Source organism: Salvia hispanica, chromosome 4, assembly GCF_029641045.1.
Source record: "Salvia hispanica isolate PSC_SH4W2 chromosome 4, Shi_PSC_v1, whole genome shotgun sequence".
NCBI classification, from domain to species: domain Eukaryota; kingdom Viridiplantae; phylum Streptophyta; class Magnoliopsida; order Lamiales; family Lamiaceae; genus Salvia; species Salvia hispanica.
In genome coordinates, this window is record NC_142695.1 from 37030891 (window position 1) to 37100711 (window position 69821).

A 69821-nucleotide genomic window follows, 5' to 3' on the forward strand; every position below is an offset into this window, starting at 1 on the left:
AACCCACCATATACCACGGAATCTCGATGAACCGGTGAACCGCCATCATATCCGCGCTTCAAGCGACCGCAATGATGAAAAAGGGGCGAACTGCTTATCTGGTCTACCTCCATGGAGAGGAGAAGGACGAGAAGAAGATGGAAGATGTCGCTGTCGTGAAAGAATTCCCAGATGTTTTTCCAGAAGTGTTACCTGGACCACCGCCAGATCGACAATTGGAATTCACGATTGACCTTGAACCGGGAGCCGCACCCGTATCAAAGGCACCATATCGAATGGCGCCAAAAGAGTTGGAGGAATTAAAGATACAACTCCAGGAACTCATGGACCTAGGTTTCATTAGGCCTAGCGTCTCGCCATGGGGCGCACCAGTACTTTTCGTAAAGAAGGATGGATCGATGAGGATGTGCATCGACTATAGGGAACTAAACAAGTTGACCCTAAAGAACAAGTATCCACTGCCGAGGATAGATGACTTGTTCGATCAACTTCGAGGAGCAGGCGTGTTTTTAAAGATGGACTTTAGGTCCGGATATCACCAGCTACGAGTTCGAAGGGAGGATATACCCAAGACTGCGTTTCGCACAAGATATGGCCACTACGAGTTTCTGATGATGCCGTTTGGATTGACGAATGCCCCAACGGTGTTAATGGATTTGATGAATCGAATATTCCATCCGTACTTGGATAAATTCGTTTTAGTCTTTATAGATGACGTGCTAGTCTACTCAAAGAACGAAAAGGAGCATGAGGAGCACCTACGAATCACGTTGGAGACGCTGAGAACCGAGAAGTTGTACGCCAAATTCAGCAAGTGTGAATTCTGGCTGAAGGAAGTGAATTTTCTAGGACACATTGTGTCGGCAGAAGGAATCCGAGTGGACCCCGACAAGGTTGAGGCGGTACAACAATGGAAGTCGCCTTCAACACCAAACGAAATTCGGAGTTTCCTAGGAAGGGCAGGATACTACCGAAGATTCCTAGAAGGATTCTCCAAGATAGCGAGACCAATGACGCAACAACTTAAGAAGGGAGTCAAGGTGAATTGGACCCCAGAGTGTGAAGCAAGCTTTCAACTCTTGAAGGAGAAATTGACAACCAAGCCAGTTTTAGCTGTGCCCGAGTCTGGAGTGAACTACGTAGTCTACACCGATGCTTCGAAGGTTGGACTAGGATGCGTGTTGATGCAAAACAACAAGGTGATCGCCTACGCGTCACGACAATTGAAACCACACGAGTTGAATTACCCAATGCACGATTTGGAGTTAGTGGTACATGCCCTAAAGATTTGGAGGCATCATCTCTACGGAGTTAGATGTGAAATCTTTACGGACCACAAGAGCTTAAAGTATTTCTTCGAGCAGAGAGACTTGAATATGCGACAACGAAGATGGCTCGAACTAGTGAAGGACTACGATTGTGGCATCAACTACCACCCCGACAAAGCAAATGTGGTGGCAGATGCTTTGAGCCGTAGAGATCATTCGCAAATAGCTACCTTTCTGACGGAAGAAGAGAGCTTGATACGAGAATTTAGCAAAATGCGATTAGAAGTGATAAGAGCACCCGAAACAGTGGAAGGGCGAATTGCCACTTTGGTGGTTAAACCAGATCTGAAAACGAGAATCGTTGCAGCGCAACGGATGGATGCAGAATTAGAGGAAATCCGAATTGAAGTGAGAACCGGTGAATCCGGAAAATTTAGTGAGGAGTCCGACAATGCCCTCACCTTTGAAGGAAGGTTGTGCGTGCCAAACAACGAGGAACTTAAGAACGAGATCATGGGCGAAGCTCATGAAACTCCATACACTGCCCACCCTGGAAGCACGAAGATGTACCAAGACTTGAAAAAGTCCTTTTGGTGGAATGGCATGAAGAGAGATATCGCAGCATTTGTGGAACGTTGCTTAGCCTGCCAACAGGTGAAGGCATTACATCAACGACCACATGGAAAATTACAACCATTGGAGATACCCGAGTGGAAATGGGAGCACATCGCCATGGATTTTGTGACGGCCTTGCCGAAGATCCTAAGTGGGAACACCGCAATCTGGGTGATTATATATCGACTTACCAAGAGTGCGCATTTCATACCGATTCCGGTAACCCATGGATCGAGCAAGCTGGCTCGGATTTACATAAAGGAGATCGTGCGATTGCACGGAGTCCTAGTGACAATTACGTCCGATCGTGACCCGAAGTTCACATCGAAATTTTGGATTAGTCTACAGCGCGAGCTTGGAACAAGATTGAACTTTAGCACGGCGTTTCACCCACAGTCCGATGAACAATCCGAGAGGACGATACAAACTCTCGAGGATATGCTACGAGCCGTAGTGCTCGACCGAGGCGGAAGTTGGGAGACCGCACTACCGTTGATCGAATTTGCTTACAATAACAGCTTCCAAGCAACAATCAACATGGCGCCATATGAAGCCTTATACGGAAGAAAATGTAGATCGTCGCTCTACTGGGATGAAGTTGGAGAGCGACGGGTGCTAGGACCCGATGCGGTAGAAGAGATGGTTGAAATCGTTCGACAAATTCGTGTGAGAATAAAGGAAGCCCAGGACAGACAAAAGTCATACGCTGACGTCCGACGAACCGACTTACAATTTCAAGCCGGTGATAAGGTTTTTCAGAAAGTGTCCCCGTCCAAAGGGATAACACGTTTTGGTGTTAAAGGAAAATTGAAACCACGTTTTATCGGGCCTTACGAAATTCTAGAAGGAATAGGACCTGTAGCCTATCGATTGGCGCTACCGCCAAGTCTTGGAAATGTGCACAACGTCTTTCATGTATCGCAGTTGCGAAAATATGTGTTCGATCCGAAGCGCGTGATTCACTACGAAGAAGTCGCGTTGAATTCCGACTTGAGTTACGAAGAGAGACCCCAAATGATCTTGGACCGAAAGGTTCAGAATTTGAGAAATAAATCCATCGCTAGCGTGAAAGTACTATGGAGGAACCACGAATACGAAGAAGCCACGTGGGAGCTTGAAGACAAGATGATGGAACTGTACCCGGAACTTTTTCCATGAGGTACCAAATTTCGGGACGAAATTTCTTTTAAGGGTGGTGGAATGTAACGTCCCACTTTTTCAAACCCTAATTTTCGGGTTATAAAATTTTTGCATTAAATGCCTTAAATGCTATGATATATGGATTAGTTGATGAGTAATTAATTGCATGGTGTCTTTGTGACCTAATTGCATATGAGAATTGAGATTGAATTGAATAGTCAACTTGTTGAAATTATGACGTGGCTATTGAATAGTCAAAGATGTGGAAAATATGACGTGGCCGTTGAAAGGTCAATGCGTTGAGAAAATGAAGTGAAAGTGAAGAGATGATTGATTTGGTGTGAATATTTGATGCGGAGTAATATAATTGTGGTGAATTATTTTCCTAAGGGATGAGTGAGAATTAAATAGGAGCATTATTTAATCATGTGGAATTATTCGATCCCTCTTATTATTATTTGGAGAAGAAATCCTATTTTTTCTTGGATTTAATTATTTGTTTGGGATGATTATCCAAATTAAATCCAAAGTCCGAATATACTTTAATTCCATCTTGGAATTTTCGAAACTCCACCCTTTGATTTTTCTTGAGATTTTCGAAAATCTCATATATTGGAGAAGAAGGAATTGTTTATTATATTATTTGATCCCTTATTTATTCTCTTCCATGAATAAATATAAATATGCTAGAATATCTTACCATATCTTGCCATATCTAAGAAGATATTGTCATATCCTAATTAAATTAGGATTTGAAATTTAAATCCCTTTTGAAGATTTGAACTACACGCCTATTTGCTTTTATTTGGAGAGGATTTAATTATTTATTCTGCTCCGTGATATATTATTCTACTCCGTGAAATATTTGAATTTAAATCATAGGTTAATTTAATAGCCTAGAATTCGAAATTCCCTACTATTTCTCTACAATTTTCGGCTACTCCAACAAACAAATCTACTCCAAATCTTTTATGATTTAATTGTTGGAGTATATCTTAACCTCTATAAATAGGAGAGAAATCCTAAACCTAAATCAATAGAAACCGCCGCCCCGCTCCTCCATATTTTCGAAATCTCTCTCCCCCACTCTCTCCAAATTTTCTTCATCTTTTCTCCAAGATTTCTTCATCAATTGAGAAGAATTCAAGTTGAAATTCAAGAGTTTATTGAAGAATCAAGGCTATAATTTGTTTCTACCGTTCGTTCTTTTGGAAAAGGTACTTTAATTTTGATCTCCTCTTCTTCTACTGATTAATCGGTGTTCTTGAGTCCACATGCATATAGATCGAGTGAATGGGAAATTAATCGGTGAATTTTGGGATACATGTGTGAGTGTGTGTGTGCGTGTGCACGCCTCGGTCGGCGTGCACATGTGTGGTGTTCGTGTGCGTGTGTTGTGTGTGTAGAGCACTCATGCGTGATACGATTTAATGGTGAATTTGGAGTTGTTATTTGAATAAAAATGATAGGCTAATCATACCTTGTTTTTGGATGATGATATTAAAGATTTATCGAGGGGAAAAAGGGAACCATGGGAACATGCATGATTTGAAATCAATGATTGAAACTGATTTATGATACGCCTAATTTAAAGGTGATACTTCGCGCTCTCAGCGTGATAAACGAGGAGAAGAGAACACTTTCGAGCTAAGCCGACGAGGTGGGCTTTCTTTTAAAATAAGGACATTGTCCTAAACTGATATTGATGAGAATGAGATATGTGTTATCATGCCTTGATTTGTTTTGTCGTGCCTATCCCTCGTGGCTATGCCACTATTGATTTAATCGAATTCGGATCCTTGTAGAGCCGCAAACTCTACTTGGGTTAGTGTACACCAATGTTAGACCGAGTGTCAGCGTACGGGTTGGCCGGTCTAGTGACCTAGATTGCGGCCGCATTCCTTGTCATGTAGAATGAGGATATGGTAAACGTCGATGTGAAAAATGGTTGCGCGACCGTGATATTTGATAAAGAATATATTGTGGTGCCTCGGGCCTTTCTAAAGATAAAACCCCGATGGACACTTTAAAATGGCATGATAACTATATTTGTGATAAAACTGTTTTCGGCAATGAGTCCACTGAGTATGATTATAGTACTCAACCCTGCATGTGTTTTCCCTATGTGCAGGTTGAGCGGTGACGAGCGGGCGGCGGTGTTGAGTAGGAAATAATAACATGATCTGTTGGAACTTTAAGTGTCGTTGTGTCTCCATACATAGCTTCACTTCTCTCTTGATCGCTTCCGCTATATTATAAAAACTTGTGATCTTTTGGTTGGGTTGAATACTTTTATTTCGTGGGAATATTTTGGATATGGAACAGTTGAGAATATTTTGGAAACGTTGATAAGCATTTATTGCGATAGCCTTTTGTTGGATTTCTTTGCTAAGGCATTATTCTTTTCCTATTTAATTGTTCATTAAATGTTTTGGTTAAATCTCTTTTTAAATGAAACCCTAGCTTATGATCTTTGATGCATTTAAGTCCGCCTAGTTAACGATCGCCGCATTTATTATACCCTAGATGGGTGGGTCGTTACAAGGGATGAGGCCAACCAAGCCACACGACCCCCACCCAAAGGGGGGGGGGGCTATCCGCAAGTTTAATGTCCTTGTTCTTCAATTCTACAACAGTCGATTTCGCCTGTTTGACATCGTTCTAATTGAGAGCATATTACCATGGAATTCAACTTCTCAAGGCTCAAATAAGACTCCCTCGATGACGACATTTCGTTTATGCCGCCACAACAACCTCCACAACCATCAACAGAGTAATTTTTTAGGATTTTAACTATGTAATTTTTTAATTTCTAGGATTAAACTATGTATTAATTTAATTTTTCTAGGATTTTAATTATGTTAATTATGAAAATTATAATTTTTAGAAATTTTAATTTTTGGTATATATAATTAAATATTTTAAATGAAATATTTTTTAATAGTTGCAATTTTTAACTGAAGAAATTAAATAGTGGGACCCACGAATAGTTAAGAGAAGAGAATGTGAAGAGATGAAGGGTTGCATGTGATGTCTCTTGATTAAAAGATGAAGAAAAAAGTGGTGTGATGTCCAGTCCTAAGAGGGGTGCATGAAAATTATTAAGAGGTTAAGTCATCTATCTTATGTCTAGTCTCCTTTGTATAGAGTTATTATGGATCAGATTAGAGATCCAAGGAGGTTGGAGTTGAGCCAAACTTGTTTGACTTTTACTAATTAAATTAAATTAAGCCATAATTTAATTCAAGTCCAAACATAACATTATTATCAGCCACTACAACAAATTAATTTGACTGCACGTCCAATGTCAAATTACGAGTAATACATATTTTCCTCTTTAAATTATTATTTTCTTTGTTAAATATTTAAATATCCATTAATTAATCAAAGTCTGCTATTTATTATTTCCTTTTTAATTTTCCAAGAATGTTCTAGTTCAATTACTTAATTTATTATTTATGGAAATAATTTCAACATTTTCTGAACACATCTTGAGGATATTATCAAACTGGAATCTCCTAGCACGTTACTTATTGCAATAACAATACTAGCATCACTAGACATTAATTATCACCATCCAACATATCAGGATTATCGGGTATAACGAAAGACTCACACCATTAGATATATCAAGGCAGTGAAAGAACCAATATCGTTTGCTCAATGTGATGCCAATAATGATTGAAAAACACAATCACTGAGATCCCGTCTTTCAGTAAATGACCAAAAAAGACTTATCTCGATGTAAGATCCATTTAGTGTTATATCACACCAGCTTAGTTTCTAAGATAAATAAACTTGTAGACTATCACTGCAACCTTTCATAATTAGGTAGCCAATGCCTAGTTGTGAAATAAAGTTTTACTTCAACAAAGAATTGACTGTGTTACCTAATGTGAACGGTATTCACAGCCAGTCTATTATGCTTAGACATGTTTGTTTATTATATATATTTAAATGTTAGAAAAAATATCTTATAAATGCATAAACATATACTCTTATAATGCATAAAATTACTTATTTTTGCAGTAAAAGTGGATTGGAACAATTTTTTCTCTTGTTGTTTACATTGTAACAAATTCTTTAGTGAACCTCACATGTACAGACAAAACGTTATTGTCAAAAACTACAACATACGACATATATAGCACAAAGATTGATTTCTCACTCTCACATTTACGTGGGTGAGAAATATGACTAGGTTATAAGATTATGATGGATTTTTAAAAATTATTTCTACGTATTTAAGTTATTATATTTGATATACATATGTTAGTAGTATTTGTTAATTTTTTGTAGATGCATACTTAATTTAAAAGTTGTTTATTAAATGTAGAGGTGGAAATGGTTGAGTTGTTGGCGTGTTGACACAATGGTATTACCAAAAAAAGAAAATGAAAGGAGCGGGAATGTAGAGAGGTGAAGCAACAGCTGAAATTAGGCATATATAAAGAGAAGATGTGGCAACTAAGACCGAGCTAGAGTCTCCCTCTCATCTCCTCTTTTTTGAGGTTATATTTTTGCATGGGAGGCACAAACATATCATTAATCCTTTCGTGTGAAAACAACCTTCGTTTTTGCAGGGAAGATTAGAGAGAAGAGTATTGAATGCTCTTGATCTTTCTTCCCCAACCGACCTCTCCTCGTTTCCTTCAAGATAATATCCATGGGCGCCATCAATATTCAAGATGTCGACCTTGTAAGTACCTCCACACATATATATAGATATATTTTTAGAAAAATTTCTTTTACTCATAACCTCAAAAACAGGTGGACATCCCCATTGATGAAGTTTTCGGGCACCTGAAATGTTCGAGGGAGGGTTTGACGTCTGCAGAAGCTGCAAAGAGGCTTGAAGCTTTTGGCGCCAATAAACTTGAGGAGAAGAATGAAAGCAAACTTTTCAAGTTTTTGGGATTCATGTGGAATCCTCTATCATGGGTTATGGAGTGTGCTGCTATAATGGCCATTATATTGGCAAATGGAGGGGTATTACTAATTATCCCTTTTCTTATTGTCTCATTCTTGCACATTCCTCACTATTTCACAAAACAATATGACATTTTTCAATTCATTTTATGTTATGCCCATGTTATTATGGAAGATGAAACCCTATTGTTGTTGTCACATCACATGTGTTTTTTAAGGATTTGGATCCTCTGCTGTGGCTGAATGCAAAGCAAAAGGTGCTTTTGCTCCCAGTCGTTTTTTAAACAATGAATGTTATTTGATTGATTTAGGGCAAACCTCCGGATTGGCCGGATTTCGTTGGCATCACGGTGCTGCTAATTATCAACTCCACGATTAGTTTCATCGAAGAAAACAGTGCCGGAAACGCTGCAGCCGCCCTCATGGCCGGCCTTGCTCCCAAAACCAAGGTACATTTTATTCACCACATCTAATTTAATGGTTCCTAATATAACAATATGTATATGATGATGTTGGAAAAAAAAGGTATTAAGAGATGGAAAATGGAGTGAGGAGGAAGCATCCATTCTAGTTCCCGGAGACCTGATCAGCGTCAAGCTCGGCGATATCATCCCGGCCGACGCTCGTCTCTTGGAAGGTGACCCTCTCAAGATTGATCAGTCAGCTCTCACCGGCGAGTCCCTGCCCGTGACAAAGAATCCCGGCGATCAGGTGTACTCCGGCTCCACGTGCAAGCAAGGCGAAATCGAGGCCATCGTTATTGCCACCGGCATCAACTCCTTCTTCGGAAAAGCCGCGCATCTCGTCGATAGCACCAACAATGTCGGACATTTCCAACAGGTAAATGAAAAATCAAAGAATTTTTTACCCAATTCGACAGCTCTACTTTGTGCTTGTTGATTAGGTGTTGACTTCGATCGGCAACTTCTGCATCTGCTCGATTGGTTTGGGAATGCTGATCGAGATCATAGTGATGTACCCTATTCAAAAGAGGACGTATAGGCAAGGGATCGACAATCTGTTGGTGTTGTTGATTGGTGGGATTCCGATCGCCATGCCAACTGTTTTGTCGGTTACAATGGCGATCGGGTCCCACCGGCTGTCTGAGCAAGGGGCCATCACGAAGAGGATGACCGCGATCGAGGAGATGGCCGGAATGGACGTGCTCTGCAGCGACAAAACCGGAACTCTCACTCTCAACAAGCTCACTGTGGATAAATCTCTAATTGAGGTCTTTCCGGCTGACTTGGACGGTGAAGGCCTCCTCTTGCTCGCTGCTCGAGCCTCCAGGGTTGAGAATCAGGACGCTATCGATGCTTGCATTGTCAACATGCTCAAAGATCCTAAAGAGGTAAGCATCCTAATTTGAAATCACAATTGTTGTAGCCTTACAGCTCCCGATGAGATCGTTTTTCAGGCAAGGGCTGGCATTACGGAGGTGCATTTCTTTCCGTTCAATCCCGTTGAGAAGCGGACTGCCATCACCTATTACGACTCCAACGGCAACTGGCACCGCTCCAGCAAAGGCGCTCCTGAGCAAGTAAACACCAATCTTCTACTTTATTACTACTATTTTGTACTATGAGTTTGGTATGAATAATACTACAATTCGCTCTAACAGATTATTGAACTATGTGGATTGAACGGAGAAGCGTTGTACAAGGCTCAAATGATCATCGAAAACTTTGCGAATCGCGGCCTTCGCTCTCTTGGCGTTGCACGACAAGTAAGCTACTACACCTTATTTAATTAATACTCCCTCCGTTCCCGATTAAGAGTCACACTTTTCCATTTCGGTCTGTCTCCAATTAAAAGACACACTTCATTTTTACCATAAATAGTAAGTAGGTCCCACATTCCACCAACTCAATTTACTCATATTTTATTATAAAACCAATAGTAAAAAAATGGGTCCACATTCCACTAACTTTTTTAACCAACTTTTCTTTACATTTCTTAAAACTCGTGCCCGGTCAAAAGTGTGACTCTTAATCAAGAACAGAGGGAGTAGATAGTAGTAATTAAATTGGATGATGCATATTCAGAGTGTGCCGGAGAGGACGAAAGAAGGCAGGGGTAGAGCTTGGGAGTTTGTAGGGTTGCTACCATTATTCGACCCTCCAAGGCACGACAGTGCAGAGACGATTAGAAGAGCTATTCAACTTGGCGTGAGTGTGAAGATGATCACCGGGGATCAGCTAGCCATCGGCAAGGAGACGGGCCGTCGGCTTGGCATGGGCACCAACATGTATCCATCTTCTTCTCTGCTCGGGCACGGAGAAGACGGGTCCTCGATGTCCGTTGATGAGCTCATTGAGAAGGCCGACGGCTTTGCTGGAGTCTTTCCCGGTAATTTTCGCTATCATGTATGGCATATATAGGTTACTAATGATAAAACAATGCGGAATTCATTACAACTTTATCTATAGTTCATTATAAGGAATTTAGAGATATAAAAACAATGACGTCATCTGACATAATTTAAAAATCTGAAGTTCATTATAAATTTGTTATTGGTTCATTATAATGAACTTCAAGTTTTCAAGTTATCTTATAGTGATGTTGTTCGACAGTTTAAGATTGGTTTGGTATCGATGACAGTCCACTTAATTAACACCATCATGATGTCTCTCTTATGTAGAGCACAAATATGAAATTGTGAAGAGGCTACAAGAGAGAAATCACATATGCGGCATGACCGGAGATGGTGTGAACGACGCACCGGCGCTGAAGAAGGCAGATATAGGCATAGCCGTAGCAGACGCAACGGACGCTGCTCGTGGCGCATCGGACATTGTGCTGACGGAGGCAGGGTTGAGCGTGATCGTGAGCGCCGTGCTTACAAGCCGCGCAATCTTCCAAAGGATGAAAAACTACACCATCTACGCCGTCTCCATCACAATCCGCATCGTCCTCGGATTCATGCTCATCGCCCTCATCTGGAAATTCGACTTCTCCCCCTTCATGGTCCTCGTCATCGCCCTCCTAAACGACGGCACCATCATGACCATCTCCAAAGACAGAGTCAAGCCTTCCCCACTCCCCGACTCGTGGAAGCTCAACGAGATCTTCGCCACTGGCATCGTCCTTGGCACCTACATGGCCGTCATGACCGTCGTCTTCTTCTACCTCGCTGCGTACACCGACTACTTTTCAAAAATTTTCGGTGTTAGGTCGATCAGAGGGACGACGGATGAGCTCACTGCCGCACTCTACTTGCAAGTCAGCATCATTAGTCAGGCCCTCATCTTCGTGACGAGGTCACGAAGCTGGTCGTTCGTGGAACGACCGGGCGTCTTGCTAATGAGTGCGTTTGTGTTAGCTCAACTGGTGAGTGAGTTAGTCACATTATTTTAGATTTTGGAGATTGGTTTTTTGATATTTAATTAAATCTGTTGAGTTTCAGTTAGCAACGGTGATTGCGGTGTATGCAAATTGGGATTTTGCGAGGATGAAAGCCATCGGATGGGGATGGGCCGGAGCGATTTGGGTGTACAGCATTGTCACCTATTTCCCTCTTGACATACTCAAATTCATCATTCGATTTGCAATTGAAGACAATAAGGTATTTGCATTCTTCTTCACTTGCCTTGTCGAAATTTGAGTGAAGTTAAATTGATTTTTCTTTTCTTCATTGTTAATGTAGACAACGAAGAAGAAGTACGGTGACGCTGACAAGGACGCGCGGTGCTCCCTCACCGACCGCCTCTCCGCCTCTGACTTCTGATGAGCAGACAAATATTTTGGGAGATGACACTTAATATTGAACAACAAGTTGAGGGAAAATGGTAACAAAATCATAGTTTTCACAAAAATTTAAATTTAAGTTTTGAGGGAAAATGTGATTCTCAAAGAGTAGATAATAATTAGTAAATTTGAGTTTTTTTAACATTTGTATTACGCAAACTACATACTTGTATTTAAGTTTTCATCGTCCTACGAGCTTTCAGACAAGTTTTGCCATCATCGTTGATGCTTTTATATATAAAGGTCGCAAATTTCCTTCATGCATTAGTGTTTGATAACTATTTGTTTTTGTTGAAAATGAATATTTGAATTGAAATGGAGAAACCTCCATGGAAGGAGGAAGGAGAAACTGCTCCTAAACCACACTAATGAGAGACACGACAGGAAAGGAAAAAGAGGGAATTTTCTTTATTGACTACATTTTGCCAAAAGTTAATTGCAAAATACAAAAAAGACCTTATATATAGGCACAAATTCAAACAAATAAAATGCTAAACACTACCTAATAAAGGAAAACAATATCAACTAATTACATATTTATTTTTAATTTCAACAGTTTTACCGTAAAATGTATGGTGACATTTGTTATGGTTTATTTATTTTTGTCACGATCAGATTCGCCAAGTTTACACTTACTATCGAGGGGTCATTTTAGACGTGTGTGAAGTTATATCAACGGATTAATATATAAGAGTCTGTAATAAATAATAGAATGATTAGATGACCCCTTCCTTATGCGTATGTAATTTAATTTTATGTGTTAAGCATAGAAAATAAAATAAAAAATAATAGGTAAAGATAAAGATATTTTTATTTTTGATAATGAATATTTTGATTGGGACAAATTAAAATGAAAACATGTAATTGCAGGAGAAGTTTTGAGAACAAAATTGATGATATTCATAGGCATTAAAAATTACATAACAAAGATTTAAACTAGTGGAAACCGTATATTTTTGTATCATTTAAAAACAAAAAAAGAAAAAAAATCAAAATGAAAATAGTAAACGAGGTTCTAGAAAGAGAAATACGGCCACGGACACGCCACGTCATCCATATTGCAGTTTGGCGCCAATTCGTAATCTCCCGCCCGCTTGATTTGACACCCGCCGCCCACAGCAGTAAGCATTAATTTGAATGCAGTAACCGTCGACAGATACTCCGTCTTTCGCTATGGGAAGCAAGGGGAAAATGACAGACTATGAGCGGCGGAGGCTGGAAAACATTCAGCGAAATAATCAAATGTTGGCCGCGCTCAAGGTCCACTCCAAGCTCAACAACCTCTCTGCCGCCTCCGCCTCTGCCAAACGCACCAGGTTCTTTTCCTCCCTACGTCCTTCTGTTTCGTCGTTGCGTTTCCCCCAAAAATTGATGTGTTTACAGAGTTTATTGTGAAATAATTTGATGGCGGATTACCTGTTTGATGATTTGCCTGATAGAATATCTCAGATTTAAGAAAAAAATGTTTCCTTGCGCGTGTTTGCTTACTCGTTATGAATCTATGATACTATCAAAGAAGAAGAAAAAAAAGAATTAATTTTCGTGGTTAATTTTGGTTTTCTGCCCTTCCTTGACGAATGAATCTATGATATCGCAGCGGTGAGATCAAGTCGTATAAACCTGGTTCCGTGAAGAAGCCCAAAATTGAAACCCCTTTAGTATTGCGCCGGTCGCTTAGGGCACGCGGGGTGCCGCCTGAAGCCTCTACAGCGAATGGTCTTGACGATGATGGTGTCATCGACAAGCAGATTAACAAATCACGAACCATGAATTCCAACTCTGTACCCAATGTATCCCCTCGAAAGGAGGGACCAATTAGGATGCACGATTCATTTTGTGGTGAGGATGGATTGGAAAACAAACTCTCAGAACTTGTTAAGGGATGTTCCGAGAATGTCCTTCTGAATGGGAATGGTTTGATTTCAAGTGATTCTGTTGATGTTATTGAAGGCTGCAAATCTTTTAAAATTGGAAAGAAATCGTGGGGTCATGTGGAGGAGTTGGAATTGAAAGTGGAGAACATAGCACGAGTGGTTCCCGGGAGAATTATGAGTTTGAGGTTTTTTCCTACTCGAGACATGCAGATGGTTGCTGTTGGCAACAAATTTGGAGATATTGGGTTTTGGCATGTTAATGGCAAGGATGAGGATGGTCATGGAATTTATTTGTACCACCCACATGCTGGGCCAGTTTCTGGAATTGTGATAGATCCGTTTTCTGTATCAAAGGTAAGTTTGTGTACTTGTTTTTTATTTATTGCATTTGAAGAATCAACTGTGAGTTAATTTTTGGTAATTTTAGTACTTAGGATTGCCATAAATTGAATGGTGATGGGATGCCCTTGTAGATTAAGTCCTTTGACTGGGAATCAGACTGAATATTTGTTTTGAACCTGATTTTAGCTGTTAACTCTGGCTAAAATGGTTTTCTGATAATCACTGAATACATAAAATAGTATAGTATATTTTCTGGATGATTAAGATCTAATTTGGTATTGAGATTATCATGATGGGAATACATGTGTTGGCTACTGCATCGTCTTCATTTTGTAGTCTTACTTGTATTTTATATCATTGTTGTAATGCAATTTTGAAGGGAAAACATTCCTCTCATTGTTTATGCAGATGTATAGCTCATGCTATGAAGGGTTTATCAGGATGATGGATGTGGAGAAAGGGGTGTTTGATATGATATACCACAGTGAGTATTGTGTATACTCTATTGCACTGAGTCCCCATGACATAAACTCCTTATACTTTAGCGAGGGCAAGGGAGGGTTCAATAAGTGGGATGTGAGAACAGGAAAATCTTCTTTATCGTGTGATTTACATGAAGCTAGAATCAACACCATAGATTTCAACTCGGATACTGAGAATATGATGGCTACAAGTTCCACTGACGGAACTGCTTGTATTTGGGATCTGAGACTCATGAAAAAAGATAAAACAACCCCGCTTAAGATCGTTAAGCACAAAAGAGCTGTACATTCTGCTTACTTCTCACCTTCTGGGAAGTTTCTAGCAACTACAAGGTGTGTTTTTGGCTTCCACATTGTGCAGTTGTATATGTTACTTTCTGTTCTGGGCTTAGTTATTTCTTTTGGTCTGGAAGCTATTTTGTCGAAACAATGTTTTTCTTATCCGCTCTTGCAGTTATGATGACAAGGTTGGTTTGACAAGTGGAGCTAATTACGAGAGCACTTCTATGGTACACCATTACAACCAAACAGGCAGATGGATATCCACATTCAGGTATGAAAATAAAGGGTTTCAAAATATAGTTCACTTTCCTTTTCCAGTTGTTGTATTATTTCCAAAAACATGACAATTATTCCAAAAAAATTACACTCACAAACCGCTGCATGTTTACCACCCGAGAACTCTATGTTGATTCTTCTCTCGAATGCACAGAGGCATATGGGGTTGGGACGACTCGTCGATCTACATTGGTAACATGAAGAGAGGGGTAGATGTAATTTCTGTTGACGAGGGAAGACTTGTGTCAACCTTACAAAGTGATATCTTGTCGGCAATTCCATGCCGGTTTGATCCACATCCGTACAACGTGGGTGTGCTTGCAAGTGCCACAAGTGGAGGTCAGGTTTACATTTGGACTCAGCCATAACAAGATGTTTACGTGTGAGAAGAAACGAGGTTGTGCATCAACCAATGTTTGTTGTGATGAGGAAATAGTTTTGCTAGAGGATATTACTAACTATTCACGGTTCTTGTTGTAACTGTAATGCAATTTGTTTGGTGATGAACGATAGAAAAGTATTTTTCCCCTCATATGTTCTCTGGTCCAATTGGATTATAAAATAATATATTTATTTTGGACTCCATAAAGATTACTATAAAAAATAGGAAATTATTAATGTTATCCATATTTCAGTTTCGCACCAATTCGCAGTCAGGCGCGGTAGCAGAAATATTTTGGACTATATAATTTGCTTCAGATAAATGTCAGGAAAAACAAAACCGTTGTGTGGTGTTCTGTCAATTCACTATTTTAAAATGACAAAGCATGAGTTGTTGACGAACAAAATCAAGATTTTCTACCTCGCCACTAAGTACACAACATAGATGCAGATCAAAGAGAAAAAAAGTTGTGTATGAACAAAATTTAATGGAAAGAATCAATCCAAAAAGGGATATAAACCAGGTTAAATGTTGATATTTTGATGAGTTCGAGCATTTTAAGAGCCAATGTGAGATTCCTAAGAGATATGATAAGAATGAGCGTGAGTAGTTCAATAAAATCGTGAGTATAGAAATATACGACACAAATCTAATCAAGGAACATTGGTAGTTGTAAAATTTAGATGAAAATGTAACAATGAATTCCTTAAAGATGATGGTTGAGATATTATATTTATGAAAACACTCATAAATGATGTGACTATTTATGCCCTTTACTATTATTATATAATTAAGGTAAATTATGCAATCACATACTCATTTGTCTCATAAAATAGTGGTCATGTTTTCATTTCAGTGATTTTTATTTTCATTTTTTATATAATTCTTTATTTTTAAAAACGCTTTCTGCCATAATTTATAATCTTAGTCACTCATTATTTCATCATTCACATCATACTTTACCTAGGAACGTGATTTAAAAATGGTGGTATAATCTAAAGCATACAATTTGTAGGATAAATGAATGAATAAATAAAAATAAATTATACAGAGAGCAGATCTAGCTACGCTGTACATGTGCCGATACCATTTAAGGGAACAAATGAAGCAGTGATAAAAATCAGATCTTTGTGATTCCATCAACTTTTCCCCTTGATCGTAATTGAATAATTTATGTGAATAAATAAGCATAGCCCAGCCAAATTGAGGCTTTCAAGTCATGGAAAATGATTTGGTTCGCTCCGTTTCTTCACGGGCTACCAGAAGAAATCAGCACCTGCTCACTAAAGGTATGCATAAATTCTCAACATTTTAGTGTTTGGTTCAATTTTTGTTTGGGGTTAGGGTTTTGTAGAGATATTTTGTGAATGCAGATGGTAGAGGATTATTGTACACCGAGAAACTATCGCCAGAATACACAATGAGGCTCACTTGGAAAATGGGTTTCTTTCGGTTGCTTCTGACGGGAGGAATTATTTGGATGCTGATAATTCTCACTGTTTTGTGCTTTCATATTTGGTCTTGCCAATCCTCTGTTGCGTTTTTTTCCGGTGAGTTGTCATTTTTTATGCATCGCAAATGCTGGCTGTATTTTGATGCATCGATCAATTTGAAAAAAGTTTTTTTTTGTTGTCAAAAAGTTAGTATGCTTAAACTGTGGAGTATTGAACTCCGTATAATTACTGCCTATGGTTTTATAGTTAATCTATTGCTGCAATGTGCTGCGCTATAAGTTTTTAGGGGAAAATGATTGTTGTTTTAATAAACTGAAGAATGAGTTTAGACTTGGATCAGTTCAAGGCTTGACCATAGCTTGGTGAGATTGTGCTTCTGCTCATTCTACAGTGACCGGGAAAGGATTTATGAATCAACTCAGAATTCATTTCCTGATGGTAACCTGTTATTTAAGGGTTGATCTAAGTGACACTATAGCATGCGCCACTGGTGCTTGAGGGGCTCATAACTGAGGGTTGAATTCCTGAACTGCGTATGTAGAGTAGTATTTCCCCTACATTCGCCTACAAAAAGCATGATAAAGTGAATAGAAAGTAGAGGCTCCCCCCTCTCCCCAAAGAAAAAAGCAGTGTTGTAATGCTTCTGTAGGGAAGGGGTGAGGATTTGCGGTGCTTCAAATTGTGACGAGTAGTTGCATTGTTAATTTTGTGCACTTGAAATTTTATAAAGGCTGTTATGTAGTTGTTTGCTACATTTAATATCATTGATATGTTGTTATTGTTTTGAAGAGGTCTATTATTTTTCAATCCCTAACAACAACTGATTTCTAACTTTGTTCAAATTCGACTGCAGCTCTTTGTAACAAAGACAGCAAGGTATATGGCATGTTAAGTACAATGGGGATGGTGACACCACCGCATCGTAAGTTTATGGAGAATTTTATGCTAATATCCTTGTCCTCTTATATGCAATCGATTGACTTTGAGCAATTTGCTTCTCGCATATATAAGGTTGTCCTATCCCTGTTGCTGGTGACCCCAATAAAATAGTCATTCCAAAGAAAAGGTCGCCTGAAAAGCTTGTCCGGAGACTATCCTATATCATGGAAGATAGTCCTATAAATGACAGGTCAAAATCTTCTCCTCTCTACAGAACTGCTATTAATGGAACACAATCTACTCCTCTATTTGGTGGGCATCAGACTTGGCAGCAAAGAGATGAAAGCTTCAAGATCAAGCCAACTATGGAGGTGTATAAGTTACCTTTTTTTTGTTAACATATATCTGCCTGCTTATTGCTACTGACGGAAAGTGTTTTGATAATTTTCTACAATATACATGAAATTTTTTAGTTAGATTGCTAGGTATCCTGTATAGAGCCGTAGAGTGAAAAAGATGATTGATATCTCTAAACAATCTCTTAATCCTCTCAACCGATGCTTGTCCTTGCCTTTCTTGTATCGGAAGCTTACTGTAAGACATTGCAATTGCCTTTCCTGAGAGTTTTCTGGTATTAGAATTACAGTGTCTTATAAAATTCTGTTGCATTTCGACATTTATGAAACATTTGTTCTCCTATTGTGCTAGATCGGGAGGTTTTTATTTTTAAATTTTTTCTTTGTTTAGGTTATCTGATAGCACAAACGCTGAGTATATGGTGAACAAAGTATATTTCGCAAATAATCTAATTTTTAGGCATAGTCATATACCATCGGCTAGCAGCTACGTTAACTTATCTCACGCTAATAAATATCGTTCTGTGGTACCTTCAGGTCCATTGTGGATTTATGAAAGGTGGAGGAGAAGAAATGGATCCAAAAGATGCTGAATATGTGAAGAAATGTAAATTTGTTGTTGCAACTGGAATTTTTGATGCTTATGATATGCCTCATCAGCCAACCAACATTAGTAAACGGTCACAGACTTTATTTTGTTTTCTTATGGTGGTTGATGAAGTGTCCCTTGAGTTTATAAAAAATAATGCCAGTGTCAGAGTGGATAGTGATTGGGGAGAATGGGTGGGTATCTGGCGCCTGATTCTCCTTAAGAACCAGCCCTACGATGAACCTAGAAGAAACGGGAAAGTTCCCAAGATATTAACTCACAGGCTGTTCCCGCAAGCAGAGTACAGCATCTGGATTGATGGTAAAATGGAGCTCATAGTTGACCCATTGCTTCTACTAGAGAGGTGTGACAGTATTCTATCATGATATCTTGAACAAGACTGCTTATTAGCTAGGCATGTTAAGGCTAAACTTTTATGTATATTGTTAATTTGATGCTTCTATTTTCACATGATAATTGGGAACCTTGGGTCTTGTTCACTGTGTAAACCCAACTTATTTGTTTACTTACAGATATTTATGGCGTGGGAAGCACACATTTGCTATTGCTCAACATAAGCATCACCGAAGTATATATGAAGAGGCTGATTCGAACAAAAGAAGGAAACGATATGCTCGCCCTCTCATTGATCTGCATATGAAAATATACCGGTATGAAGGAATGGAGCCTTGGAATCCACAGAAAGACACCTGGAGTGGTAAGGAAGCTAAAAGTCACATCATTTGTTAAGAGATGTTCACTTTCTACTTGCACATACCCTCCATGAATTTGCTAAATGCTTTAGTTGAATGCAGACGTGCCTGAAGGAGCGATCATCATACGTGAACACACTGCACTGAGCAATCTGGCTAGTTGTTTGTGGTTCAACGAGGTCCACCAATTTACGCCAAGAGATCAGCTAAGCTTTGGATACGTAGTCTATAGGTTAGGTGGTATGTTCAAATTCTTTATGTTCCCCAACTGTGAATACAACTCAATCTTTGTGTTGCACCCGCACATTCGCGAGCATTCGTCCAAAATAGAGTGGGCTAAGAGTATGGCGGAGTTGAGAAAACACCCTGAGTTGATAGAGAGCAAAGGGGGGTTAGGGTTGTGGACGCCATATCCAGGTGATCTTGGTTTGGTTGTGTTACCACCAGTAGCAAGAACATCTAAAGCTGGTTGATGCTGCTTTCTTTTTACTACTAAACTTTGTTGTAGTTTTCACTTTTCACACTCCCACCATTCCTCATTAACATTAGTCTAAAAATTTGAATCTTAGTTGCTGGTTCTGTACATGTATAGTAGTATCCATTGTACGGATAATTTCGAAATACTTTTATAAATTTTGGGATATTGTGTAGTATTATCGTCGAACCCTAGATATTTTTTTAAAAACTTTACTAATTGAAATTTGTCATATATTTGTTGATTGAGGCCAACTTAGGTTACTTCCTATTTTCTTGAAGTTCTACTAATGGAAATTTATAAGTTCTTGCTACTATTGGAGTATTTATTATTACGTACTCAAGTATATTATGGATAGTGACTTAGAGATCAGAAATGAAAGGATGAGAATAAGAACATGGAGTATTGGAGATGAGAGAGTATTTTAAAATCATTATAGTCCATACGTTCAAACGAGTGATATGAGTTGAAACGATCTAAAAATGATTTTGTGAATTAAATCGATCCAAAAAATAACCTAACTATTATCCAAAAACGACCTCTATGTTTAGTTATTTAATTATAGGGTTGTGATTAATTGAGATTTTTTAGCCTAATTGAAAATTGAGATGCATTATCAGCCACTCATTTTTATTAAATGAGTGGTCCACAATTTACCACATGGAAAATATTTTTAGATTAATTAATTATGAAATAGTATAATGGTAATTTCATGGTACATTTTATTCAATAAATACTTTTTAAAAAAAAAATTATTTTTTTTTTAATTTTTTTTTCAACTAAATATACAATTCATGTCAACTACACACATATAATGTCAACTATGGGGGTGTTCGATTTGCAAGATTGAATCCGAGATTAAATTTGTAGTGTGTTTGGTTCATGAGATTCAACCCCACAACTCAATCCTAGATGGATAATCATGGGATAATTAGTCTTAGCAAACCTCCTATGACTAAAATAATCTCATGACTCAATCCTAAATTGTATCTTTGTATTATTTTATTTTGGAAACCGAATACCACCTATGTGTACAATCCATGTCAACTACATATACAATTCATGTCAACTACACATATATAATGTCAACTACATATACAATTCATGTCAACTATACACATATAATTTCAACTATAAGTTGTTGACATTTGATGTGCAGGCTATTGACGATAATACCCCTGAATTGACATAATCTACTTGCAGTAGACATTTCAAAAATATTGTGGATAAGTGACTGAAAATGCATCTCAATTCTCAATTAAGTTAAAAAAATCTCAATCTAACCGAACTCTTATATTTAATTACTTTTTCATCACTACCATATTTCTTTTGAGTACCTTATAAAAATAATAACTTTTTATTACGACAGTTGACAATTTTGAGAGAAATGACAGAATCCAGGAAAATGCTAACTTGTTGTTTTATACTTTTTCGTTAATATTTTTCTTTTTTGGTTTGACCACATGTGTACCAAATACATCTTTAGCGAAATCCGACTAATCTTGCTCAACTGGGTTTGTGGATTAAACCCGAAAGTCTCACAGTAGGTGGTGGGGTTTGAACCCGTGACCTCAAAGTCACCACAGTTTCACGCTGCCAACTACACTACGACCCGTTGATATCGATCTTATGGCAGATGTACTGAATCCGCCTTTGGCGGAATCCGAAAAATCGTGCTACGCTACTTTATCGTTATTTTATTAGTACTATTTTGCTATCGATCTAATGCCAGATGCATAGATCTATCAAGGATAAAATTTGAATCATTTGATATATCTAGAGCATTAAGATTAAAACCCTTGTGGAAGTAGTAAACCGCATCGATATAATTAGTTGTAAATATACAGTGCTCAAATGATAAATTGACAAAGATATCTCTCCTGACGAGGCACTCTTTCTCTGCATCTTACAACAAACATTCTTCTACAATGGAGATTGAGCTGCGGGAGTTCTACCTTGCTATGACTTCAAGCTTTACGGACAATCACTCGTCTTTCTCGTTTGTATTCTACTTCTTCTCTTTGATGCATAATCAGCAGCGCTCTTCTAACCTGTAACAAACACGCACGCACACCACCCCAGGTTCAAGGAGATGTCAGATATATCACATGTCGATTACTAAACTTATTGTAACTAGTATAAAGGCTTTTGACCCTACAATGGATTCATTCAAGCCCATTCTAGAAAGCTCATCAATCAACCGCCTCTCTGATATATGGCTTCCAATTCCCATCCGTCTCTTGATCTGGGTTTCCGCTTGCTGCCATTTTAAAAGAGTTAGAAAAGTGTAGTTTTGAAGATGCATTTTGGTTAAGGCAAGGCAAATTGTATCTTACCTTTATCTCATTTGCCATCTCAGGAGTAAGGTTTATATGTTGATTTAACCCAGAACGTGCAGCATCCATTGTAGAGTTGTTGAAAAGCCTGATGGCTTCTAGGACATGGTTGTCATTTGCAACGTGAGACCTAAGCGTCAGAGAGAAGATTCAGCAACGGCTGTTTTAATTCTACTCCAAATATCAAATGTGTACATGCATACAATACTCTGGCAATTTGCAATACCACCAAGTACTTCTATAGCAAACATTGATATTATCATCTTTGTATACTTGGTATCATCTTTGCAACTATAGATTACGATTATACAGATTAAAGTGGAGCATGAAATAGAGAGTCACTTACAGAGTCATTTTGGCAAGTGCTTCACTTAACCTCACTATAGCTTCCAACTGCCTTACTGTAATTGGAATCACAGTAGCCTCACCAGTTTCATTTGCTTGCTTTCTCATATCCTGCAACGTAAAAGTACACAAAGAGAAACTTATATCACATAGTTTGTACCATATGCAGAACCATAAAAGCAGAGGCATAGCCAGAAAATCGTGCCACAGGGGGCAAAATTATATCCAGGGTAATTTTATGAATTTTAAATAGGGGGCATTTAGTGAAGAAGTTGATATATAATTGGAAATTTATACCAAAATATAGAAGGATTTGTGGGGGTGAGGAGGGGCAATTGCCCCATCTAGACAAAGGCTAGATACGCCCCTGCATAAAAGTACAATAGAAGTGGCCCAAAACCAGTCACGAGCCATCAAAGTACACAAGTGGCCCAAACCAGTCACGATAGATCATAGAATATGATTGCATCTTTAAGATTTAAGACCAGTGTGTCACCTACCTGTCTGATTTTCACGTAGCTCTCTTGCAATCTGGATGCTGCAGACTCTGATAGGCGAGGACGACATTCAGTCCGACAATAGTTTATATACCTGTTTCAGAAATTTATTAACTCCAGATGATGAATATCAGTTAAAAAACCATCAAGATAGATACAAATTACAATTTATCTTGAATCAAACCTTTTCAGCCAGTTGTCTTCTTTGGAAGTCCTTGCGTCGCTCATGGTTCCATCAGCTGATGCATGAATTTTGATGATGTGGCTGGCAATATTCTGCAAATGTATAACGTCTCTTGAAGTTTTGCATTATACTATCATTTAACTGTGTCAGACTGACCTCTGGTTTAACATTCTTAGTAACAATCCGTCTTTACTATTCAGTAAAAATATTTTAAAGTACCATCCATTTAATTACATATATCAGAAATCCCAAATAGGAGCATATATATTTGATGTATGATTTTTTTTCAAGTAGAACAGGATGTGGGAAATATGCTAAGTCAATCAGTAATTTTGTACCTTGTCTTGGGCATACATTCTGATATCTTTTACGATAAAAATCAAATCAAATCTTGAAAGAATTGTTGTCTGTAAATCAATGTTGTCTTGTGCAGTCTGAAAAATAAGGTCTGTTAGTTTCTCCAGTTACATCACAAGCCCTAAAATGGAAATGATGAAAGAATAAACAAACAATTGACAAAAACTAACCTTAAGGTCATCATAACGCCCAGATGGAGGATTGGCTGCAGCAAGCACAGAGGTCCTTGAGTTGAGTACCGTTGTTATTCCAGCTTTAGCAATGGATATAGTTTGCTGTTCCATAGCTTCATGAATGGCAACCCTAAACAGATCAATAGTTTGAGCCTCTACTGGTAAGTGGAATCAGGAAAGCAGTATGTGATTCTAAGTCAAACAAATCTCACCTGTCTTCTGATCTCATTTTATCAAATTCATCTATGCAAACAACTCCCCCATCTGCTAGGACCATGGCACCTCCTTCTAGATAAAACTCCCTCTGTATCAAAGAGGGCCGAGCCATGACAAAATGATTCAAATTTTATGATAAAAAGTATAGAGGACATTTATCTATGTCCCTGCATAAACATTAGGAGCTGCAAACTTACAGTGCTATTATCTCGAATTACAGAAGCAGTCAGACCAGCAGCAGATGAGCCTTTTCCAGAAGTATAAACAGCTATTGGAGCAGTCTTCTCAACAAACTTGAGAAACTACAATGGAGTAAGACAAAACTCAGAAATAATTTTACGGTGTTATTTGAAGCAACAAAGATCACTTTGTAATCTTTAGATCTCAGCATATATAGGTAAGTTTGCACAGCACATAAAGAGGATAATTATTAAGCATGAAATGCAATTGTTACACCACTCAAAATAAAAAATCTAGACCAACCTGCGACTTGGCAGTGGATGGATCCCCCAAGAGCAACACATTGATATCACCTCTTAATCTTACACCATCAGGCAAAGTCTGCAATTTCAAAGGTAGCCTTTTCAAGTAATTAAACAAATAAAGTAAAACAAATAGTAATAATAAAAAAACTAATACAATACCTTTCTTGAACCTCCAAACAAAAGGCAGGCAACAGCCTTTTTCACGTCTACATGGCCAAATATTGACGGGGCGATCTTGGAGCATATTTCTTCATATGCATTAGCCTCTGATGCAAATTTTTTGAATTCTTCAATCTGAGAGAGGTACAGAGAGTTAGCATGAGACCATACCATGGTCAATGTTAAAAATAGTTTCCATTCGAGATTGATGTTTAATTTTTTTAGAGCCATGAAAACCCCAGGCATTACCTCATCTCTGGTGAAGTTGGTAGGCCCTCGAGAACTAGCCTCAGAAGTTTCCTCTAATCCAACAACCCGAATATAGGGCTGCCTTACTGCTACTGCTCCTTTATGACTGCTCAAACAATTCAATTAAATTGATTAACAATTGACCGGGCTAGTTAAATTCTTAAAGCATATTTGCAAATCCTTACGAAGCTGATGAGTTGGCAGCTTGAAAGACACTGTATATCCCCATGATCGTCAATCTTGTTCCAGGAACAATTGTTTGCACAAGATGGCGATCTACAGATAGAAGCATGTTCCTTGGCAACTCTCCAGTGGGGACATCCTTCAATTTCAAGAGTAAAAGATGTGAGTTAGACAAGAATAAAACTTCTGGAACCATCATAGAAATAAAGCATTATTAATTCCTGAAGTAATTACTCACCTCGGGATTCTCCTGCAACTTTAGTGTCTGTTGATCCACATACTTACTTTTATCAGGAACCACAAGCCAGGGATCAATTGGACATGGCTCTTCTCCAGGCTAGAAAAGTGTAAGACATTAACATGAAATTAATCGAAAGAATAAAACCCAGAAAGTGTATGAGAAATACCTGAGGAGCATGATCACAAGATCGCGGGACAATTGCTCCACCAAGCCCTGGACGACATGGAACAAGCTTCACATTCTTGCAATTCTTACATAAGAGTGTCACATATGTAGCTTTTGCCTTAGTCCTTGAGGCAGCTATAACAATCCCAGAAATCTTTACTAGTTTTGAAATATACTGCGCCTGTAAGTATTTTTACCAGGATAAGTATGAGTACATTGAACATTATATACAAGGTATCATGAATGCAACATGAACCCACTTAGACACAAAAAAGGTAGCTTGAGGCGATCAACTAACCCCCAGTGATCGCATTGATACAGGATCCTGTTCTGACTTCAACAGCACTTGCACTTCCCCTGGAACCGGCTCCTCCATTTCTCCAGTCTCTCCTTGAACCCTAGTTCTGAGACCTGCGAGAACCTCTGCTGCTGCATTTTCAAACTGGTTTGTTTTCCATACAGCAAAAGAGAGTTCAATAAGTCAGTCCACAATATGCAGATGCAATCTCAAAGTTGATGCTACTGTGTAGTAAGAGGAACAAAGTTTCACATTCATCTTTGGTTAATGAAAATTCTTTTCCATGTAAGACATACTGAATTTCCGATATCCCTTAATTGGATTAAAACGGGAATGCCTTATATCCATAAATGTATCCTTGAAACAAATAAAAATTTCAATTCTCTGACACAAACAAAATGACGATTCATATGTGCATTAGGTGAAATTACAACAATACACGAACTAAAAGCGATTTCACCATCCATGAGTAAGCGTTAATTAACTTACCAGCGGGAGATAGTCGGCGGGGTTCTGACGGAGGAATTGGGGAAGGATTTGGTCGGGATCGTAGGATATGAGGTCGGCGAGATCGACAAGCAGGAATCGGGGGTTGGACAAAAGGGCCTCTCTGTATGGGAAGACGTTGGGCTGGCTCTTGTGCTGGAAATTTCTTATGAATTCCTTGAATTTCTGGAGCGCTTGGTGGCGGTTGGCGGTGTCCGCCTGGTCGCCTCCGCCATGGGGGAATTGCGCCTGATCGCTGTAGTACACTCCTCCTTCGTCCCAACCAGACATCTCTCTCTCTCTCTCTCGGCGAGTGTGTGTGGGAAATGCGCGGGTTGTGAATAGAAGCCGAGGGTTTGAGGAGTGTGGGAGAAGAAGATGGCTCTTTTGGCGGGAATGAAATGGCGGGAAAGAGTGGAGCACGTGACGACCACGTGCGGAGTAAAGGATCTCATCTATTTTTATTTAGTCGTACGAAGGCCCATAGTTAAATGGGCCATAAATAATTCAGCCCACGACCACAATGTGCTCATATTTAAACAAAATCCCTCTTTCACCATTCTAGGGTTTTCGTCCACAGCTCAATCTCCTCAAGCGAAAATGGTGACCCTTCTCTCTGCTTCTTCTCCATGATTTTGACTTTGTGTTTCTTGTTTCACTCTTTCCTTCCTTGTATAATTGACTTAATGAAATTGTTAACAGCCGTCGCACAAGACATTCATGATTAAGAAGAAGCTGGCTAAGAAGCAGAGGCAAAACAGGCCGATTCCTTACTGGATCCGTATGCGCACAGACAATACCATCCGGTACTTTGCTTTTGCTTTTCTTTCAGTTATTTTGAAAAAAAAAATGAATTTTAGGTTTAATTCAGGGTCGATCTTGTTTTTGTAGGTACAACGCGAAGCGCAGGCATTGGCGCCGTACCAAGCTAGGGTTTTGAGGTGCTGCTTGGGAAGTTTTTCCCTTTCTTTATGCTATAATGGGTTTTAGGTTTGTTGCTTCATTTATTGACTATAGCCTATCTCCTGAGACAATAGGTTTTTTTGATTAAGACGAAAGTTTGAAATTATGGATCATTACTGTTTCTTACTCTATTTTGGCATTCCAATTGACGAGGAATGGTTATGATATTAGTTCTGGTTTTCTGCCATTTCCTATTTGCATTATCTCGAATTTGCTTTTACACGCTTGCTTGTAATGAAATTTGAATTTCAAGAGTTTTGATTTGTTTTCATTGCATTCTATCGCAATTAAGGTTCTGGTGGTGTTTAAGCATATAATTGTGCTTATTCAAAGAATCCTTGGCCATTACAGAACTTAACAGTTTTATTAAAATCATTAGGTATCGTTCGTGTACGAATTATCGATTCCTTGAAATCTACACGCAAGCTTTACTTTTCAATGTACCATAGATTTTGTGTCAAATGCTTATTTGATCACTTACGTCCGTTGTAGTATTAAATGAATTTCTCCAAGTTTTTATTTTCGCCACTCCATGTTAGAGGGATGCAAAATTTTTCAAGAAATAAATCTGTAGGTTTCAGGTATTTGAAGTCTGATCAGTTCAGTAGCATAATTGCATCAGTGATTATATGAATGAATTCATTGAGCGTGACAGTTTAACTATCCAAAAAGTCGGTTTTGTTTTAGTTTGTGTTGGTAAATGTTACCACTAATTGTAAAGGATTATCTTATCTTATTTATGTAAATAAAACAATAATTCAATACAACTTCTACAACATATATACTTATTTTACACAATGAAAGACTAATTATTAGATGTATGTATGTTCTACAATATGAACTAAGTTGCATTTACATATCAATGTTACAGTTGTCAGAAACACTGCAAAAAAACATCTTCTTCTCCTTACATAGACACACCATTTACATTCAACACCCCAAAGCCAGCCAAGGATTTTACAATCTGAAATCATAAAAAAAAGCCCTTACTTTTGTCTATTACAAAACAGCAGATGTTCTAGACCCATGCAGCACTAATCAACGAAGCAAAAACAGCAGAAATCAACTCTGTTTACAAGTCGAAAGCTGCATACGGCAAAATCTAGCAGTGCCTTCTGCTCTCTGGCCCTGGCAAAAGCTTCAGTGCATCTTGCATGGTAGGCCTATCAGATGACCTACTCCTTGTGCAGAGCAGCGCAGCCTCAATGGCTGACTTCATGCCCTCGTGCAACGACGAGGAGGGAACAATGCCGTTGTCATCTCCAACTTGCCTAATCAGATCCTCCCTTTGAAGGCTCTGTGATGCATTCCCCACTCTGCCATTTGTTAACACCTCAAGAATGAGCTCTCCGAAGTTGTACACATCCATGTCGAGTTCATCCTTTATCGATGTTCTGAAACCACCTGTGTCACAACATTTTGATGCTTTAGGCATTTCACACTTGATACTCAAATTCCCAAGTATTAACAATCCATAATAAGCATATATGCTTTATTCAATGTCAAATGAACATTGCTTGAAACAGATATGTAGTAGGATTAAAATGAGTTTTATAGAACTATATAAGCAATTAAGGACCATTATGCAATCAGAAAAGGAGTTATATATAAGTATGAAAATATACCTGTGATCTCCATTCTAATCTTTGCTGGTAGAGGATTTTCTGGTGATTCAACTATTGAACTGAGTCCATACTCGGACAAATGGGGCTCCATATGTTCATCGAGAAGCACGTTTCTTGCCTTGAGATTCCCATGCGGGATATCCGGAAAGCAGTCATGATGAAGGAAGCATAAAGCCTTTGCAACTCCATGGATTATCCTGCACTTAGTCTCCCAATCTCTGCTCATCCCAATCTTCTCTGCTAGGTTTCCACTAGGTATGTAGTCATACAACAAATAAGCAACCTGATTACTGTAGCATATCCCGAGCAATCTTACCAAATTATCTTGCCTTATATCTCCGATTCTAGTAAAATACTGCAACATATCCTTCGCCTCCCACTCGATCTTCTTAGCTGAGACAGTGATCCCCGGGGGCAGAACCACTTTGCAGATCGTGTCTGGCAAAACTGTGGTTGCAACGCAGTTAAAGCTCCTCAAAACATCCTTTGCTGCAAGCTGAGGAAGCCCATCAAAAGCAACCACTTTCCACTGACCTTTACTCCCTCTTCTCAAGTAAACTATCCCAAAAACTGCAGCCATGATGAACAAGGCAATCACTGCACTCAATATGAGAACCCAAGCCAGCTTCTGAGCTCTTTTGCTCCCAAGCTGGAGCCCGTTCGAGATCCCATTTCCACGAGAGCATGGTCTCAGGGGTGCTCCACAGAGCTTCGGATTTCCCACAAACGCGCTCTCATCCATCATCTTAAATGTGTTGTTGGAAGGAATTGCACCCGAGATATCATTGTAGGATAAGTTGAGAAGCCTCAAACTCGAAGAGATCCCAAATTTGTCCGGGATGGGACCAGTTAAAGCATTGTATGACAGGTCTAGTAGGGTGAGAGCAGGGAGAGTAGCAAGCTCCACAGGTTGAGCCACTCAAATTATTGTTAGCTAAATCCATAAGCACAAGCTGCTTACAATTAGACACACTTCCTTTGACATTTCCAGATAAATTGTTCATTCCCAGTTCAATGACAACAACAGATTTACACCCCTCAAATGGAGGGATATTCCCAGACATGCCACAAGAAGCCATGGAAAGGTTCTGCAAATCAGGCAAAGACCATAAATTTGTCGGTATCACACCTCCTAGCTCTTGATTACCGGACACATTGAAATACTCAAGCCTAAAAGCTTGATCAATATCAGATGGAATCCCTCCTACAAACATATTCCTTGACAGGTCTACATATGAAATATCAGGGAAATTCCCAAACTGCAGAGAGATTTCACCTGAAAAACGGTTGTCTTCAAGTCAAAGACGAACCAGAGACGAACAATTCGAGAGGGACTGAGACAGCCCTCCTGTGAAACTATTTGAAAACAGAATCAGCTTCATCAGCTCCTCCAGCACATATACCAGCAGGAATGTTTCCCACAAGCATATTAGTGGAAACATCAACATGTTGCAGCTTTGAAAACCTGCCTAAATCCTCAGGAAGTGAGCCAGTGAAGTAATTGCTCCATATTAGGAGAGTGTCAAGCTGTGGAAGCTTAGCAATGCCATCAGGAACAGAGCCAGACATCTCATTATACATCAAGCTCAGCAATTTGAGGTTTTCCAGCTCAGAGAAGCTCTCTGGGATTGGCCCGGATAGCAGATTGTCTGAAAGATCCAAGCTTTTGAGGTTCCAGATTCTGCTGAGCTCCCATGGAATCTTCCCACTCAGCTGATTCCTGAAGAGGAAAAGAGATTCAAGTTTGGTGAGGTTGCTGAGGTGGGGTGGGATTGGTCCTGAAATTTTGCAATCTGCAATGTCAAGATATGTGAGCTCACTCATATTCCCAAACTGGCATGGAATCCCACCTTCATACAAATTGTAGCCAATCTCCATATGAGAAAGTGTGTGGAGTTTCCCCAGCTCAGGAGGTATGTTTCCATTGAGAAAATTCCCAGCTAAATGAATGAAGTGGATTGATTTGAAGGAGCCATAATCTGATGGGATTGGCCCACTGAAGTAACTCCCAGCAAAATTCAAGATTTCGAGGGAATCAAGTTTTGCAGCATCTCTAGGGAGGCCACCTGAGAAGCTGTTGCTGAAGGCATCAAGAACAACAAGATTGGTGAGATTAGAAATCCCAGGTGGGAAATCACCAGAGAAATTGTTCCTGCTTATGTCTAATGATGTCAGGCTTTTGAGGTTGATATCCCAGGTGGGAGTTTGCCTGAGAAGGAGTTGTGGCTGAGGTTGAGGTCGATGAGATCGGAGAAGAGATTGAAGTGCTTTCCTGATAGAGAGCCGCGGAGATTCTTCATAGAGAGGTCTAAGGAGGTGATTTTGGTGGAGTTGTGGTTGCATTTGATTCCAGTCCATGAGCATGCATGGATTTGGGGGGGAAGGGTGGGGTTGAGAGGGTAGAGACCAGTCACTCAAGGTGTTGGAGTGATCAAGAATTTCATTTTTTAGGTTTAAAAGGGCATAGGAGAGAGGATCATCATGTGCAACTATTGGCTGCATCAACAATATCAAAGGGGTTAGCAGAATTAGGTGGAGAATCTCCATTGGAACTTGCATCTCTCATTTGCAGAAGAAAAATGGGAGTGGTAACTTAGGGAGAATGGTGCATGGGAACTAGAGAAACTACTTGAATAAGAGACAAAAACAGTGAGATTAGTTGAAATGAGAGTATAATTGGATTGCTTTTGGGAGCAAGAGGGACCAGAGGGTGATGTTAATTAATCAAATTGGCGTTTGGCATTATCAAATAATGAGCATTCTTATCTCAGGAGCATCTGCTTTTCTTATCTTGCAAATTTTAACAAAGAGCAAAAAAATCATATCAGTATCTGTGAACTTGATGTTGGAAATAGAATATGAGGGTCTCAAGATTGTGGGAAAGAGAGTAACTTTATGGTCTCAAGGGAATATATCATTATTATGGTAGAGTCCCCAAGTTTATAAGTTCCAAGGTCCTTTAATTCTCTAGTCCTATAAATAGAGATGTCCATTGTATCACAAAGGACAATTCAAACCAATTACAATGTAGTCAATATAGCTTTGAGTGTTTTTATTTTCCGCATTTTTACTTTTCAACATGGTATCAGAGCAGGTTCGATCCTCCGTATGGATCGATCTGTCTTATAGCCAAAAAAATAAAAATAAAAAAAATCAATCAAATGAGGAGGCCCTGCAGTTAGCAAGAGGCTGAAATTCTACCCAACAGAATGTTCTTCGCCAACAAAATTCAAGCCTTCTGTCCACCGAAGTAATTAATTTTTCAGCCACTCTCTACTCAACTTCAAAGCCACAGCATGAGCCAAGTCTCCCTCTTCAAAACAGAGAAGGCTGATTGATTGCAGACACCAACTCATTGCCAGCAGCAGCAAGCGGCGATAGAGCCGACGGAGAACTAGCAAGTAGGGGTCGATTGGTCGCCGGTGTGAGCATCGATCTGGAGGTGGAAGCGAGCAAGAGAGATCTAAGAGAGGAAGGCAAGAAGACTCCGAAAGTGAAGTCGTCGGACAGCCATAGCAGAGGAAAGAACCGATGCTGTCAAAAAGGCCGCAGAGTAGCATCTTTCACAATCTTACAAACACAAAAAATGGAAGAAGAGAATTCGATGAATCGTCTGGCGAGGGGGAGACGACAAACTCTGCCAAACGATTCATCGTGCCTAGAAGAATGCCGAGTGAGAGCAGGACAGTGTGTACCACCGAAAGAAGAGTCGTGGCTGTCGAGAGCAGCCCACCCAAGAGATCAATGGTGCCAATAGAGCGGTGCCGCCCAGCCGCTGTCAAGAGAAGAAAACAGAGGAGGGGTCCTCGGTTTGTCCGGCCGAGGGGGAGAAGAAGCTCTGACCGATGAAGAAGCAGCTGGCCGAAGTTTACACACACCTACGAGTTGGCGGAGGAGCCGCCACAGACGGAGTAGAAGACTGCAGAGGAGCAGTTATGGAAGAGATGAGTCTCCACCTCCATAAGAGAAGAAAATACAGAAGCGGTTATCCGGCAGAGGGGAAATGAAGTACCGTACCGGAGGAGAGGAAGTATCTGACCGAAAAACTCATCACCAAATTGAGTTGAGTCGAGAAAGTATACTGGTGTTGCCGTCCGGAAAAGAAGCAGACAGGAAAGACCCTAAAATGGACTCCTTCATCTGACAGGGAGAATAGGGCAGCCTATGAGAGGCCTGGAAGATTGCCGGGAATAGAGCGGGATCGGCACCGGCACCAAGCAGATGCCGTCGAGAAATCTGCAGAGCCTAAGGTCGACGATAGAGCAGAGTGAGCCGACGGGATAGACAGAGGTCATCATGAAGAGCTCACGGTGTTCGGACGGTGGACCGGAGAGGTTGTTGCCTGCTGGCGGGTTAAAGATTTAAATTTTTTGGAAAAGGGACGATGGCCTGTCGATCTAGTAGCCGAGAAGATAATGGTGAGAATCCGTGAAGAGGCCACTCGGAATGGCTAAACTGCCGAAGATGGCTCCTAATGGCACGAGGTAAATCTGCCGAAGATGGCTCCTAATGGCACGAGCTAAAACTGCCAAGATGGCTCCTAATGGCACGAGCTAAATCTGCCGAAGATGGCTCCTAATGGCACGAGCTAAATCTGCCGAAGATGGCTCCTAATGGCACGAGCTAAATCTGCTGAAGATGACTCCTAATGGCACGAGCTAAATCTGCCGAAGATGACTCCTATGGCATGAGCTAAATCTGCCGAAGATGGCTCTAGACACGAGCTAAACTGTCATCAGAAAAATTGAAGCACTCCTAAATACAAGTATAAACTATTTATCAAAGTGAAAATCGTGCAAGTTAAGTATTGAAAAAACTCGATACTTAACTTGAGGGAGAGTGTTGGAAATAGAATATGAGGGTCTCAAGATTGTGGGAAAGAGAGTAACTTTATGGTCTCAAGGGAATATATCATTACTATGGTAGAGTCCCCAAGTTTATAAGTCCCAAGGTCCTTTAATTCCCTAGTCCTATAAATAGAGATGTCCATTGTATCACAAAGGACAATTCAAACCAAATACTCCCTCCGTCCCAAGATCAGTGACTTGTATTCCTTTTTAAGTGACCTATTTCCATTTTTAGCAAAAAGTCACCTCTCTTACTTTATTCTCCACCTACTTTATTCTCTCTTCTCTCCTCTACTTTTCCCTCTCTCATACTTTACTCTCTCCACTTTAATTTATTTAAATACCATTCCTTAAATCCCGTGCCCAAAAGAAGTAAGTCACTTATTTTGGGACGGAGAGAGTACAATGTAGTCGATATAGCTTTGAGTGTTTTTATTTTCCGCATTTTTACTTTTCAACACTTGAAGCAGTATAATCACAACAATGAAACATCTACTTAATGTAGTACAAGATATATCTAAGTAATATGTAGTACTCCCTCAGTCCCACAATAAGAGTCACACTTTGCCATTTTGGTTCGTCCCACAATAAGAGTCACCACTTCATTTTTACCATAAATAGTAAGTAGATCTCATATTCCACCGACTCATTTCATTCACATTTTATTATAAAACCAATATAAAAAAGTGAGTCTCATCAACCCACTATTCTTTACATTTTTTAAAACTCGTGCCCACAATAAGAGTGACTCTCATTTTGTGACGGAGGGATTACATGATTAAACAGACATAACAAGGAATCGGTGGGATTTGGGAACTGGTGTTCAAATTGAAAGAAAGCAGCAGTAGTTGGGTAAAAAAGGACATGATTATGATAAAAAGCAGTAATCTTTGTAGTTGCTTTATAGATTATGTGCCTTTGAAACCTTGAGAAAATACAAAAGCTAGAGCCTTCAATAATGGAATCCATACATGCAATGATCTTGACCAGACTAAACTATTTCACACAATTATCATATCATCCATAGCCCCTTCCCACTTTTTATTTTCTATTGTCATTTCAACTTCTTATTTCTGAAACTTTTATTAGTATTAATTCTTTCCCACTTTAAAATTACGAAGAAAAAAGAATCCCTTACGTTACTGTTATTAGCAATAAAGAGTTACAATGTTAAATATGTCACAGTTTAGTTTTTGTTGGTTTTTGGAAGTTGTAGTCCTAAAATAATTATATTGATAGTATATACTACCTCCGTCCTTTAATGTTTGACACAGTTTACCATTTCGATCCGTCCCTGGAAGTTTGACAACACTTCACTTTTTACCATCTTTTTACCATTTTTGGTAGTGGACCTCATATTCAACTAACTCATTCCTACTAGCATTTTATTATAAAACTAATACTTTAAAAGTATGACCCACATTCCACTAACTTTTTCAACTCACTTTCCATTATATTTTTCTTAAAATCCGTGTCGGGTCAGAGCGTGTCAATATTTGGGGGACGGAGGTAGTAATATAGGAAGGGATCAGGAAACAAGTAAAAGATTAATTTGAGATAGAGTTGTCAAGTTTTAATCACAACGTTTGATTTCACTTTTGAAACTGAACCAAAATCAACATATCAATTATCAGTATAGGTCTGGTTTCGGTTCTAACATTTTTGCGTCAAGAAACGGGCAAAGTACAAATTTAGTTACTTCAAAATGTCAATCAATTATTGCTTATAACTGGTATCTGACGAAGTAAGATTAAAACATTTTAGTTTAGTTTTATGTTATTTTGAAGCTGAAGGCTATAGTTTTTAGAAGATGTGGACATTTGGTTGTTAAACATATTTGTTAAAATTATTAAACAAATACTTTATGGGATAATATATTGAAATTAATGCTTTAAGGCCATTTTATTGTTCTCTCAACTGATGTGATAAAAATTAGATCCATCAAAATAACTTTATTACTAATAAACAATAGAGAGCACTGATTTTGAGCCATCATAAACCACTCCTCTCCTCAAATTGATTTATTGAAGCTAAAGGGTGTATTCTTCTCAATCTCGATCCAATTATCACTCACCTGCAAAAGAGAAAAGAAGAAAAATAAAGTAAAAAGTTCATACAAATCCAACCATACTCCAAAACCATTAAAGTTCAAATGCAACCTCAATATAATTCACGCAACACCTATTCGATTTATTTTACAAATTATCAGCCCATTTAAGTAAATTATGTGTATGGACAGTAATGAAGAAGCAAAATCAGCTTCTACTGCTGCTTTTATAACATCCCGTTACCTTGTACACAAAATCAAATATTTGCAAAGCTAAGTAGATAAAGATAGTGCTGTCTCACCAAAAAACATATGTAACCTTGGAGGTTTGTCTCTATACTATCATACCTCCTGCAACAAGTGACCCTCGTTGGTAACAAAGATTGGTTTCATTAATCGATCACTCTTCCAAGTCGACAGCAGTATCAAGCTGAACACGGTTTAGTCTAACAGTTCCAAGAATGAATTCGGGCAGTTCCGTCTCTTCTTTAGCCTGGAATGATAGGGAAAACATCACAATTTCGCGTCTAATAGCATATAATTCAATAGTACTCCAACATTAAAGAAAGGGTCAATATATAGAACACATACATACATAAAGAAAGTAGAGAATAGCAAATTCTGATCAAAACCACTCCCCAACAAGAAGTTAAATGACTAATTAAATTGTACTACTAGTTATTGTATTATTCCACTTAAGAGCAATGATATTCCCAGTATTTCAAAAATCTTGAATTATTTACATTGTGAGCTGCCTTGGAACTTGCTCAATCAAAATAAACTATTCTTAACAGTCATGGTTTCATATGAATATTTCATATTTCCAAGCAGGGGCGGAGCTAAGTCCGGGCACACCCTGAGATTTGTCCAAGCACAGAAAAATTACCAGAATAAGCTGCACATGCATGTTCAATAACAGTTAAAATTTTAGGGTAGAAAGCACCAGGGTGAATTTGTGGGTTGCGCAGAAGAAGTTCTTCAATGTACAGAATAGATTGTATTTCTCAGAAAAGACACCATTAACATTGTTATTGACTGAATTGCATATTAATTAGTTGAAATGATAAAGCATCAGGATGAGGTGAAGAAAAAGTGTACACACCTCAATAACTATGGCAAGATCAACAACAATGCTTGTAACATATCCAAGAACGAGACTAATCACGCTCCTGGCTACAGATGATGAACCAATATCCACATCAATCTGCAGCAAGAAAGTACAAATTCATACTCCAGTTAGGGAGAGAGCCAAAGACATCCACCAGATATACTGATGGAAGTTTACAGATAATAATTATAACTATCAGAGATCCAAACACGAGAAATTGTTCGGGGATGGGAACAATTAAAACTAGGACCTAACCTCAAGAAAATTGTCTTGTCTAACGTAGTTGCATGTTACTGCCTTTCCAAGAATGCATGATTTTGTTCCAACAGCACGTTTTACCATCCAGTAACCCTGTTGTTAACAGCAATACGAATTGTGGAGCTATAGAAGTTACCAATAGTTGAGATACAAAAACATTGATACCTCTACAATGCTAGGAATAAGTTTGAATCTTGAATCACGATACATGCCAGTGCCATCAATAAATTTTCCCAAGAGTGAGTTCTTGATTACAGGCCTGTCCGCAGCATAATATAGAACAAGGCTATAGTTTGGTCTAGCTGGCACCTGATACAGTTTAAACAGTATATAAAATTTTCTCATTTAAATGCTCTGAACTTAAATATTCCTAGAAAAAAGAAGATGCAAATAAATATATTAAGTTACACTAGTATATAGTTTCCTGATCTGAAAAGCTCTGATATCAAATATTCCTTGAATAAGGAAAATATCTAGATTTTCGGCAACTCTAAATAGTAACTATTTATTTCAGTCGATTATTTCATCTAGTAGTCAAACATGTCTTTGAATGATTTTCAATATGCAGTTATTAATCATACGAATTCTTGTTTTAAACATTAAAACCAAAAAGAGTAAAACGAAACAGGAAGACTTGTTGAGAACATTTTAGTATAAGCACTCGTATGGATATACAGAGCATATCTGAAAAACTCATACTACATAGAAAGGGCAGCTACAGTAGCCACATGGACACACCTGAAGGTTGACAACGAAGATGAATGGAAGCTTTTTCCCTGCATCACTCTGCAATTAATAACGACATCAGGACAAATTTATTTTGTTGTAAAAAAAGAACAAGTTTATTATAATAATCTGAAAGAGCAAGCATAAAGAAACAATAAGACTTCATGACATTAGAGGAAACAGAGAGAAGAATGACACTGTATAACATCATAGCAAAAGAGAGAAACATAACACTTCATAATGTCTGCAACTTGCCAGCAAAAACACCAATATGTCACTGTGATATGGTAAGACTCTAAGAGAGTAACAACACAAGGAAAAGAGAAACCTAAATCACTAACACGACATCATGAACATGTGTTATTCCTTAACCCTCTTATTATAGTTTGTCCCGATACACATTTAAGTGAAAATTGTGTTTATTTCATGCAATAACCTTTAATATGACTGAGAGTGAGTTTATTACACATTGCAGTACTACTTTTTAAGTTTCAACAGAAAGGACATTTAAGGAAAACTATTCAAATTTATGAAAAAGAAGAGCACATTCATACGTCCAAAAAGGAAAGAACATTTGTATCTGTTACACTATTAAGGTCCTACTTGCCTCGAAAATTTGAATATGGGATGCTAAAACTGTGAGATTTGAAGAAGAGGAGTGCTTCTTAAATTAAGGAATGTTAAGACTGTTCATAAACAGTTGAAGAATCGTAGTACTCCGTATAATATCTGTCTGTAATAGAATGTTAAACTTTATTTGAACAGTTGATTATACCCTCCACCTCTCTTTCCCTCTCTCTCTCTACAAAGATTTCTCATCGGGATTACCTGTACTAGGCTTTTAGGATGCAATGCAACTTTTGAGGCACAATCTTCCACCTTGAACCAGTCAACTGCTACTAGCTTAAGAAGAGGTTCTCCACCTTTCACCTAAAGGGACATCCAACACATTTTTTTTTTCAAATTTGAAACGGCCATCATTATGAATGAGTATCGACCAAATGAAATAACCATGAAACAGAATTCAGATTTAATATGTGGAGAAGCAGTCCGTGTAATAATATGGGATTAATTTAGTTCTTTTGGGAAGATGGGCTCAACCTACCTTCATGCTATCTTTCAAGTATGTCTTCCCTCTGATCATGAATCCAGAACCGTCAGGAGATGACCAACAATTCTTGTCAAGTTCATCCTTCGCTCTCCTCATGGTTCCATGAAACTCATCCGAGTCGAGATTAATAGGAGGTACAAGTGTGTCCAGCACACTTGATTCTTGTGCTGTATCAGATTAACAAATTAAGTACTTTGCAGAATGAATTGAATGACTACTGGAAAACTAGCCTATAAATGGCGGCACATAATAAGAAAAGTAGTTGATCGTCAAATGAAATTTTGCGCTGAAAGTACCTGAAGTCTTTTTCGCGGATAAACCTGCTACGGCCCAGGAAATATTCCTCACTTTAGTATTCATATCCTGATATAAGATTAAAAAACATGAATTTGGGAAGTTTGTGATGGTAATATGAATATCTGAGTTTTTACTACCATTGAATAAACTAAACCTTATTGACTTCTACTTCATTGTCGTTCTCATTATTTTCTTCATCAGAGGATGAATCATCAGTTGCATCATAGAACTCCTCTGCTCCTTCTGCACCCTCAAATTCATTGTTGGCTCCAGAAAGATCAGAAGAATTGGAATGAACTATTGTGGTGGAGAACACAGATGCAAGTGCTGGGTTTGCTCCAATGTATTCCTTCAGTCCTAGACGAATCATGATAACATCACAATAAAAGGAACTACTTCAGACCCAGGTCACTTAAGGAGGAAAAGGAAAAGTAATAGGAATAAAAAAATTGAAAATTCATATTATGTGCTTAGAAAACAACAGCCTGCCCTGTTAAGTACAAAGCTCTATGCTGCAGTTTGGAGACCATAGGTATTATCAAGAGAAAAGGAAATTTTGACTGATTACATATCAGAAAGTCGACGAGATTAGCATTGCATAACAATCTATCAGAATTATGTCATAGCAGGGCAATTTTCATCTGTCACTATCAGTCTCATCATACCCTAAATAAAGCAGCATGAAGAAAAGAAACACAACTTCTACGTAGATCAACAAGTGAGAGTAAATACATAACATAAATAATCCTATGAAAAGGAATCTAAAACTTGAAAAAAGCTAACAACTAACAACACTTATGAAGAGTAAATAAATTGAAGCTCAAGTGAATCTAATTGAATTTCACTGAAGGAAACTTTCCCGTACTTCATTTTTCAGGGAGAATCAATAATGGTTTCCCATTTACCCCCTTCATGACTTGAACTCCCGATCTATTAGGTGGAGGAGCATCTTACCAACCAAGTTGGGCTTTGAATCCCATACGTCATTATTTTAATGGCATGACTTTATTTATAGGATAATATCTAGAGCTAGAAGAAAAAAATTGAACTTTCAAGTGACAGTAGTCAAATGTCGAGATTTTGTTGTTTATTCTAATTTTAAATAAAATAAATGCTACATTAATGTCTAAACACATTGTTTTCTGCACATTTGGAAAATGAGATGCGCTCCAGCTTTGTAGATTAGACCTCGAAGGATTACAAACCTGATACTTGACTTAGTAACGCATAAGGAACAGTCTTTTCAAACTTCGGACAGTTCTTGTTCCTCCACTTGGACCAACCTTTGGGGTTTATTTCTAGTGTTTGTGTGACGAGACATCTCGCACTATTTACCGAGGAAGATGTGCTTAAATCACTCATCTCCCAAGTGGAAGCTACAGGGCAGAAGGCAAGATAAGAGATAAGAAAAATCTATACATACACTTTCATATATAAAATACTGGTGCCAAGAAAATACTTAACAAGCATTATGCCAAGAAGACCAATGAAAATGTACACAAAACATAAACCAATAATAAAAAATAAATTCATGTACACAAAAAGCCATGAGCATGGTCCAAGAAAGGATTTTGGGCCCATACATATGCTAGCAAAAGCAGAAGATTATAGTGAGAGTAAATATGGATTTTAATATAGAACTATGTCCTCTTAAGAGCAGATTTTAATAAAAATCTATTAGAAAAAAAAACGTGAAAAGTGTAATTAGCTTTGATTTTTCAAACCACAAAAAAACAAGAGAGTTTGTTTTGAAAATCTGAGCTTATTGCCTTTCATAATGGCCATTTTTTTCTCAGGCCAGTTCTCCTGGTTTACTATTTATATTCAAGTAGATGTGGGAAATGCAAATTCAAACTAAATGACTTTATTCAGCACAAAATTTTCTTACGGTTAAGTTTTGTGCGTTCATAGCCATATCTTGGAGGCCGATTCTTGTGTACAGAAGGAACCTGCAGGATTGCTGCACCAATAAATGTACATCATATTGTCAATCATAAGAACCATTGTCAGTTTTAACACTGAATCTAGAAACATAATTTGATGTTCACCTTACTATTTCTATCAAGAAAGCATTCGCTGTATAAGCATCACAATCAGAAAATTATGAATCCATAATATTTTATATTAACAGACACACAACTATTAAATCTTAAATTACTACAACAACAATGAAGAAGACATTCATAGTATGCTCCGGATATCTGGCATACATGGACAGACAGTATCTCAAAGGGCTCTACCACATGCATTATTCTCTGTTAACATTATGTAAGACTGAGCTTATATACAAATATAGGTGAATCGGATCTGATCAAATAATATATATGGATGAGGACTCACACCACACCAATGCCAAATTAACAATATCAGATCAATCAATTTCTATATATGCATTAATATAATTCGGTAATTTAATACTCCCTCTGTCCCATTACAGTTGAGGCGTTTCTTTTGGGCAAGGAGGTTAAGGAATAAGTGTTTTGTGAGTTAAGTGGAATGAGAATAAAGTAGATAAATGAATAGAGAATTAAAGAAATAATTGAATAGAGAGAATCAAGTAGGAGACATAAGTGTGTTGAATTTGGCATAAAGGGAAATGACTCAACTTTAGTGGGATGACCCAAAAAGGAATACGACTCGTCTGTAATGGGACTGAGGGAGTAAAATATTAAATCTTGATCTCTGGCACAAACATCTACCACTTTTTAAATATGCATTAAGCAATAATGCATTTTGTCCAAGACATGTGAGAATTTGAATGATTTAAACTACTTAATATTGGCAAGGTAAGCAGAGATATAGTAGATTCTTACTATATGTTCCATCTTGTCCGCGAAACCATTGCCTTGAAAAGACGAAGTCCCTCTTTGACTGCCACCTGCACATTGTAAAATCTCTGAATCGGCAGAAAATAAAATATAACCACCACAAGGAGCAAAGAAAATCCTATTCCTTTTCCTTTTCAGAATCAAACAGCAACAAAAGAGAAAAAGAATGTAACTATTGAATACTGAACCCAAGACTGTCAAATATACAAAATTAAAATGCAACTATGAGACCAACTTTACAGAAACAAGAAACGGAGTGTCAAGCTTATGTCTCATTACTGACTAAATGAACACCAAATCAACAATAACCATCGAACCCACATAAAAAATGTGCAGGTTAGTACCAATAATAAAGATCTCTGCATTTCAGATTACAAAGAGATACTATTACTTAAAAAAGATGTACTTATTGATTTTTAATGGGTAAAACCAACCCTCCATCCCAACTCCCAATACAATCTTCTATGTCCCAAATTTCATAGAATATTACCTTGGAGCTGCAAACATAGAAGTATTTGACACCTTATGCACTAAAACTCATTAATCAACTTTACACTAACTTAAAAATAAAGCGACAAACTCTATTCGTGCCATTGTTCATCTTCCTCTTTTACAGTTAGCGCCAGAAGAGAAAATTATATAGAATGAAACTTGTTGACAAGAATCACTCACCAAGTTAGATAGCGTGGATCAAAAGTCCCATACACAACATCATAGTGACCATCTAAAGAATCAACCAACTCCAAGTCACCAGTCAAGGAATCCCACCTGTGTAAGAACCATTAAATTGATTTTAATTGTAAGAGCAGGCACAAGACAACATTTGAAACACCTACTCATATCTCCTATGTCGATCAGGATTTAACACAATTTCAAATACAGTATCTGCACTCGCATCAACGACACCAACCGCTTTGACCAGTACCCCTTTACCATTCTGTAAAACAAGGCAATTATAATACATAATTACAAGTCCCCCTTCAGACTTTAACCAAAGAAAATAAGAAATGTGTATTGTTTGATACAAATGAGGCATAATAGAGATGGACGGCGAGAAGTGGCAAATAAAGTTATCCCAAATAACTTTTAACAATAACATAATTCTACTTTTTGGCTTTCAAGCAAAAATTTCTATCTATAATTTTCAAAATTGGGAAAAAACACATTTTCATAATTGTTTTAAGATCTGCATGTCAATTTAGCAAAACTAAGTAACAGTTCGTTCAATCACTGAATTACCGTCGAGCTGGTTGCATCTTCAAATATTCTCACACCTGAAACCAAAAGGAATGTTACAAACAGAGAATATAACAGCAATTTTTAGTAACTAAACTATGGTAGATCAATATAAAACACATGCAAAGGAATCATATCAGAGCCTGTGGACCTGCTGTTATTAACAAGATAGTCATCCTTTTTTCATGAGCTGTATGATTTCTAGAACTCAAGTACAAATTATATCAGAGACCTACAAAGGTACAAAAAAAGGAACTCCAACCAAGTTGTTAATGTGAAGTCTTCACCACAAAGAATATCAGAATGAATGTACCATTGACTGTGCGGACACATCTCCATTCATGTGCTTCAACAGCATCACCACCATCTGCATCATAACATGTCTCTACACCATTCCCAGATATGCCCGATGCTTTGCGCACAAGCATTTCTGGCCCTGTAAACAATAAAATGGAACAAAAGATTGAAGAAATTTTTGTAGCAATAAACAAATTAGATTAGAAATACAAATTTATATAGACATACGTCACAGACAATAGAGACCTTCTGCAATTATACAAGCAAAAAATAATCTCAGCAGTTACTATGAAAAACAGAGCAACCTTACCTTGTCCAATCCTAATTAGCCTTTTCAGACCATGAGCATAATGCCGCACTCTATGCCGATGACCCTCCAGGTCAATCCTTACAAAAAATAAATAAAACAACCTTAGAGTTTATTGGAGCACTGCCAGCTCTAAATTTGAGTAGAATTTAGTACACATTTAAAATCACAGAGCAAAAGTATCCTCCCAACTTTGCAGTTATAGAGATGAACTGACCATTCTAAATTAACAAAGGAAATTGGAAACATCACATGTAAAATAGCATATCTATCAGAAATTGTGGCAGTACTGAAAGAACAAAGAGTAGTGTCGAGCAAAAGTCAGATAATAAAAACCAATTCAAACTTCTCTAGTTGTACAAATTTCTATCTCAGTGTATTCACCTTGAGAAAGAAGCTAACATGATAAGTTACAAAATATGATTCTTATTATATAACACATGACAATTTTTACACAAGGGAAACGTAAACCTGGAACACTTTATTACTATAAGTATAAATATAGAGAATCTGAACATACTCATTCTCCATATTCAGCTTGTTTCTCACACTAGCACCCTGTGATAACTCGTACTCTACCTACAATTCAAAAGTAGTGTGAGACACTGCAGCAGTTAAAAAGAAAAATGCAGCCATTTAGTTCATTGCCATGAAGTTATCTACGCCAAACTTGAATAATATCATGAATTATGTCTGCTACCTAACGAAAAGGAAGTAAGCATACATTACTCAGATAAGTTAGACGCGTTAATGAATGTGAATAAATCATAGTAGAAAATAGTACTCCTTAAACAACAGTTTCAAAATTGTACATACGTCCAGCCAAATACTAAGAACATAAGGTTCCTGTAAAAGTAAAGTTGAACCAATGTAACCATAAAATACTAAAGCCAGCATGGTTATTAATGGTGAACAAATAAAAGTATATAATAAACATATTTTATTTGAAAAGACCAAATAATATAAATGCCTTATATTGTTATTTTCTCTTGTACCACTTGTTTAGCATGATCAAATGCTTCCATCCATTTTCGGGCATCACCAGCTGTAGCACAAGCAATCTGCAGCAAGAAAAATCAACCTGAGTAACTTCAAGAATAACCAAATCCCATATCAAACAGAGGAAAAACCAGAACAACTTTTGGCTATTTAAGGAGCCATTGCTCAGATTAGAACACATGAGTATTATATTGAGCAATATAAAAGAGATACAGAAGATATAATTTCACACAGTTGTTAGCATGCATCACAAGTTAGTTACTCTAACGTGATTATATTAGAGATTGAGCTAACATTAAAACAAAAGCTAACACAAGTGAAACTGCAGAAAGGGATTAACAATTTCCAGTCTCTTCAGAAGATCACATATAATGATTTTATCACTTACTTCACCCTTTTTTGCTTCATCCAAACGATTGTAGAACCTTAGTGGATACACATCCTACAAAATGATCAGAAATTTTTCAGAGAGAAACCAAGTTCTTTATCTTTGTAAACAATAAGTTCCATGTAACTTAAGTAATACGTTAATTCAAGGATAATAATATGTGATAAAACAGACAAAATATAAATTCTAAGAAAACGTAAGAAGACTGAGGGAATACTACAGAGGCCTTACACCATGGTTCACCTTCCGTCGACCCAATTCCTCTACCAGAAGTGTATGCCCTATGACACCCCTTCGAATAGGCCTCTGAAATAAATGTAATGCGGAGTTATTGGATATCAAAGTCTTTGCTTTAAGAAACTAATTATATTTATTGTAGATGAGAACCATCGAGAACCTGCAACATACTATATAGAGAGCAATACTTATATTAAATGAATAATCAAACACAAGAATATGGAAGGAGGTCATTCTTTGTAGATTAAGTTTTAGAGAAGTTCCACTGTATATCAATGTAGCATAAGTGGATACATGGCTCCAATCCAAACATGCGAGTGAAAAGTATAGTAGTAGTAACTAATTGATGCATGACTCAAAAATCCCTACCCGTATTTACAACACTGCTCCATAATTCAATCCGAAATCAATTCAGAAAACGTAACCCTGGAGCTAAGTGATCAATTAAATTAACAGCTAAAATAAAACAAAAATCCAAGGAAAACACAAATGGAAATCTGGAAGGTGATCGCAGAGAGAGATATACAATGCCGGGATTGTCCTGAGGGTCGCGTTTGTACATCTCCATATACTTGCCGCGTATAGAGAGAAAGCGGAAGTGGCAATACTCGCGCCCTATTTTATTGACACCGAGATGATAAACCCAGCCGGAATACTCAAACCTCTCGCCACCGTCGCCGTCGCCGCCGACCTTGTGGGCCATTGCGAAGAATCAATGGAATATAGATAATTGTATGGAGAATTTGAAGTGAAATTGAGAGTTTGATGTGAATCAAAAACTATATTTTCAAACACCCTCCGCCTCATTGTGCGCCAGAAGATTTTCTGCAAATTTAAATGAACATTGTCATTCATGGGCAGGCAGTTATCGATGGACGAAGGACTGCCATTTCCACTCTCTTTCTACCTTCAAATAGAATCAAATAAAATTACTATGCTCTAAATTTTAAAATATTCTAATTTAATTAAGTATTGTAAAATGGCTCTCACTTAAAAAAAATATGACCTGCACTTTAATAAAAGCAGTTAAATTAGCCTGAATTTTAAAAATTTATTTGCATGTTTGGTATAATGTTTTTGGAAATTTTTTCTTTATATATTTTTATTTGCATGGTTTTGGTATAAATGGTTTGGTAATTTGTTTGTGTTAAAATAAAAGAAATGTGTCGCGTGATCAAAGGAGATGAGTTTCTTAAGCTATTTAAGAAGCCAATGATCTTTGATACAATTGCACAAATTACTACTCTATAGTCTTGTGATTAACTCTAGTCAAATTTCTTTATTCTTAGTTTATGTTGTGGGAGACTTGGAGAAGCTTAAGTACAAGGGTGAGTGTTTCCTCAATGGCTTGTAAGTTAGTAATATTGCACGGAGTCAAGCTCAGAGGAAGACGAATATTATGGATTGTTAATGTTTGTGAATGTTTATTAAGTACTTCCTTCATTTTATGGTAGATATCATATTTAAGAGGGAGATGCATATTGTGGATTGTTAATGTTTGTGAATGTTTATTAAGTACTTCCTTCATTTTAAGGTAGATATCATATTTAAGAGGGAGATGAATATTGTGGATTATTAATGTTTGTGAATGTTTATTAAGTACTTCCTTCATTTTAAGGTTGATATCATATTTAAGAGGGAGATGAATATTGTGGATTGTTAATGTTTGTGAATGTTTATTAAGTACTTCCTTCATTTTAAGGTAGATGTCATATTTAAGAGATGACACGAGATATTATAAGATATTATTTTCTTTATTCCAAAGTAGGTGTTATACTTGAGATACTAGATTTTATGAAAATGTTATTTTATGTACTATTAATTACTATTAAAAAGAGAAATAATATATATTTGTATATATTAACATGAGAAAAACTTTTAGAAAAAACAAATTTTGACAAACTAAAAGAAAAGATATAGGAAGATATAACGAGTTATCCTCCGTGTGTTGGTAATTGTCTTCTTTCCCTTTTTTTCATATTTCTTGTCCTTTTGTTTTTTTAAATAGGGATATTTGTTCCTAAAATCATTAATTGTGTGTTACTACTATTTTTAAACCCAGTCCAAATAAGACATCTTCAGCAAAAATTATTCTATATGGGCTACTGTAAAGTATTCATGATATATAAGTAAAATACCAAATTTTGATTAAGTGAACCAGCCAAAACACACACGCGCCAGGTAGGGGTCGAACCTACGACTTTCTGCTTAGGAAACAGACGCTCTATCCACTGAGCTACAGGCGCCTTTTGTTCTTTGTAATTATATTAATGATTTATAATACTACAATCCTTTATAGCCGATTTATTATACTTGTGCAATGAGTCTAAACTTTTAAAATGGAGGGTCAAGTCAAGAGGCGATTTATACCAACTCGTCACTTAAAAAAACAACCTCAAATTTGGATGAGAAAGCAACCATAAAAATCTCATTTAGGAGTTCTTCAACAACTAAGACAGCTCTGAGTTTCACCTTACCATGTCCCAAAATTCTAAAACATAGTCCAACTCCAACACTTCTATATACATATTCACATAAAAAAAAGTAAAATAAGTAAGCAAGCAGACATTGCATCATTCAAACAGCATTTATGCCATCACATCTTTCACCTAATAGGAAGCGGTTCCTTAATCTTCGAAAACGATGATGATTTGTAAGAACAGCACGTGGATTGCTCGTAGACAAGCATGATTCTAATCTTCAAATGTATCATCTCCCATATGCAGAAAAACAGCATTAGTAGGCGCCTTCTGTCGTTCCACTTAAAATATGCTGCTCAAGAAGCCCCTACAAGGGAAGTCAACAGAATTATCAGCATGAGATACAACATTTAAATGGATGATATGATGATCTCTAGATATCTTTACCATATTCCTTTCGATTCTTTGGCCTTATTTCTGCAAGTGTGGTTAAAAACGATCAGTAATGGCTGGAGGTGTGCTCAGGTTTCAGTTATGCAAAACTCAAGTTAAGAAATTGACCTGACTTTTCCTTCAAAAGAATCATTAATCTCTTCGCCACTTGGCCTTTTCTCGAATGTCGACAAGAGTTCGTATTTCTCCTTCTTGGGAGATTCATCGACCCTCTTGTACAACTGGTATTCGTATGGGTAAGACATCCTAATAACACAAGTGTTCACCACAAGTTCTAAGCATCGATCTTTGGAAAAAAATGTCTTGAGGGCAGGAAGCATGCTGTCTAATACTATCACTCAGAGGAGGGTAATGACCTCACCTGAGGGCACCCATGATCGGATATTGGGTTCCATAATAGTATAGTAACCGGAAGAAGTAGCATATCTCAAATGAAGCAGCATATGCTAATCTTTCCTCCCGGCCCATAGTCTGCATAGATAGAAAATAAGAATTTCATGAGAGCAAGCTCAATTATGTAATCACATCCAATGATGACTGTTTACTTACTTGCATGATACCACTTGAACCTGGTACGTCCTAAAAATTTCAGAAATGCAATTATATCAGCTATCTTGTTGGATAATTCAACACAGACATAGGCACAGATATTGACAACAATTATGTTTCTTTTAAAAAAAAATTGATATCAGTTCTTGTGAGGAATCATTTATGACCATAGAAAATGAACATAATTAAGGCAAAGTAACCAGTGATGGTAGTAGCTACATCTGTCTTTAAGAGGCCTTTTCCCTTTTGGAAGTTATTGTTTACCTTATTGTGCAGCGATTTTAAAGTAATGGCGTCCTAAATAATGCCGAGGGAAAGACCTAAAACCTTCTCAATTTTATCTGAAGCATCTGGGAATTTAAGGGCACAAGTTCAAAACAGAGTCAGGTTTAATATGAGAAACCAACCCTGAGCTTAGGATTGACAAGGATGACTGGACGATGAGCGGCGGCATCAGTCATAGCTTTTAGATCCTGCATTTTCACGAGTCAAATAACACATACTTTTGCATCTCCATAGAGTATGCTTCAGGAAGCAACAAGCATGGATTTTCTCAAATTACTTACACCAATAATACAGTTCCCTACTGCATTTTGTGGAGCCACTAAGATATATATGCCATCTTGCTCCTCAACCTCTTTAGCACCTGTAGATCATTTCAATATATTTGTTTTCGCATAAGTTGATAGTCAAGAAACAATTTCTAGAGGCCCATTGCTAGAATCGTAGCAGTTTAATAAGAAGTGCATGGTAACAATGTCTACCTCCTTTAAAGAGTCAAGGTGTTAGTGAGAAGAAATATTTTGTTGAAAAGCCTGAGTTTAACCTATAGTTGCAAGAATATAATTCGTGAAATTCATCACCTATGGAACCGATATTGACGAAGGTACCCATAACACCACCGTCACCCCAATCCATGAACTCCAAAATCTTCCGAGTTCCAGCAAGTTGCAGTGGCATTCCAGCTAATGCTCCTTCTCCCATAGACCCTTGCACACAGACCTGCAAGAAACTAGACTACTGATACATGCAACTGTTTCGACTTAAGTAATTCAATAAGATAAAGCTTGTGAGAACCTTGACGCGCTTTCCATCATCCGCAAAGGAAAGAGCAAGAATACGGACCAGCTCCATTAGAGTACCTATGCGATATACATCCTGAGAAAAAAATTCATTCACTTCTAAACAAAGAAGGATGGAAAAGAACCAAAACTGAAAAGGAAGTTTCTCACCATTTCTGGATTTAACTCTGGGATACTGATTTCCACCTTCAATTAAAGTGGTAAAGTCATTATACATCATTATTGGATGAATGTTCAGATGCAAAATTAAGGACAGTATAATACATTAGCTACATTATGAGAAAAACTATATTTTAATGTTTAATTCAATCAAATAGATGTATCAACTATGTTGATTCAATTACATACATTACTCAAACCAGCCAATGTTATATATTCAACCCAAGGATCGATGGAGAGAATATATTAATTGTGAAAAAAAAAAAAACAAAGATAATCACTTTAACATTCATCAACTATCTCTTAGCAAAGAAATATGTTTGCTACTAATAATACATACAAAACATTCAGAATATTTTAAATAATGCACCTGAACATGTAATTAAGAAAGAAAGGACATGTATCAAACTGTCTATATGTGATGCAAAAACTCAAAACATGAGAAGATAAAGACCTTCAATCGAGTTTTCCCATCTTCTATTGCTCGTTTTGTTGCTTGCAACACATCCTCATAGAAGTATTCCCTGATTTCTCTAGAGTGAGGAATGTTATTTAGTTTCGTCGGTATTCCTCTCCATTTATTCTGCAGATAGTAATGGCCAAAAAAACAAACCTAAAATTTATTAGTTATTCGATTTCACAAGGCTGTCACATTCAAAATTAAAATTATGCGTACAAAGGTTTTGTTGAAATAACCTTGTCCAAAGATAACGAATCCAATTGGTTCTCATTTCTTACAAGTTCACCTGCAAACATGTGAGATAAGTTCATTTAGTCAAAACCACTTAAATGTAACTACAAGTACTAATAGGACAAACGATGCAAATACTGATATAAGTGGGTGTAAAATTTATACAATTCCTGTAAACTAAAAAGCATTCAAAGAAATGAGAATCTGGACCTGATTTTGATTTTTCTTCTTTATCTTTTTGCAATCTTAACAACAAAGAATCAATCTCTTCAAAAACTTCTTCTTTTGCACGGTTTCCATTGATCTGTAAACAAGCAAAAAATTGCTTTGTAAGCATCTATATTCATGACTTAAAACTAAAAGTAGCCTGATTATCAAGTTTCACACACCTTAACCATTACGTCTGAGTAGGTCGATAAGATTGATTCAACATTTCTCTTATATATTTCTAAACGTGACTTCACCTGAGAATTGTCAAACATTTACCTATGAACAGATCAGGTTTGCATACAGATCTCCAGGTCCAGATAAGAACTGACATTAGTTATTTTAGAAGTTATTTTGGACCTTTTCCTCTGTGTCATCAGGACGAGTAACAAGCCTGTCTTTAATTTCTTCATTTTCTGGTGGGAAGTTTTTCACATGATAGATTTTTCCTGTCAAAGGATCTAACCTTCTCCCAATACATCGGTCAATTAGAACATCATCAGGCACCTAATGAAAAGATAACATCAGCAATCAAGAGCAGTTACAGAAGCTTTCCAGAAATAGAGAGCTTTCCAGGTTATTACTCTGAGCATATTCCATTTGTAGAAAAAATTCAAATTTTATTTGTTTGTTTCTAGTTAAATTATCATGTTATCAGTTTTTATATCTATCTATTTCTGAAAAAATGTGTTGATCCAGTGGTGTATACCTCAAACTATATGAGAAAATACAACTTCAGACAGTGAAGGGATAATGATTATTATTAGGGTACATACCTCAAGCATGACATATATATCAGGCCTAATACTCCGTTTCTCCAAACTCTCTGCTTGGGCAGAACTTCGTGGGTATCCATCTAAAAGCCATCCTTTCTCCTTCACATCTTTCAGAGATAGTCGGGTTGTCACCATCTATTATAAACACAAAGTGTCAGCGCAGCTAATTCACAAACTAGAGAAGAAAATAGTTAGTTGATCATTTTTCCTACAGCTGTGACGATTTCATCTGGGACTAACCGACCAGAATTCATGTACTCCTTTGCCTTGTTTCCAATTTCTGTACCTGCTGATACTTCAGCTCGCAGAATATCTCCAGTTGAAATGTGTACTACTCCAAACTGAATAAACCAAGCAGGGGAATATAAAGTGAAATGTAACAAGGAAAACTGCTAACATAAATTCTTCATTATTGAATAACAGGTGTAATTAAGTAGAAAAGCAGAAAATATACAAGAGATGTATGAAGCCTCAGTCAGGCTATGAATAAAGGAGATGCCAGGCTCTTTTTATACCCCAGGATGCCAACAAAGTGAAATTTGATTGCTTGTGATAGAAGTCTTGGCATAATACTAAAATGTACAGGAAAAATAAGATAAGGGTGGTGTTATGTCAGGTTATAGCTCCCTGAGGCTTTCTGCAAGCCTAAACTAAGTGCTTCGGCAGTAAGAGAAAATAAGTTTTTTTTTAAAAATCTTTTCCGGAGCTGGTTCAACAATCTTCAAACTGGGATTTCGAAAAGAAGTAGTACGCATTCCAATTCAGGAGTTGATTTGGAGTAATTACTAAACTCTGCATGCACGTTTTTCTTCCTCACAAATATCGTTTGACATTTGCTAGACAATGCTGGGTCTCTTTCATCTTTGCCTTATACAGATATTTGTTCCACTACCTCTAAAAGCATATTTGTTCCACTACCTCTAAAAGCTGAGATATAGAAAACAAAGAAACTCTTCCTACAAAGATAAGTGGAGCAACTTCAGCGACAGGAACGAAGTACAGAATGGACTAACCTTTTGAGCAATCATCTCACACTGTGTCCCCTTCCCTGAAGCCGGGGCACCTGATATCATCACTCTCAGTGGCTCAGTCGCCGAGCTTACAATTTTGAGAGTCTATTTCAGAGAATGAGAGAGATTTCAGTATGCAGATACACAGGATTTCCATACTTAGTACACTATTTTAGCAAAGCTTTCTCAATATGATTAAAAGCAGAAATGTTCTAAGTTCACTGAAGTGGCATGAGAGCTTTCCAGTGTTCAAGAACTGAAGTAAATTAGGACTCCTAATATTAATTAGGAAAGAATATACTGAAATGGCATGATCAAAGGTCAAATCGCAACACTTAATTCACAATTGAATAAAAATTAAACGCCTAAGAAAGATAATACTATAAATTTAAAGAAATCCTCTAAACCCTTGTCAAAAAGATCTTTATAGCAGTCAATAGCCCCATTTGGGATTTCAAACAAAAACCTAGCGAATTGCTCGGTAAAATCACAAATAGAGGATGCGAAATACAGAGAGGTAGAAGGAATAATCAGACCTTTCGCAGAGGTTTGGCCTTGATGGAGGCATGGCCGCACGCGTGAGCGTGATGAGATGTAAACTGTAGCGGGAGAGAAATAGATGAAAAATGAAGAGAAGAATGGAGAGAGGGAGAGAGGGAGGGCTTTGGGGAAGGAGGGAGATTGGAGGTTAGAGAGAAAGTGGGAACGGCTGAGCAGCTCAACATGGCTGCAAAGTGCAAACTCACACAGAGAGCGGTGGGAGTGTGTGTGATAGTTGTGGCCAACGGCTCAAATTAACGGACAAACTGCCGCCAGAAAATGAAAATCCATAACCCCACAAAACAGGATAAATAAATAAAAATAGTATTCACTCTATTCCTTGTTAATTGATGCAATTTTTTTTGCACAAGATTTTAAAATAATGTGTTAAATGTACGGTGAATAAAGCAAGAACATGGGTTACTTCTTGCCAAAAATAAAATGACTCAATTATTTGGAACTTTTCGAATAAAAAAATGATTCAATTAACATGGAACGATGAGAGTCCTATTGTATTAAATTTCAGTTAAAAACATAAAGAAATTTGGTATTTCGTTTAAAATTGAACGACAAATTATACTTCCTCCGTCCCACATAATTTGGAACATTTTGACCTGACATGAATTTTAAGAAATCTAATGGAAAGTGAGTTGAAAAAAGTTGGTGGGATATGAGTCCTACTTTTAAACTATTAGTTTTATAATAAAATTTGAGTATGATTGAGTTAGTGAAATATAGGGTCCACTACCAAAAATGGTAAAAGTGATGTGTGTCAAATTATGTGGGACGGACCAAAATGGAATACTAGGTCAAATTATGTGGGACGGACCAAAATGGAATACTAGGTCAAATTATGTGGGACGGGGGGAGTATATTATATTAAAACAAAATACTACTTCCTCTGTTTCTTAAAAATAGCAACTCTTTCCTTTTTAGTCCGTTTCTTAAAAATAGCAACTTTCAAACTTTTCATTTTTAGAAATCTTTACACCCTTATACACCTCCTAATAAAGTGGGTCTCATAATCCACTAACATTAATTTCATTACTTTTTTTTTCTCTCTCCTGCTTTACCAAATTTTCTCTCCATCTCTCTTACTTTACCAAATTTTGCATTAAAACCCGTGCCGTTTCAAATGTCCTTATTTTTAATAAATGGAGGAAGTACTTCGTATATAAATAATAGTATATAAATTATTGTCAAATCTTAACTACGTTCGATCTCACAAGCTATTTTCTGGATATGTTACTAAATTCAGAAGCTTAGTTATCTCAAAATTAGATCTTGAGTTATACACCCTAATTGCTAATCAGTTGGGTGTTCATTTATGTGTGGGTTGATTACGCGGTAAAGAGGCAAGAGCATTCACATCCATGCTCTTTGGCAAGAGCATGGATATGGGCCTGAACCAACTTTTATTCATTTTTTAATCTATGCTCTTCTGCAAGAACACAACACTTACATTCATTCTCTTCCACAAGAGAATGTTCAATGGTGTTCCACCATTCTATTATTCAATTTAAATAATTCAATTAGTAAAAACATTTCCACAATATTAAAAATACCCAAACTACTATTACAAATTAAAAAAATAAAAATTACATAATTAAATCCTAAACAATAAAAATTACGTACTTAAAATCCTAAAAATTAAAAATTACATAATTAAAATCCTACAAATTAAAAATTACATAATTAAATCCTAAAAATATATCCGTGGAAATTTAAAGAAGACTAGCCCGATGGCGATATCCCCAATGTTTGTCAGAGAGCACGTATCATTGTGAGATGTGAAATAAGTTGCTCGGGAGTCATCCGAGACGTATCGGCATATTGGCTTGACCCAAAAGAGACCACAACGAGTTGGTGGGGGTGGAGGCAGCACAAAGGGAGCGGGAGCGGGAACTCACGATGTAGCTGGGGTCGCGGCGCGAGCCGTCGCCTGTTTCCTTCCTGGCAGCCGGCGTTGGGAACTGCTCGGGCCGGCGTCTGGGCCATCCAAGTGAGCTCCAGCAAACTGGCTAGCTACCTCAACCTCGCCGGCATCGGATAGGGATACCGACCTCGACCGTTTGCTGGAGGAGCTAGAGGAGGATCTGACGCCTCCCTTATACTTCATATGATGACGCACCTCCTGCCGAGCGTTGAGATGCTTGAATGGTTTGTAGTGAATTGATTGGAAGGTCGACATGGCTACTTCATATGATGACGCACCTCCTGCCAAACGTTGAGATACTTGAATGGTTTGTAGTCAATTGATTGGTAGGTCGACATGGCGACCGTGATGATATCGATCCCGTTCGTGCCGCTCCCTGCCGACCGATGTTCCTGGAGGTACCCTAAAACTTTTGGATTTCTTCCGATGACATTGGGCATCATACTCTCATTGCACTTGATGGTTCCATCTGGTCGGCTGGCATTGTACCGGCGAGCGACGCACAACCAAAACCTGTCCCCAGTTTGGTTCGTGCCTATTTCCGCATCTTCGGAGATTGCCAAATAGGCTTTGAATAACTTCTCCATCTCCCTCGAAGTGTACGGCGTGCGGACATGGGGTCACCGGTACTGCCACGAGTACGAACACGGACACTACGAGGAGAAGGAGCTGTAGGATGGTTGGAACCGTCCTCCGGTGGCGTCGGGGCGCTCCCTCCTGTGCCAGTTTCGGGAGCCCACCTGTATTGCCCCTTGGCGGCATCATGCTCGTCCACCGGGTAAGGCCGGTAGCCACTCGGAATATGCGAACCTTGTGTTTGAGGAGGGGGCAAGAAATTCGTATCCGGATTAGGGAATGACGATGAGTCGAACCATTCGTGGTTCCATCCGCGGGAATCAGAGGGGTAATCGTCGGATCCGGACATTTTTTGCAAGAGTGAAAGAGTGAGAATTTAGATGAGAATTGATGAGAGATTTAGAGAGAATTGACGAGTGAATTGTTTTGTGTAGTGTGGTGTAAAATTTTTTGTGTGGAAATGGTGGTATTTATAGATGAAAATGTGAATTTTTGGATAAAAATAATAAAAAATAAATTAAAAGTGGAGAAAAAACGGATATATTTTATTGGGAAGTGAGAAAATATTTTTTACTTATTTAAAACCGATTTTTTTTTTATATTTTTCAATTTTTTTAAAAAAGGAAAATAGCCACGGCATTGTCGTTGGCCTATCAGAAGCCGCCACGTCAACCTACTCATCGGCAAGAGCACAACGACGAGCAGGGTGCTCGTCGGCACGGCGCCTGCTCAAGGCAAATAGCACTGATGCAAGTGCTCTAATGCGTAAGGCTAGTGGCGGACCTACATGGGGGTTTGGGGGTCCCATGGAACCCACAACAATTTCATATATTAGTATATATCCGTCCACGAAAAATAGGACACTTTATGAATGATACGAGTTTTAATGTAGAATTGGTAACGTAGGAGAGAAAAGAAAAAAGTAATTGGTAAAGTAAGAGGGAAGCGAAAAAAGTAAGAGGGAAGTAATGTTAATGGAATGTAGGGTCCATATTATTAGTAAGAGAGAAGGGAAAAAAGTAAGAGAGAAGTTGTTGAAAACTTTCCTTTTTTGAATGTGCCTTATTTTTCGTGGACAACCAAAAATGACAAATGTGCTCTAGTTTTCGTGGACGGAGGGAGTATTTTATATTGATAGGTATTAAATGATAACTTAGCTCAGGTGGCAAGTTTCATTGCCTAGCATCTGCCCAGCCTGAGTTCGAATCTCATCAAGCTCTTTTGGCTTATTACTATTTTTCTAATGTTTTTTTATACTCCCTTATATCAGTTATACACAAAAAATTCATGTTTTATATACTTCACTAATTAATCTATTCAAAATTAAGCATTTCAAATTTTCTTTTAGCTAGTAATTTTTTGTGATTTTTTTTAAAAAAATTCTACAACTATATACACAGAATTTTTTAGGTTATACATTTCATTATCTAACTTATTTCAAAATTTATTCATAATTAATAATATTAAATATATACATATATCTAGTTTATATATCATCTAATTAAATCTATCTCATTACTCATTTTCATCGCATCGTAGTAATATCGCAACTTTCGGCTACGACGACATCAAATAATACCTTACAATTGTTATCGGAGAATTGGACCCCCAACTTCAAAATTCTGCGTCCGCCGCTGCCTGAGGCCAAAGGTCACGGTTCGAGTCATCCGTTTAAATTTATATTAATTTATCCATAATGTGAATTCTATGTCACATGACCATTAAAATTATATTCACTAGATCAGCACTCGCGCGATGTACGGCTAACGACATTTATAAGACAACCGGTGAAAGTTGACATCATTGAAACTTTAAAAGTAACCACAACTGGTGAAAGCTGGCGTCGTTGAAACTCATCGTATAAGACAATAAAAGTTGATGTCGTTGAAAGTAACCTCATATATATATATATAGAGTTGTAATCAATGTCGAACCAATTTTAAAGACCGAACTAGAGATCAAATCTGAGCCATTAGATCTAGTTTTTTTGATGAGATGTGCTGCTGTGGAAATTTTTTCAGCTTCATTACAAGCTCATTTTACTTCATTATATAGGTTTATTACTTCATTCTGTACGTAATACCTTGAAACTACAACATGTTTTTACTTGCTTCCAATAGGTTTTGAAATGATTCAACATATGCTTCATTCAAATTCATTGACGTGGGTTTTTGCTTGATTAACATTTAATAAGAAAAAGGGTAGTTTTGGGAGTGATAGTTTTAGACGGTTAATTAATTCCCTTAATTCACTCCTTTTAACTTTGGTAAATATATAATATGATTTATTTTCTTTATTGATTTGTTTCATTTACCTTCTTTACGGTTTATTCACTGGAGTTCGACGTTCTTCTGCAAATTTTTGAGTTATTCTTCAAGTTTTTTTTTTTGAGAAGCTCTTGTAATATTCCTTAATTGCTTTCGATTTTGTCAACAATGGAAGAAAGTAATTTCATTTATTTCGTCCTTTTAGTCCAATTTATATGTTTTGAGTTTGAGAATTTTTCATCAATTTTATTAGAAAGACATTCTCCGTTGAAGACATTCTCCCTCAAATCTCAACCATAATTTCTCTTTCTTCTCTCACGTAACTGACTCAAATCTCACACATAATCAATCTTTCTTTTTTCTTTCCTTTAATTCAATATTATTGATTCTGATTTTGTGTTCATGATTACACAATAATTTCTCTTTCATCTCTCACATAACTAACTCGATTTTCTACGTTGAACACGTCTGGTGGTGTAGTTTCTCGCACATAACTAACTCGATTTGGTACGGTAAATAATGTGCAAATAGTATCTAATAATGTACATTCGGATCAGTGAATAATGTACAGATTGAAGAGAATAATGCTGAAAGGAAATTGAATTCAAACCATCCCAATTGCTTTACATCGTCATAAATCTAGACAAAATACCCTACAAATTTATTTCAAATCAGTTGGACACCTCCTAAACAAGAAAGACAAAAGCTCCAAAACCCAGTTCATGGACGGCTACCTTCTGCCGTGGAGTTAGGCTTTTTAAACAGTTCAGGAACTTGGTTGGGGTCCGTCGACAATAGAGATGGTCGACTTTCTTCCCCCTCGACTTCCTTTTCTCTGCGTCTTCATGAGAGGTACTCGTCTCGGCCCTTTGCTCAACCAATCTCCCAGAACTTCAAAAATTAATAATGTATTGCTGTCACGACCACACTTTGCTAAGGATAGCGAAAGCGGGCAAACCGCGACTAATGAGAGGGATTAAAGAAACGGGGAAAGAAAAGGGGAAAGAACTTGAGAATATGCCCAAAGGCCAAGTCAATTCATATCGTAGAATAGAAGCCAAATGTACCATTACATGGTTTTAGAGCTTAGAATAAATATTACATCAATAAATCATAGTTCGAAGGTGAGATTCTAAGATGTCTCACTTCACAAAAGAGCAGCGGAATAAGTCCATACTAGACGACTTCGTGTATGAAGACACGAATCGTGAAAAAGATCCACTGGATTATTTAGTAGCATCGACTCCGATCATTTCTCCATCCTCTTGACGTTCAACCTGCACATTTATAAATACATGCAGGGCTGAGTACAGGAGTACTCAGTGGACACATGCCGAAAACAAAACATACAATGTATAGTTGTCATCCATCCACAGTATCGCACGGGGGTTTTTCTTAAAAGGCCCGAGCATACTAAATTCTTTTGTGAGCTAAAAGTCTGACTGATCAGTCTAAGTTCTTTTGAATCCTCGCCTTATCTGAGAATCGTGTACCGTGAAGGTGGCCACCTTCAGCGGACACATCACCGGCCAACCGCTGATGGCTCGCGTGCACGTTATTCCGAACAGGATTTACGGTCCTATTGGGAACTGAATTCGTTAAACTCGGGCTGGCATCGCCAAAACCCGTGGACTACAACCCCAACAGATAGGCCTCAAAAACAAATATTTTATGGCATGACAACAACTTTAAAATAATCACTGCTTCATTTTGAGAAAAGATGATTTTTCATAATTTCACAAATATTTGCTTTATATCCACACTATAGTGCTGGATATTAAAAGAAAGCCCACCTGATATGCTTATGTCTCAACTCAAATACTTGCTTTGGCCTCACTCGCCCTTGAGCAATTTATCCCTTGAAAATAAATAGCGTAGCACGCTAAACTTGAACTATTTTTCTTTAGAAAGAATGCATGCATCCTATTGGATAACACCTATATCTCAGTCTCGTCTTATAGGATTTTTCTTAATCCTACCTCGGCTTTACTACTCTGCAGAGTTTATTTATTCTCTTTATCAACTTTGGAGAAATTCTATTTTCTCTAAACAAATACTCGGCCCTTATTTACAAGAATAGGAATTCTTGGAAAGTCTCTTCTAAAATTCTTTTCTTCGGATTTTTCTTAAGGCCGCCCATGGCGTCGCGGGGCGACGCCGGTCGGCTTTCGCGTCTCCCACTCTACTACTTTATTTTTCTGGAATCTAAATAAATTGTTTGGAAATTTATTTATCGAGCTTCGGGCTCCAACTCAATATTTTCCATCTTCGGAAACTTAGTAACTTTTCGGGAATCAATTAATCAAGCTCCAACTCAATCTTTAATTAGTTCCTACTTCTCATAGTTAAATCTTGGCTCAACAAAAGTCTCTTGGCCCACCAATTAAATAGCAAATCCCTCAATTAAAACTAGAGCCCAATATTTTATAATCTCTAGGCCCAAATCGCCCTTTTATTTAAATACTTCCGACCCAAACTTAATTAAATAGGGACCCAGCAACAATAATTTCCTTGGCCCAAACTCTTAATCATTTACTAAGGCCCAAACATAACATTACAAAGTCCAAATATAGACTCCCTTCCACCCATCGGTCAATCTCTCTCTCTTACATTTCTCAAAGTGAGAATTTGGGGAAAAACCAGATCGGAGAAGAAATGGCGGTGCTCGCTCCACTCTCGGCTCCGCGACCCCTCCGGCGAATCGCCATCTCCGGCGTCATCGGGGCTCTCTCCTTCTTCCCCTAAAACTTTTTTCTCTTTTCGTCACTTAACTCCACAATAAAATCCCCAAATTTGAATTCAAAATCCCTAAATTGGAAATCGGAGAAATAGCGCCCACACTCAATTCTCCTCACTCCACCGCCGTTACTTCCCTCGCTGGCGTGCTGGCTCCCGGTGTCGACCTCTACTTCGCGCCGCGAGCAGCTGCTCTTCCTGCCGTCACTCGCCGTTCGCGACTCATGCTGAATCAGCGCTGTCGTCGGCGCTTCGAGCCTGCTCTCCTCGCTCCGGCGAAGTCTCCGATAGGTGAAAGGCGTTGCCTTTCTCTGTCGCTGCTACCAACGCCCTGCATCGGCCCTCCGCGTTGAGCCCTCCGCCGAGCTCTCTCTCTTCCCGGCGAAATCAGTAGTGGAGAGGAGGCATCGCCTCTTTCTCCCTCTCTCAGCCGCGACTTGCAGCCGCTTCGCGGAGTTCCCAGGGTTCCGTCGACGTTTTCCCGCCACCCGGTAGCCCCTCCGCCTAAGCTAAGTCTTCTTCCCCTTGCCCCTTCCTTAATTGTGAGTTGTGGCAATAGCTATTAGTTGGAGTTGGGAGTGTGATTGAGCTTGGAGAAGGGTCCCTTTTTTAAAAGAAATCCTAAGTCTCGACACTTCACCGAAAAGTGTTCTTACTCCTGTGACTTTGCTATTGCTTAGTTCTGCTCCAAGTTATGTGTTGTTTCTATTCTAAGCTTTTGAGCTTTAAGCATGATATTCTATACTTGCTACTGCTATGAATATTCTATTGAGCTTCTAAGAATCTAAGTTATTGGCTATCTATTGTGGTTGATCTACATGATGCGATGGAGATGGGTGTTGAGGGGATTACCTAGTTTTGATGATTCCTCTTGGAAGGGACTGATGTCCTGCCTCAAACTCCTCCTTGCTCCTCCTCCACTTCTTGCTGCTCTCTTGAATATTTGGTGATCTTATAGTGTTGAGAATGAGGGGAGGAGAAGGAGATTGGGGCTGTTTATATAGTGCTCTATCTTTGGCCTTTTGTGCTTGATACTTGGAGGCAAAGGCTCTTATTTTGGGGCTGCCAGCTCCACTACTTTTGAGCTTGATGTTCATGATATCCTTACTATTTTGGTGTATGTATGGTTGTCTCTCTTGGCTGTTTCCTCAGCCTTGATCGATGGGAAAACAAGAACCTTGCTCATGTCTATATTGGGCTTGTGTAGAGGCTCATTCTACTATGCTCTCTTGTCTTGGTTCCTCTTTGATGCTAGTTGAGAATGTGCCAAAAATGGCTGACCTCAGGCTCTATACTGCAGCCTCTACCTTGCCTACTACTTCCCTTTCCTAATTGAGCTTGTGCCTCCCTTCCTTGTTATTTGTGAGTCATCTTCTAACCCCTATTCTTGTGTTAATTTGCAGGTACATGGCTGGAGCTTTGGAGTCTTGTGGCTGCTCCCTAATCGAGAAAGAGAGTGAGGGAGAAAGAAAGAAGATGCTCCTCTAGAGATCCTTTGGCTCCATCACCAAAATAGCTAGCTTCCAAACTTGTTGACTAGTGTTGTAGGATAAATGGTGTAGAATAGATGTGTGTGTTGCCACTCTCACATATGTAAACATGTACTACTTGTATTTAAATTCCTCCAAGTACTTATCTAATAAAAGCATAGCTTTACTTTTATCCTTGAACACATAATTTCCTTGCACTTTAATTCTTCCAACGAAAATACTTAAATTACTCCAAAGTTGAATTACAACGAGGAAATGTACGATTACACATCTTCTAAACGAAATTAATTAAGCTAATAAATCCGATTTATCCCGAAGGAAAGGAACGAAATTCCGGGGCGTCACAATTGCATTAATATTATATAATGCACACTACTTGCTATATAATGTACACATGGAAGCAAATAATGCACGATTGAATATAACATTCAATCAACAATCGATCGATTTTTTTTTTAAAACACAAAACATAATGTATACCACTGTCTACAATAATGTACGAATAGCAGCAAATAATGCACATATGAATACAAATTTCACTCATTTTAAGGTATTTTATCACAGCGTACAATAATGAACAACAGAGTGCTATATAATGTACAAAAACCAACAAATAATGCACAATTCAAGGGAACCAATCGTTGTAACTGAACACAAACTCATCGTATACACCATATTCTACTATAATGAACAACTTCTCGAGGCTAACAAAATGCAAGTGCAACAGATTGCTATATGATGTACAAAAACCAACAAATAATGCACAACTTCAAGGGACACAATTCCAAGTAGCTTAACACACAAAATTCATATAAACAACTGGCTTGAATAAGGTATAACTTCTTGAAGACTAAAAATGGAAAAGACATGAGATTGCTCACCTGCATTTTGGGTGTTTTGGGTATTAGATTGTCAGCCACTTTTCGCCATGGTTGTTTTCTATCACACAAACCAACAATCAATTAAAAATAACAAGTTGTAGTCCGCAAAATCCACCATTACACAATTATAAAGCAGTAATTAACTACAAACTTCAACAATGGACAAAACCCTGACAAAAACGACAACGGTTTCATGATTTACGGAAAAATAAACAGAATTGTGAAAATCGCAAAAAATCAACCCAAGGTTTGTGAAAATCGGAGATTCAAAGTGTCCATTAACCAAAAAATGGAACTGTTAACACCTACCTTGTTGTCGACTGGAAATTGACGGTCACGCGCGAAGGGATTGAGTCTTCAACTGCAAAACGACGGCAGAACGTTGATTTAACGGCAAAAATCGAAGGTTGGGTTGATTTCCGGTGGCTTGGAGTAGCGGCTAGGGTTTAGAACTAGGGGGGGGGGGGGGAATTAGGGGAGACGAAATTCAATCGTGGGTTTGAAGAGTGAGGCGGTTGGAGTGAGAGAGAGAGATAGTAGATGGAAAATCCCGCTTAATTCTCGCTCCTTCCATTTTTATTCATTGTTGTTTTACAATTATACCCGTATAATGCACAGAATGAACCTAATAATGCAACACGGGATCAGATCTCTCCTTTTAATCAAATCCGTCCATTCCATCAATCTAATGGATGATATTAAGAAGGAAATAGACACTAAGAGGGCAATAGGACCTTAATGCTCCCATATATATATATATATATATATATATATATATATATATATAAGGATGTGATCATATCATAACTCATATTTATGGTGATAACCTAATAACTCTCATTTTATGGACGAAAATGATCATTTTATGGAACAGAATATCATTTTATGGAATAAAAGTATCATTTTATGCATGTTGAAAAAAATATCATTTTATCGTGTAAATATCATTTTTAGTAAAAATGATACTTTTGACCCATAAAATGATAGGGTTATTAGGTTATCACATAAATATGAGTTATGATATGATCGCATATATATATATATATATATATATATATATATATAGGGGCACACTAGGGTGCCACCTATATTGAATTGACAATGTAACACCGTTATTAACCGTCAGATCTCCTATATTGATGGCTTAGATTGAATTTTAGAAATAGAGCACGGATTGCTTGGTCGTGAATAATGGGTCGCTTTGCAAGGTAATTTTGTCTTTTGCTTGCAATTAAATTAAAATAGGGAATGGTAAATCGCGGTTTTTTTGGGTGCTGATTCATCCTCTCTCTACCACCAAGCTATAACGTATGCCCACTACGTGAGAAACTGAATCGTTTCTCTCTCCAAATCTCCCAATCTCCCAATGCGATCATCTACCGATTTATGCAAATCCGATCATCCACAGTGTTTCTTCATCTATTTAAGCAAACCCTAGACTGGTTGCTCTCACCGAAATCCTCCCCCAACAATTTGTGGTTTTCTTCTTTTCCGTGTGCAATTTCCCAATCAGAAGCTTGAAAATCGGCGGTTGGAGTTTGAAATCCTCCCCCCAGCGGTTTGTGGTTCTCCTGTAAACGACCATTGAAGTTTTAAATTGGCGATTGAAGCTTGAAATCGACGCTCTCCAGGGATTTCTGTGTCATCGGTAAGTTGCCGTACCTGTTTCCACTTAGTTTCTGGATTGCATGTGTAAACCTTGATTCCTAGGGCTTGTTTGATGCTTTGTTCTATGTTCTTGTTTGCTTTTTTTCTATATTCTTGTTTGATGTTGTAGCATAGAGAAAGATTTTTTTGCTTATTCTGGAGTTAGATTGAACAAAACAAAAAATCCAAAGATGGATTTTTTGCTTAATCGGCTGCGTTAAATTGAACAAAACAAAAAATCAAAAGATGGATTTTTTGCTTAATTTGGAGTTAGAGAATGTTGTGTCTGTTGTTTTGTTTATAGAATTGGATTTTTTGCTTAATCTGGAGCATGATAATCTGGAGCATGATAATCTGATTTTGTTGGTTGTTTTGTTGCAAAAATTTAAGTACACGTTTGATTTAAATACACATTTAGAATTGCTTGTTTTAAGTGTTGTTGCTGCGTTGTACTATGTTGTAGTTTGCTTGGGTGTCATTAAAATCAATTTGTTTGCTTATTGAATATTGATATTTTGCTTATTCTAATGTTAGGAAGTGCTGGATGTCATTAAAAAGTATTTGTTTGCTTAAAAAATATTCATTCTTTGCTTATTCTAAAGTTAGAAAATGTTTGGTCTCATGACCGACCCTGTTTCAAATGTTTTTGTTAAGTTTTTTTGGTCATTTAGAATAGCTTGTTTTAAATGTTTTTGTTGCTTTATTCTTTGATGTTGTTTGCTTGGGTGTCATTAAAATGTATTTATCCTCTTATTGAATATTGATTTTTTGCTTATTATAGAGTTAGGAAAATGCTGGGTGCTTTTAAAAATGTATTTGGTTGCTTATTGAAGATTGGTTCTTTGCTTTTTCTACAGTTAAAAAATGCTTGGTATGATGATAGACAAGTACACGTTTGATTTAAATACACATTTAGAATTGTTTGTTTTAAGTGTTGTTGTTGCTTTGTACTATGTTGTAGTTTGCTTGGGTCTTATTAAAATCAATTTGTTTGCTTATTGAAGATTGATATTTTGCTTATTCTAATGTTAGGAAGTGCTAGGTGTCATTAAAAATTATTTGTTTGCTTAAAGAATATTCATTCTTTGCTTATTCTAAAGTTAGAAAATGCTTGGTCTCATGACCGACCCTGTTTCAAATGTTTTTGTTAAGTTTTTTTGGTCATTTAGAATAGCTTGTTTTAAGTGTTTTTGTTGCTTTATACTTTGATGTTGTTCGCTTGGGTGTCATTAAAATGTATGTATCCTCTTATTGAATATTGATTTTTTGCTTATTGTAGAGTTACGAAAATGTTGGGTGCTTTTAAAAATGTATTTGATTGCTTATTGAAGATTGATTCTTTGCTTTTTCTAGAGCTAAAAAATGTTTGGTATGATGATAGACCCTCTTTCATACATTTTAATTACGTTTTTGTGGGCATTAAGAATTGCTTGTTCTTATTTTGTTTGTTGCTTGGTTCTTTGCTGTTGTTTGCTTGGGTGTAAGTTCATTTTACATTTTTGCTTATTAGGCTGTATATTTGCTTGCTTTAAAGGTTAAAGATTGGAAGTGCAACCTTACCAACAAGCCATCGAAGGCATTCCAATTGCTCCGTGCGAATTTCGTTACAGCTATGGTTTATAGTAACGAAAACAAGGTCATTGATTACATGATGAGAACAACAACAAGCCACATGAAAGAGGCACAAAGTAAAGGAACCGTTGATGTTGAAAAGATGGTGGCAAATTTCCCAAAACCTTGAATGATGAATTACATTGATTTTGAAAAGTGACAATTACTTTGTTCTGATTAGAATTTGTTTTGTATATTGGTTAGTTTTGGTTTAAGGGTTTTTTTGTTTTAAAATTTTGTTATTCGTTTTTCTGTTCTTTTCTTTATGGCGAAATATGTTCGAATAGTTGAAATTAGGAAAGCAAAATAAATTAATGCAATACCAACCAAACAAATCCATAAACATAATCAAGCATTAAATTTAATGTAACCAAGCATTCGGTTATAAGTACAGTCTACAACATTCTACTAACAAAAGTATTCATTCGCATCTATCAACAATTAAATCGATATTAACATGCAAGCCTGTATATGCAGCAGATGTTTATAGTAAATCCAAGCAAAACCATAAACATTAACAAACAATAAAGTGAAATATGTTTGAACACTAATTAGGAAAGCAAAATAAAGTAATGCAATATCAACCAAGCAAATCCATAAACATAATCAAGCATTAAATTTAATGTAACCAAGCATTTGGTTATAAGTATTGTCTACAACATTCTACTAACAAAAGTATTCATTTGGATCTACCGACAACTAAAGCGATATTAACACGCAATCCTATATATGCAAGCAGTTGCTTATATTAAATCCAAGCAAAACCATAAACATTAACAAGCAATAAATTGAATGTTTCCAAGCAATCTAAGAAAATCCATAAACTTAATCAAACAGTAAAATGAATATATCCCATCAATTGGTAATAAGTTCTGCAACTGAGATATAGTGGATAGTAATTAAAATCCTTCTAGCCTCAATGAGATTCTAGCCTTACAATCACATCTTTTAGAGGTTCTTCTGCGCTTGTTAATAAATCCTTCACGAGCATGAATATGATCCATTTCAATCCCATTCTTCAACCCTAGCCTGTTGCACACAATATATTGTCAAGTAACACACTCACGTGAAGATTTGATTCCACGTTTCCGGGTGTCGAAGCTAGCTTCACGAGCATAAGCATCGTAGAAAGCAATTCCGGCGTCCAAAGTGTTGAATTTCTTGCCAACGAATGGTTTTAGTTTGTCAGGGCACTTGGAGACATAAGCAGCTGCGTAGGATATAAAAAAAGAGCGATAATATCAAAAGAACCAAGCAACAAATGGTATTACATCAAGCAAACTGGAGAAGCAAACTCACAATTGAATTAAAGCACAACAAGCATTGTCATTCAAACGAAGAAGCAATACAGTATATCTGTCTCTGCCATTGTTTGTCAATTAATAATTTTAAGCAAGCAATATGAGATATTGTAACAGTAGCAAAAGCAAATGGAGCCAACTAATTTAGCAGCAAAACATATTTAACAAAGCAAATATATTTTATCAACTAAGCAATGCAAATGGATCACCATCAAAAAACAACACAGCAAATTAATAACAGCGCAATCTGCTTTGCGACATCCTATACGATCTGTCAGAATTTGAGTTCACGTATAAAAAAATACACTCCACAATTACATAAGTTGAATCACATAGATAACCAACAAAATCTAAAAACACAATTACACGATTAGAACCGCCTGCAGAATAGGTCATATTCGTGTCAACGGGAACATCATTCTCCATGGATTGACTAACGACTGAAGATAGACAGAAGTAACACAAAAAATCAGTATCCTCCTAAATTGAACAATAAGGAAAGTGCCTCTTACCGTCCTCAAAATCAGTGAAATGGATATCAGCGGGAACATCATTCTCCATAGATTGACTTAATATTGAAGGAAAAATTTCAGAGAAGAGAATGGAAATAGCGCTTAAGATTAAAACAATCGCACACACTGAATATAGCTATGGCGTTTTTTTCTACAGATTTCTGAGATAAATGCCGTAAATAGAAGAAAGAGAGAAGGAAGAAATACCGTGAATTGCGTTTCAGAAGAAACCGCTGCAATTGTGAATTCCAGAAATAGCCTTTAGCAATATTTTTATTCATTTTAATAATAAACCTAAACTGCCAGATGTCACTTTAAAATTGAATCTCATGCCAAATCTAACGCTTAAGATTGGTGGCACAGTGTCCCTGAAACTGGCGTTGTCATTCTAGCAATTCCATATATATATATATATATATATATATATAGGGGTGTGTTAGGGTCCTTACAGCATCTTAGTGTAAAACACAGCACTAATCACAGCCCTTAGATCATTAGATTGGATGGTTGTGATTAGTTACATTATCATACTAAAAATCTACATTATTAGCCGAGGTACATTATTAGACTAGAAATGTACATTGTAAGACTGAAACTGTACATTATTAAACTAAAATGCTACATTATTATCCGAGCTACATTATTAGTCTAAAATTCTACATCATTAGATGACACGTGGCATTAATCTAACCGTTAGATCATAAGATCCAATGGACTGCAAGTGTTTTGAGTTTTACTTATACTTAGCGTTCTGACCTGAATACATCCCTATATATATATATATATATATATATATATATATATATATATATATATAGGGATGTGATCAGGTCCATAACTCATTTTATGTCAAATATCCAAGTCAATCTCATCCATTCAATTATTTAATCTAACGGTTGACGTGGCTGCCATTTATATTTTTTTTCAATATCCCGAGCTACAGTATTTGCCCCATATTGCTAAATTATTGGGGCAAAATTGGTAAAACAAAATTTAATGCATCAGTTTTAAAACTACACATGCGAGATTTCAGCGGAATTAAAAATACACCTTTCCTCTCACTCTCTCACATCCCAATCTCTCACCATCATTTCACAATTTCGTCTCCCCAGATTCTCTCTAGTCAAAACCATAGCCTCCCAATTTCTAACAGGAAAACTCTAATCTTCATATTTTATACAGACGCCGCCGAACAAGCTAGTAGAAATCAACGCCATATTGTGCATTATTTCGAGTTGTTGTGTAGATTGAAGCAAAGATTTTCACTGTTTGTGTCGATTTCACTCGCGGAAAAGGTAAGAGGAATCGATACTCAATTTCCATTTTGGTGAAACTTAATTTTGCCCGTTTTTCAATTGGGTTTCTGTGAATCTGTGATTTTTAGTGATTTTCGTCAATATTTGGATGATTTTTTGCCAGTTTCGGTGCATTGGGTATGCATTTTGGTAGTATTTTGTCATAAATTCAACACTCAATTGTTTGATCATCAATTCTACATGTGTATGTGATTGTCTCTGTTTTTTTTA

The 69821-nt window shown here is 37.5% G+C and overlaps 7 protein-coding genes, 1 long non-coding RNA gene, 1 other non-coding gene and 1 pseudogene across 14 annotated transcripts; 4 read left to right on the forward strand and 6 right to left on the reverse strand.

Annotated features, from left to right (window-relative positions):
- The first annotated feature begins 7524 nt into the window (after positions 1-7524).
- LOC125191683 (ATPase 8, plasma membrane-type-like) lies at positions 7525-11959 on the forward strand. The gene is made up of 11 exons (XM_048089088.2): positions 7525-7722; positions 7794-8012; positions 8264-8401; positions 8478-8792; positions 8857-9303; positions 9370-9492; positions 9574-9678; positions 9998-10301; positions 10594-11282; positions 11359-11517; positions 11599-11959. Exons 1-11 carry the CDS (start codon positions 7690-7692, stop codon positions 11677-11679), a joined length of 2613 nt encoding a protein of 870 aa, XP_047945045.1. The 5' UTR covers positions 7525-7689; the 3' UTR covers positions 11680-11959.
- A 767-nt stretch (positions 11960-12726) lies between these two features.
- Positions 12727-15487, forward strand: DRS1 (DROUGHT SENSITIVE 1). The gene is made up of 5 exons (XM_048090093.2): positions 12727-13015; positions 13297-13927; positions 14324-14730; positions 14852-14950; positions 15110-15487. Exons 1-5 carry the CDS (start codon positions 12873-12875, stop codon positions 15321-15323), a joined length of 1494 nt encoding a protein of 497 aa, XP_047946050.1. The 5' UTR covers positions 12727-12872; the 3' UTR covers positions 15324-15487.
- An 843-nt stretch (positions 15488-16330) lies between these two features.
- LOC125197522 (Sept9 (DUF616)) lies at positions 16331-19981 on the forward strand. The gene is made up of 7 exons (XM_048096276.2): positions 16331-16626; positions 16711-16887; positions 17645-17713; positions 17803-18041; positions 18564-18979; positions 19149-19333; positions 19431-19981. Exons 1-7 carry the CDS (start codon positions 16557-16559, stop codon positions 19799-19801), a joined length of 1527 nt encoding a protein of 508 aa, XP_047952233.1. The 5' UTR covers positions 16331-16556; the 3' UTR covers positions 19802-19981.
- Positions 19982-21602: 1621 nt separating this feature from the next.
- Positions 21603-26541, reverse strand: LOC125195828 (DNA replication licensing factor MCM5-like). The gene is made up of 18 exons (XM_048094081.2): positions 26181-26541; positions 25692-25835; positions 25395-25574; positions 25226-25324; positions 24990-25126; positions 24805-24910; positions 24556-24690; positions 24395-24472; positions 24109-24213; positions 23908-23999; positions 23693-23825; positions 23504-23599; positions 23166-23257; positions 22985-23075; positions 22486-22595; positions 22140-22269; positions 21962-22063; positions 21603-21854 (listed from the first exon to the last, which is right to left on the reverse strand). Exons 1-18 carry the CDS (start codon positions 26466-26468, stop codon positions 21771-21773), a joined length of 2202 nt encoding a protein of 733 aa, XP_047950038.1. The 5' UTR covers positions 26469-26541; the 3' UTR covers positions 21603-21770.
- A 123-nt stretch (positions 26542-26664) lies between these two features.
- Positions 26665-27327, forward strand: LOC125195829 (large ribosomal subunit protein eL39x). The gene is made up of 3 exons (XM_048094082.2): positions 26665-26780; positions 26880-26983; positions 27069-27327. Exons 1-3 carry the CDS (start codon positions 26778-26780, stop codon positions 27115-27117), a joined length of 156 nt encoding a protein of 51 aa, XP_047950039.1. The 5' UTR covers positions 26665-26777; the 3' UTR covers positions 27118-27327.
- A 618-nt stretch (positions 27328-27945) lies between these two features.
- On the reverse strand, positions 27946-31370 carry LOC125195073 (uncharacterized; annotated as a pseudogene). Its single transcript, XR_016137820.1, has 2 exons — positions 28766-31370; positions 27946-28544 (listed from the first exon to the last, which is right to left on the reverse strand). The product of XR_016137820.1 is annotated as an uncharacterized LOC125195073 (transcript).
- A 4119-nt stretch (positions 31371-35489) lies between these two features.
- LOC125195074 (protein ENHANCED DISEASE RESISTANCE 2-like) lies at positions 35490-46363 on the reverse strand. Of its 4 annotated transcripts, none has more exons than XR_016129034.1 (23): positions 45978-46363; positions 45446-45520; positions 45215-45268; positions 44823-44888; positions 44348-44406; positions 43831-43907; positions 43537-43659; positions 43227-43261; positions 42824-42924; positions 42660-42755; positions 41973-42037; positions 41048-41119; positions 40365-40535; positions 39314-39516; positions 39159-39225; positions 38857-39029; positions 38580-38681; positions 37764-37811; positions 37191-37334; positions 37023-37118; positions 36762-36863; positions 36008-36152; positions 35490-35686 (listed from the first exon to the last, which is right to left on the reverse strand). XR_016129034.1 is itself a non-coding variant. In XM_089057586.1 (22 exons), exons 1-22 carry the CDS (start codon positions 46152-46154, stop codon positions 36060-36062), a joined length of 2199 nt encoding a protein of 732 aa, XP_088913712.1. In that variant the 5' UTR covers positions 46155-46363; the 3' UTR covers positions 35490-36059. The 4 variants fall into 4 exon arrangements, 2 of the variants coding, with proteins under 2 accessions (XP_088913712.1, XP_088913713.1); XR_016129035.1 differs by having other exon boundaries at positions 35962-36152; XM_089057586.1 differs by having other exon boundaries at positions 35490-36152.
- Positions 46364-47624: 1261 nt separating this feature from the next.
- TRNAR-CCU (transfer RNA arginine (anticodon CCU)) lies at positions 47625-47697 on the reverse strand. The gene has a single exon. It is a non-coding gene; the product is annotated as a tRNA-Arg (tRNA).
- A 160-nt stretch (positions 47698-47857) lies between these two features.
- On the reverse strand, positions 47858-53608 carry LOC125195875 (adenylate kinase family protein). Of its 2 annotated transcripts, XM_048094145.2 has the most exons (19): positions 53335-53606; positions 52802-52903; positions 52001-52129; positions 51789-51923; positions 51373-51519; positions 51195-51269; positions 51016-51109; positions 50811-50860; positions 50569-50697; positions 50106-50141; positions 49951-50031; positions 49737-49875; positions 49440-49519; positions 49281-49346; positions 48874-48903; positions 48686-48795; positions 48433-48570; positions 48319-48348; positions 47858-48238 (listed from the first exon to the last, which is right to left on the reverse strand). In XM_048094145.2, exons 1-19 carry the CDS (start codon positions 53521-53523, stop codon positions 48214-48216), a joined length of 1785 nt encoding a protein of 594 aa, XP_047950102.1. In that variant the 5' UTR covers positions 53524-53606; the 3' UTR covers positions 47858-48213. The 2 variants fall into 2 exon arrangements, with proteins under 2 accessions (XP_047950102.1, XP_088913791.1); XM_089057665.1 differs by lacking the exons at positions 51195-51269; positions 51373-51519 and having other exon boundaries at positions 53335-53608.
- A 13699-nt stretch (positions 53609-67307) lies between these two features.
- LOC125192785 (uncharacterized) lies at positions 67308-68432 on the reverse strand. The gene is made up of 2 exons (XR_007171473.1): positions 68296-68432; positions 67308-67692 (listed from the first exon to the last, which is right to left on the reverse strand). It is a non-coding gene; the product is annotated as an uncharacterized LOC125192785 (long non-coding RNA).
- Between the last annotated feature and the right edge of the window lie 1389 nt (positions 68433-69821).

Bases quoted from the DNA above. Each gene is read 5' to 3' on its own strand.
- LOC125191683 (XM_048089088.2), top strand. From the start codon at position 7,690: ATGGGCGCCATCAATATTCAAGATGTCGACCTT. The intron at 9,304-9,369 runs GTAAGCATCCTA...ATCGTTTTTCAG, and splicing joins TGCTCAAAGATCCTAAAGAG to GCAAGGGCTGGCATTACGGA. The intron at 9,493-9,573 runs GTAAACACCAAT...TCGCTCTAACAG, and splicing joins GCAAAGGCGCTCCTGAGCAA to ATTATTGAACTATGTGGATT.
- DRS1 (XM_048090093.2), top strand. From the start codon at position 12,873: ATGGGAAGCAAGGGGAAAATGACAGACTATGAGCGGCGGAGGCTGGAA. The intron at 13,016-13,296 runs GTTCTTTTCCTC...ATGATATCGCAG, and splicing joins GCCTCTGCCAAACGCACCAG to CGGTGAGATCAAGTCGTATA. The intron at 14,951-15,109 runs GTATGAAAATAA...TCGAATGCACAG, and splicing joins AGATGGATATCCACATTCAG to AGGCATATGGGGTTGGGACG.
- LOC125197522 (XM_048096276.2), top strand. From the start codon at position 16,557: ATGGAAAATGATTTGGTTCGCTCCGTTTCTTCACGGGCTACCAGAAGA. The intron at 16,627-16,710 runs GTATGCATAAAT...TTGTGAATGCAG, and splicing joins TCAGCACCTGCTCACTAAAG to ATGGTAGAGGATTATTGTAC. The intron at 19,334-19,430 runs GTAAGGAAGCTA...AGTTGAATGCAG, and splicing joins ACAGAAAGACACCTGGAGTG to ACGTGCCTGAAGGAGCGATC.
- LOC125195828 (XM_048094081.2), bottom strand. From the start codon at position 26,468: ATGTCTGGTTGGGACGAAGGAGGAGTGTACTACAGCGATCAGGCGCAA. The intron at 25,575-25,691 runs GTTAGTTGATCG...AAATACTTACAG, and splicing joins TATCAATGCGATCACTGGGG to GCGCAGTATATTTCAAAACT. The intron at 23,076-23,165 runs GTTTGATTCAAG...TTTCTGAAACAG, and splicing joins GAAGACAACTGGCTGAAAAG to GTATATAAACTATTGTCGGA.
- LOC125195829 (XM_048094082.2), top strand. The intron at 26,984-27,068 runs GTACTTTGCTTT...TTGTTTTTGTAG, and splicing joins CGCACAGACAATACCATCCG to GTACAACGCGAAGCGCAGGC.
- LOC125195074 (XM_089057586.1), bottom strand. From the start codon at position 46,154: ATGGCCCACAAGGTCGGCGGCGACGGCGACGGTGGCGAGAGGTTTGAG. The intron at 42,925-43,226 runs GTAATTCAGTGA...CTTGTTTTACAG, and splicing joins AAGATGCAACCAGCTCGACG to AATGGTAAAGGGGTACTGGT. The intron at 42,038-42,659 runs GTGAGTGATTCT...TACAATGTGCAG, and splicing joins GATCCACGCTATCTAACTTG to GTGGCAGTCAAAGAGGGACT.
- LOC125195875 (XM_048094145.2), bottom strand. From the start codon at position 53,523: ATGTTGAGCTGCTCAGCCGTTCCCACTTTCTCTCTAACCTCCAATCTC. The intron at 51,270-51,372 runs GTCCAAAATAAC...GACAATTCTCAG, and splicing joins CTGATGACACAGAGGAAAAG to GTGAAGTCACGTTTAGAAAT. The intron at 49,520-49,736 runs GTGATGAATTTC...AATGATCTACAG, and splicing joins CGTCAATATCGGTTCCATAG to GTGCTAAAGAGGTTGAGGAG.